This window comes from Bos mutus, chromosome 25, assembly GCF_027580195.1.
Source record: "Bos mutus isolate GX-2022 chromosome 25, NWIPB_WYAK_1.1, whole genome shotgun sequence".
Classification (NCBI taxonomy): domain Eukaryota; kingdom Metazoa; phylum Chordata; class Mammalia; order Artiodactyla; family Bovidae; genus Bos; species Bos mutus.
In genome coordinates this window covers 14,539,228-14,602,435 of record NC_091641.1, presented here as the reverse complement: position 1 = coordinate 14,602,435, position 63,208 = coordinate 14,539,228, and the positions used below count along the sequence as shown (strand labels likewise).

Sequence of the window (63,208 nt, the reverse complement as noted above, 5' to 3'; positions counted from 1 at the left end):
GATCCCACTAAGAGCTTTTCTGTCTGGTGCTGGGCCAATGGCCCAAGGGCTGCTAGCATCCTCTGCTGTTGTCGCCCTCTTGTGGCGCACATGCTCAAGTACACCTATTGCAGAAACTGATGAGACCATCCTGGCAATTTGTGATAATCTCATTACTACAGATGCTGGGCTTCCTGGATGGCCCAATGAGTAAAGAACTTGCCTGCAGTGCAGAAGACACAGGAGACGTGGGTTTGATCCCTGGGTTGGGAATATCTCCTGGAGGAGAAAATGGCAATCCACTCCAGTATTCTTGCCTGAAAAATTCCATGGACAGTGGAGCCTGGTGGGCAACAGTCCAAAGCGTCACTAAGAGTCAGATACGACTGAGCAACTAAACACAGATGTGTGGGGAAAAGGCACTGGGCCCAAATAAGAGGCACTTTTTAGTTGCTTTTCTATGTTATTGCTATAGAAATAACCACGATCTCATTGACTGGCAGGCAAAGTGACTGGGAAGATTTAATTAGTTGTGGTCACTTCCTTGGTCACTTTGGTTAACTTTCCAAGTGTGTCCACATTGGAAAGAAAACAAGGATAGAAGAATCTGAGTTTGGGGACTTCCCTGGTGGTCCAGTGGCTAAGATTGTGAGCTCTCAATGCAGAGGGCTTGAGTTTGAGCCCCGATTGGGGAGCTAGATTCCACATGCCACAGCTGAGAATTCATATGCCACAGCTAAACAGATCCTGCCTGCCGCAACTAAGACCCAGTGCAGCCAATTAAAAAGAAAGAACCTGAGTCCTGGCATAAGTGATTCCTTGATTCAGTTAATATTTATTGAGCGCCTACGGTGCCACACACTAGGCCAGAGACTCTGGGGAAGTCAGACAAGTGACCTGATGTCGTGATGATTCCTAATGCCGCTGAAGCAGACACCACATTGAGTGTGATAGGAGAGTTTGGGAAAACTTTCAGTGGAGCTGGGGCTCATATAATTAGGACTTTAGGTGACAGAAAAGGGGGAAGGGCATTCTGGGAAGTCAGAAATAAAATAAGTACAAAAGCATGGAGGTGTGAAAGGCCAGTAAAGCTGCAGAGGTGGGGCAAAGCTAGGGTGAGGATCTATGATGTCCGTGCTGGAGCATCTGACTCTTGTGCAGGCCCACGCTGGGGGTGGGGCTTAGGCACAGATGCTTTGAAGCAGGGGAGTGACATCAGATTTGATGTTGGAGCCTGGGGTTTAAGGGAGCGCTGTCATTGGTGGATTATACAGATGATGAACCAGAACACAGGACTAGATGCAGGGAAGGCTGATGAGGAGTCTTTTGCAATAATCCAGGCAGGTGATGACAGCAATAGGCATGTAAGGTAGTAGTACTGGCAACAGCAAGGAAAGGATGGACTTGAGAAATCTTCCCTGAGTAGAACAAAAAGGATGGGGACTTCCCTGGTGGTCCAGTGGTCAAGAATCTGCCTTCCAATGCAGGGGACATGGGTTCGATCCCTGGTTGGAGAACTAAGATCCCACATGCTGTGGGGCAACTAAGCCTGCACCTCACAACTAGAGAAGCCCCTGAGCACTGCAACTAGGGAAAGCCCGAGCACTGCTCTGAAGACCCAGCACAGCCAAAAAAATAAATCAATAAAATAAAAAGGATGTGGTGCCTGAAGGCACTTGAGTTGGAGCTGCAGAGCTATGGGAGAAAGAAGAATCAAGGACTCGGGTAGTAAGCCTGGAAATGCGATGGGCAATGCTGTGAGGCATCTCTGTGCAGTCTGAATTCTCACTAGCTAACTGGACTTTTTTTATGCTAACAACACATTGTTAGGAAAACCAACAAATAATTTTTATAAAACACAAGGGAAGTCATTTATCACTGATGTTGAGACATCATTTAATATTATGCTTGTCCATACCAAGAAGATATGGTTTTCAGTAACTTACTTTTGCCTACCGCCTCTCTAAATCCTTTTGTAAACTGTGAAGTCTGAGGGACCAGAGAGAAGTTGTTCCTTTTCAATCTCAAAGTGGTCCAATGGCTAAGACTTCACGTTTCCCCATGCAGGGGGCAGGGGCTCGATGCAGAGTGAGAGATCTAGATCCCACATGCCACAATTAAGAGTTCGCGTGCTGCAAATAAGGATTACACATGCCACAGCTAAAAAAATAAAATATACCACACATACCACAAGTGCAACAAAGATCAAAGATCCCACGTCCTGCAACTAAGACTCGGCTCAGCCAAATAAATATGTATTTTTTTAAATAATAAAATAGTTAGCACTTACAGAGTACTTACTATGGACCAGGGGCTGTTCTGACAATTAACCGAGAGAGAGGCTTACCCACTTTACAGATGACTAAACTGAGGCACTGAAAGGTCTTAACCTTGCTCGTGGATCATTCATATGATAAATGGCAGAACCAGGACCCAAAGGTTCTGGCTCAAAGAGAGTTTCCTCCTAATTCCTCTGCTACAAATGCCTGTCTCATTAGGACAATTTTGAAATAGAAACTCCCTTTTGTCCATAATTCCACCAATTCTAACACTAATACCTTCACATTTTCTTCAGCACGTTTAGCACTAATTCCTTCAGCATGTTTATTCAGGCTTTGCCAACACACCTTCATATTTAGACTCTACAATCAGTTTAGCTACTGAACAAGAGAAAACTACCCCAAGCAAAAGATGAGTCTAAGTTTGCTTTCCAAAAAGAATATGTGCACTCCTTTTAATTTTAATTCTGTTGTACCAGGTCTTAGTAGCGGCCCCAGGAATCTTTAATCTTCCTTGCTGCATGCGGGATCTTTAGCTGTGGCCTGTGGGATCTAGTTTTCTGACCAGGGATCACACCTGAGTCCTCTGTATTGGGAGCACAAAATCTTCCCCACCAGGGAAGTCCTTGTGCACTCTTTTTTTTAACTCATGAACATTTTCTGGCTCATTCATATTCTTTTATCATGATATTTTAATGACTATATACAATTCTTTCATTTAAAAGACCACATTTTATTCATCCCTTTTATTATTGGAATATGTCACTACTATAGAAAATGCTGGAATGAGCATCTTCACACCATGCACAGAGCTTATTTTTTTAATCTCACATAGGAATCATCATCAGGAGCATAGCTGATGCCCCATGTAGGCAAGGGCCTTTGATCTTCATAAGGGAGAAGTTCTTATAAAAACATGAACGGCTGCAGTTCAATTTGCTCATGTCTGAGCCTGAGCCAAGCTTGATGACTCTAGCCTGTTCATGGTCTTGGGAGCCCTAGGTAAAGCTCAGCAGCGCTGGGAATGCTCCTGAGTCAGCAGGGACATAGCCAGTGTAGTCAGCTCTTCTGACAATTAAAAGTGTCACAGGTTTGCAAGAACTTTGATCTAGTTAGCCACCTTAATCCATTACTCTGTGACTATCACAGCTGTCTCCTCCTATTGGGTTGGCCAAAAGATCATCAGGATTTTTCCGTACCATCTTACAGAAAAACCTGATCGAACTTTTTGACAAACTCATTACATTCCCCATCTAGCCCAGGCTTTCCTTCCCCCTTGCTGGGATTAGTTTGTTTCCTACTTGGCCTTTCTCCCAATTGCCTTACATAAGGCTGTCAAATATATTTCTTATTACAGGGCAGAGCTTCCTTTTCGCACAGCCTGGGACACATACAAAATGTGAACAGTGATTTGTGAACCACATTGGGATAAAGGGTGGAGGCTGCTCCCAGCTGGAGGTGCCTGGCCCAGTGCTTCTGGCCATCCCAGGCCCCACCCATCTGCCCTAGGAGATAAAGCAGTGATCTCAACCCTGGCTGCACAATAGAATTACCCAGAAGTTTTGCAAAATTCTTTTGCGTACATTGCACCCGGGGATTACAATGACATACAGGTGGCTCAGACTGTAAAGAATCTGCCCACAGTGCAGGAGACCCATGTTCGATCCCTGGGTCAGGAAGATCCCATGGAGAAGGAAATGGTAACCCACTCCAGTATTATTGCCTGGGAAATCCCATGGACAGAGGAGGCTGACGGGAGACCATGGGGTCGCAAAGAACTGGACACAACTGAGCAACTAACACACACATAAGGTTGAGAACCTTTGAACTAAAGGAGTATCTGTTGGTCCTCACTGCAGTGCTTCCCTTCTGAGCCACGGGTCCAGGGTATTAAGAAACTAAGATCATGGTCCTGAACTCGGGTGCGCACAGCTCTCAGTAGCTGGATTCAATGCCACATGATGATAAAATTTAACTTCACCAAACCATCTAAGTCTAAATAGCTGTCTCCCGGCTGGGGGTACCCAGTGGCCTTGTGGAAAGTTGAGAGAGAGAGGGTCCTGACGGAAGGCGGGTGTTTAGGTCGGTGTGAGGGGTGTGGTGGGTGAAGGCAGCACTCGGCTGGAGACCTTAGGAACAGTAGCTCAGTTCAGTTCAGTTCAGTTGCTCAGTGGTGGCAGACTCTGTGACCCCATGAACACCAGCACTCCAGGCCTCCCTGTCCATCACCAACTCCTGGAGTCCACCCAAACCCATGTCCATCGAGTCGATGATGCCATCCAACCATCTCATCCTCTGTCGTCCCCTTTTCCTCCTGCCCTCAATCTTTCCCAGCATTAGGGTGTTTTCCAATGAGTCAACTCTTTGCATGAGGTGGCCAAATTATTGGAGTTTCAGCCTCAACATCAGTCTTTCCAATGAACACCCAGGACTGATCTCCTTTAGGATGGACTGGTTGGATTTCCTTGCAGTCCAAGGGACTCTCAAGAGTCTTCTCCAACACCACACTTCAAAAGCATCAATTCTTCGGTGCTCAGCTTTCTTTATAGTCCAACTCTCACATGCATACATGACTACTGGAAAAACCATAGCCTTGACTAGACGGACCTTTGCTAGCAAAGTAACGTCTCTGCTTTTTAATATGCTGTCTAGGTTGGTCATAACTTTCCTTCCAAGGAGTAAGCGTCTTTTAATTTCATGGCTGCAATCACCATCTGCAGTGATTTTGGAGCCCAAAAAAATAAAGTCAGCCACTGTTTCCCCATCTATCTGTCATGAAGTGATGGGACCAGATGCCATGATCTTCGTTTTCTGAATGTTGAGCTTTAACCCAACTTTTTCACTCTCCTCTTTCACTTTCATCAAGAGGCTCTTTAGTTCTTCTTCACTTTCTGCCATAAGGGTGGTGTCATCTGCATATCTGAGGTTATTGATATTTCTCCCGGCACTCTTGACTCCAGCTTGTGCTTCCTCCAGCCCAGCGTTTCTCATGATGTATTCTGCATATGAGTTAAATAAGCAGGGTGACAATATACAGCCTTGACGTACTCCTTTTCCTAGTTGGAACCAGTCTGTTGTTCCATGTCCAGTTCTAACTGTTGCTTCCTGACCGAGGCAGGTCAGGTGGTCTGGTATTCCCATCTCTTTCAGAATTTTCCACAGTTTATTGTGATCCACACAGTCAAAGGTTTTGGCATAGTCAATAAAGCAGAAATAGATGTTTTTCTGGAACCCTCTTGCTTTTTCGATGATCCATGGGATGTTGGCAACTCGATCTCTGGTTCCTCTGCCTTTTCTAAAACCAGCTTGAACATCTGGAACGGTAGAAAGATGCCCGGATTATAAAGTGGGTGGAGCTGGAGTTGCTTAAGGGACTACTGGGAGATGAGCTAATGGAATAACTAGACTCCCGGAAGAGAATGGAGGGTGGGAAGCTGAAAAGGGCCATGGAGGTGCTCATCCCGCCCCTGATAATACCCATGTGCTGTCGGCTCAAGGCGCGCCTCATCAATGGGGCTCGGCGGAGGCGAGTGTTCAGAATCGCCCCCCTGCTCCGGGAAAAGGCGGCTGCCCGGGCGGCTGATCGTCGCCAGCTCTTATCTACGGAGACCCCGCACCCACGTGTCTCTTGCATGACACCCGAGGGTGCAATAAGCTAAGGTTGTTCGTCCCCAGCTCAAGGAAAGCCACCCGCTGCGTGGCAAGGGGCCCTACTCCACATGGGAGAACCCAGAGGGAACCGCCGCCAACTCTCCAGGGCCGGCAGCCTCCGCCGGGCCTGCTGGGAAATGTAGTCCGCAAGGTGACCTGGGAAAAGGAGGTGCGTTGACCCCCGCCCCAAAGACCCCGAGACCCGGATGCGGAAGGTCCCGGGCATCCTTACTCAGTCTCCGGCAGGGGGCGCTCCAGCCACGGCCGCCCTGCTTGCTTAGCACCTCCCCACAAATCGCCCACCTGTCCCACAACCTTCCCAAGATGGGCTGAAACGGTCAGAGCAATGAACGCACCACAGAGAACCGCGGAGAAACGGCATCCCAGTCCCTAATTAGAATGTGAGAGGAAACGGCTAGGAGCGGTCTTCCCTCAAGCGAGAGATTTTTAGATGTCACCGCACCACGTTAAGCCATATCACCTTGGCCGGGGCTCGCTCCCCTGGGCGTCCCAGTCACACGCTTTTGTTTCATTTGCTATACAGTCTATTACTGGGGTCACTGGTGTAATAAGGTCCGTTCATTAGATGATAGTACTAGAGCATCGATAATTTCCTGACTTTGATAATGTCCTTGTTTTTAGAAAACACACATTATTTAGGAATACAGAGCGATGTTAGCATTTTGAACTGGGAGGAAATAAGAGAAAGGGCCAGGGTATCCTGAATCCTACGGAAGAGAATCGGCAAATCACCCGGGCAGTGATCAGCCCTTCCTAAAGTTGATCTGCCCCTGTCTCATGTGGGATGCAGGGACTCAGCAGACATAGAGTTTCTGTTCTCCCGCAATGTGACTAGCGAAGGGAGGGAGGGAGGAGTTGTGGCTTGGGGCTGCGGTGCTGTTCCCATCCCCAGTGCACATCCAAAGCACTTGCCAGCCACTGTTGAGCTTCTAGGTGGGCGGGACTCCAGCTGCCAGCCTATGGCACACCCAATACACAGCACCAGCCTCTGTATCGCCCACCAGGCTCAGACGTGGAACCTGGATCCCAGGAGTGGATGAGATCAGAGACAGAACTGGATGGAGTCCGAGCTCATGTCCAGAACTAAGCAGAAGCAGAGCCAGTCCAGGGGAAATGGTATTACTGACTCCCCCTCCCTCTGAGCCCACTGGGTGTCTCCACACTTTCTTGCTTCCCAAAAGAGCCCTTCCAGGGATGTCTGCCAGGGGTGATTTCCCCCACGAGGCTCACAGGGTCCCATACTCACCCTCTGACCAAGGCACATGGGTTTGCCTTGCCTTGCTGAATCTGTAAGCTCTGTCCCTATTCCCTCGCAGATATGGAAAGGAGTTTCAATATTGGAGGGTGATATCTCAGATACGGAGACAGAGGATTCAGGGGAGAAGGGAAGAGGAGAAAAAATGATTGGGGGAGGGGGCAGGAACGGGTGACGAAAAAGAGAAACTGCCTCCACTGCATGAAGAGTCTTGGTCACCCATGAAAGTGTAGGGTGGGGATGGTCACCCCCAAACGCCTTTCTGTAGCAGTTAGGCAAGTAATACAAATGAAACACACTGATTCAGGGATACAGCATGGAGCAGTGTGGACTGTCCATGTCCCAGGCAGACATTACTCGGCCCTGTCAAGAGCTGTTGCTGGAGAGAACCAGTGTTGCTGAATTTTCTGATCCTCTCCCCTTTCCCCAAACCCCAATCCAGAAATTTAAATCGGGAGATTTCACATCACAATCTAGAAATGTTGGCTCATGGGGATTCCCTGGAGGTCCAATGATTAGGACTTCCTCCTTTCCCTGCTGAGGGCATGGGTTCGATCCCTGGTCAGGGAACTAAGATCCCTCAAGCTGCACAAGTGCACACATGTGTGTACACACACACACACACACACACACACACACACAAAGCTGGCTCAATAGTTTACACACACACACACCGTGAAGGCCAAAACTAACGTGTTTACCGTCTCTGCCCTGAACACTGGTCACCTGCCTGGGCAGTGACACTGCCTCCCTCCCAGCTCAGGGCACAGTAAAGGCTGAATAAACCCCAGTTCCTGTTTCCAAGGTCCGGTCTGCCTCCCTGCTCCAGGAAGAACCTGTTTCTACAACTGAGAGGATGGAACGCAGGGCTACTTACATTAAGGTGAGAACCAGCTTCAGTTGATGGAAAGAGATTTTGCGAACAGATCCCCCTCCCATGCCCATCTCCACCATGAACCTCACGACCATCTGCACCTACAATTTTGCAGAGAACAGAATCCAGCTTTGAGGAAGCTGAGGCCCCAAGGCCACGAGTAAGAGTATAAACAGGAGCTGATCATAACATCCATTTATTGAGTGCTTACTACGGATGTGCCCAGCTCAGGCCTCCCGCTCAAACCCTGGTTTGTGCTCTTTGAAATGGTGTCAACAACGGGGAACATTCCAGAACCCTTCCCTTCATCACAGACCCAGATTGAGGAGACAAGTGGCATCCATTAGATGCACCTTCACGAAGCCTCTTAAGACTCGCTGCAAGTGATGCCCTTTCTCCAGCGCCGGAACTGGGTTCGGGTCCATCTCCTTCATGACACCATGCTACCCCAGGACTGGGGCTATCTCACTCATTTCTGTAACCTTCAGGAGGAGGCAAAAAGTGCACTGGTGCGATGCCTGCAGACTGACACCCCCAGTGACAGGGTTGGCAAGCAGAGTTGGCAGACGAGTTTTGCTGAGTTACTTCCTCCACCCAGGTGTTTCAAGTCAGTGATCCCATGGGAGCTTACTACCATCCTGGGAGGCAACATCACCCTCAGTTTTACAGATGAAGAAACTGAAGCTCAGAAGAGGCAGACCTGTCCAAGGTCATGCAGTTAGGAAGAGATACTCTGTGCTAGAAGCTCACATCCCTTCCCTTCGGCCCTTATTCTCTGCGGTGCAGTTCTAGATGCACCGAGCTGCTAAGAGGCAAGCTTTTGGGACAAGGCACCAGAGGTGTGGGTCTCATGATTCCTTGGGGCAGGCACCAGGCCTCCCCCAACCTCAAAAGGGCTACGTTCCGTGCCCCTCCCAGGAACAGAGCCGGCTACAGGGAGGACAGCAGAGCCTCACAGCTTAGCCTCTGCTCTGGGCGAACATTGTGCTGTGCTTCGAGAAGCCTCCCTCTGGCTCCCATAGACTGTTTTACCAACAGAAACACGTTTGTTTACATAGGCAGCCCACCCCAATGGTCAAACTACAGTGCTATGTCCAGTCCCCAGTGTCTGGGCACACTAGATTGTCACCATTTTCTCCTCTTTGAGGGATCAGAGAAAAAACCTGGGAAACCTTCGAGGAAAGAGGCTAAAGGAAAGGAAGGGGCAGATGACCAACGTCTGGTCTTTTGCCCCTGCCTAGAAATGCCACCAGGCTTCCTGGTCTGTTGCTTTGGTCCTGGGCCCCACCAGTTTCACTTTGTAGACAGTTGTCTTTCAAAGAGATCATACACCCCTGAGCTCACCTAATGGTCCCCAAGTTCAACCTCTCTGAGCCCTGTGCTAGGACACACCCTTCCTTATGGTCCCCTCTGGAGGTGAGGCCCTCCCCGACCTCCTTCTTCTCCACTGTCTTCCTCATGGGGGTTTGCCTGGCATCTGGCCCCATTCTTCTGGGCGGAGGGGGCCACAGCTCCTGCGTAATTTGCCCCCTCACTCCGTGGACCTGTGAAGGGATCTGATCAGCAGCTGCCAAAGGTGCTTTGCATCTTAAAGCAACCTGGCCAGTTCAGTCCATCCCCAAACTCTCCCTCCAGCCGGAGTCCCATCTCCAGGGCCTCAGAGAACATGCCCAACTTTTCTGTCCCAATTCCTCCAGCCTGGGCTTCCCTGATTCAGCCCACAAATCAGCAGCCCCGGAGGAGCAGAAGAGGCCTGCTGAGAAATTCTAGTCCCCTCAGTCTCCTGAAGGACTGCATCAAAGTCAGAGCTGCAGTTTGGGCTGCAACGTAAGCCAGGGGTGTTGGCAGGGGCTGCCACCCTGGTGCGTCCGCTGGTGCTGGCCCAGATAGGGAGCTGGGAGCAAAGGCCTTGTCACTCTGCCGGCAGACGGAGGGCTTCTCTCCGCGGTGCGCCACCCGGTGGATGAGCAGGGGAGAGCTCTGGCAGAAGCTTCTGTCATACTGGCTCAAAGCCTAAGGTTTCTGGCCCGCGGGAGTGTTGGTGCGGCAGCAGATTTGAACTGTCTACAAAACTCTTGCTGCAGCTGAGTTTGGTGCACTTATTTCTTGCCTGTGTGTGAGCACTGTGTTTAAAAAGCTTGGAGCTGTGGAAGAAGGTTTTGCCACATTCTGGGCCGGCGTGGGGTCGTTCGCCCATGTGGACTTGCTGGTGCTTGGTGAACTGGGTGAGCTCCTTAAAGCCACGGCCACACTCAGGACACCTGAAGGGTCACTCTCCACTGTGGGTGAGTTGGTGCCTTAGGCAGCCGGAGCTGTGGGTGAAGTTCTTGCTCCTCCTCCGCGTGCGATCGCTGGTGCTTGAGCAGATAAGAGCTGCACCCAAAGCGGTCACCACACCAGATACAGAGGTAGGGCTTCTCACCGGTGTGGCAGCGCTGGTGCTGCGCCAGGTTGGAGCTGAGGCTGAAGCGCTTGCCGCAGTCCCCCGCAGCTGTATGGCTTCACCCCCGTGCGCGTGCGCTGGTGCTGGATCAGGTTGAAGCTAACACAGAAGTCTTGCCACATTCGGCACAAGTATCAGGCTTCTCGCCCATGTGCCCCCGCCGGTGTCCGAGCTGCGGCCAATAATAGGCTCCTCGCACTCTAGACACTTATGAGGCCGGAGGCCTGAGTGAGAGCGACGGTGTCGCATGAGGTTAGAGCTCAGGCTGAAGCAACGGTCACACTGGGGACAGAGGGACGGTTTCTCGCCGGTGTGTACCCCGTGCTGCTTAGCCAGATCTGAGCACCGTCGGAAGCTTTTGCTACACTGGGGACAGCAGTAGGGTTTATCACCGCCGCTGCTTTGGTGATGATTGAGATCGGGGAGGTAGGCTGCAGTCAGTCCACACTGCTGGCACTCGAAGGCTCCAGGGACCGCAGGAGAGTTGGTCTTGGCAGGAGTTTCTCTCTCCCCAGGGCCAGAGACTGACCTACGTAGGTACCGCAGGCCCAGCATCATTTCCCAGGCGGCCGGCTGCCCCGGCGACACCAAGGGCCGCTTGTGTGAAACAACTCCGCAAACAAAGGAGGACCTTGGGATTTCCTGGGATCCAGACAACCGGTTCCCCCGCTGCTCGGCGCCGTCGGAGTCCTCCCTTGCAGTTTCTGGAGCCCGCGACTCCATAGCCGGAAGAGCGTCCCGTTTCCTAGATACCAACCACTCAACTCACAAGCACAACCAGAGCTGAAGACTCTCGGGACCCAGGAATCCAGCACCGGAAACGGAAATGTCCACTAGCTCGTGCCATTCTAGGAAGTGGCAGCGAACGGTCTCTGTGGGTTTAACCCTCTCGTTCACCTGGCGGAGCAAGTGCTCCCATCTGCAGCCGCTATCAGGAACTTGACACTTTACTCTTGGCTGGAGGTTCTGAGCCCATCGGCGCAAACTTCAGTGCCCCGGCCACCGCTGGGGGGCGGCAAAACGAGCTGTCGTTGCCAAGGACACGCTGGGGCGGAGTAGACACGTCACCTGGAGTAGCACCTTACTGAGACGCCAAGGTCGGAGGTACTGGTCCACCTCAGGCCCTTTAGAGTTTCCCATCCATCCTAAGCTAGGCGTGTTAAACTCGGCGCAGACTACATATCCCAGCATGCACCGCAGGCGCCTCTAGGGCACTCACAACGATCAGATAGGTAACCACTACTCTCAACATTTTTTCTGCGACTGTGCAAGTCAGAGCACCAGGATCGAGAACTACAACTTCCGACCTGCAGAACAGCTGCGGCGCTATTTAAAAAGCGTCAGAGAGGCGGTGCCTGGCCACGCCCCTCTTTTCCAGTTCCGCTCCCTTGGACGAGCTGCGAGGAGAGGGGCGGAGCCTTAGGCCTGAGCCAAGATGGCGGCTGCGAAGTCAACCCCCACGGACTCGCTCTCGTTCTGCCTCGCGCAGCTCACGGCGGCGGCCGGGGAGGGTCTAGGTGGGCGAAAGGACACAGCTACCAGCGAGACACCCTTGGGCCGTGCGCTCTTAGCCCTCCGTACGCGCCACGTCAAGGCAGCCGGGGGAATAGAGCGCTTCCGGGCACGCGGCGGGCTCCGCCCCCTTCTCGCGCTGCTACGGCGAGCGGCTGCAGCGGGTCCCGCCCCTTCCCAGGCTGGCGCAGGCTCCGCCCCCTCGTCGGTCGAGTCAGCGGCTTCTTCTGGCCCCGCCCCTTCGCCGGGCTCCGCCCCCTCTGCTGCGTCACCAGCGACACCCTCGCCACCAGCGCGCCTGCGCAAGACGCTGGACTTGGCGCTCAGCATCCTGGCCAACTGCTGTACTGAAGGGGCGTGCCGGGCTGAAGTGCGCAGACTCGGAGGCATTCTCCCATTGGGTAAGTGCCCCGCCCTCACTTCCTAAAAGGTTTCCACCCATACCTCTGTCTGGGCCTGGGCGGAGTCTCGAGTTCTTTGTGCTGCAACCTGGAGGGTTGTGTTTTAGGAAGGCGCAGCGCCCTCTGTTTTCTTGTCGTCGAGATACGTGACGTCACTTCTCTTTCTAGAAATTATATGCTAGCCCTGCTAGATCCGATAATTAAAGCTAATTACCTGGGTATTGATTAAGGATCACCTCTGTCGCATCTGGGCTAATGGAGGCCAAAAGGTTATTTGGTGACTTTGAAATGATTCTTAGTCTTCATTTATGTTCATAGTAGGCACTCAGTGCCTGCTATGTCTAGCCTTGTGCAGAGCTCTGAAATCCCATTTGATGAGCTAGACTTCAGGTGTAGTGCTTCAGAAAGTGGGCTCTGCAGTCAGCTAGACCCATCAGAGACTAGGATTGTAAAGTGGGGTAATAATAACTACCTGAAAAAATTGGAATAGGGAGAAAATAAAATACAAAGATGGAGCACAGATACTCAAAGTATCTGTGACTGGGTACTCCCAGTTATTGAAAACTAGCACGTTAAGAACAAATCCTGGAAATCCCTGGTGGTCTAATGGTTAGGACTTGGTGCTTTCACTGCTGGGATCCAGGTTCCATACCTGGTCAGGGAACCGCAAGCCTCCAGGCACAGCCAAAAAAACTAGAACAAATCCTAAGCCAGTGTTATAACTATAAATGGAATGTAACCTTGAAAATTTGGGATGAAAGTGAAAGTGGAGAGTGGAAAAGTTGGCTTAAAGCTCAACATTCAGAAAATGAAGATCATGGCATCTGGTCCCATCACTTCATGGGAAATAGATGGGGAAACAGTGGAAACAGTGTCAGACTTTATTTTTCTGGGCTCCAAAATCACTGCAGATGGTGACTGCAGCCATGAAATTAAAAGACGCTTACTCCTTGGAAGGAAAGTTATGACCAACCTAGATAGCATATTGAAAAACAGAGACATTACTTTGCCAACAAAGGTCCGTCTAGTCAAGGCTATGGTTTTTCCTGTGGTCATGTATGGATGTGAGAGTTGGACTGTGAAGAAGGCTGAGCGCCGAAGAATTGATGCTTTTGAACTGGGGTGTTGGAGAAGACTCTTTGAGAGTCCCTTGGACTGCAAGGAGATCCAACCAGTCCATTCTGAAGGAGATCAGCCCTGGGATTTCTTTGGAAGGAATGATGCTAAAGCTGAGACTCCAGTACTTTGGCCACCTCATGCGAAGAGTTGACTCATTGGAAAAGACTGTGATGCTGGGAGGGATTGGGGGCAGGAGGAGAAGGGGACGACAGAGGATGAGATGGTATCACTGACTCGATGGACATGAGTCTGGGTGAACTCCGGGAGTTGGTGATGGACAGGGAGGCCTGGCGTGCTGCAATTCATGGGGTTGCAAAGAGTCGGACACGACTGGGCGACTGATCTGATCTGATACTGAACTGAACTGATATTGTACATGTGTAATTTATATAGTGTACATTTTTAACTTATACAATAGTGCTTCTTAGGTGGCTCAGTGGTAAAGAATCTGCCTGCCAATGGAGGAGATGTGTGTTCAATCCCTAGGCCCAGAAGATCCCCTGGAGGAGGAAATAGCAACCCACTCCAGTATTCTTGCCTGGAAAATCCCATGCACAGAGGAGCCTGGCAGGCTGCAGTCCCTGGGGTCACAAGGAGTCAGACATGACTGAGCAACAGAGCACGCAACTTATATAATATTGTGCATTATCTACATTTTAGTTTTTCAAATGAGAACAAACCCAGAAGATAGCAAGCTTTTCTGTTTACCAGCTAACTTGGCGCCTTCTAGTGGCAACATTGTGAACACAGCGTTCTTCTTCATTGCCTGCCAGCTATAAACTTAGGCCTATTTTTATGAAATCTTTATTGTTTTGATAAAATAAAACATTATTTTCAGTTTTCATAAAATGTATCTGGACCATAATGTATTTGACAAGAGGCCTGGCACATTAAGTCCTCAATAAATATAAGTTTTGTTGTTAGTGTATAACCCCCATCATTCATTCACTGTTCTGTACTTTAAATATCTCCTGAATCCATCCCACTGCTTTGCCTTCTTCCATCACGTGCCCAGAGACTGTGCTGGGCTGTGCTGGTATCTGGGTCAACCCATCTTCTGCTCACTCTGCCTTACTGTTTTCCCCTGTAATCCATTCTCCTCATGACTGCCGGTTTAGATCATGGCCTGTCCATTCTTAGAACCCTGTATGGCTCCCGGTGCCCTCACATTCAAGTCCTCATCTCTTGACCTGATAAGGCCCTTTGTGAAGTCATAACATAGACACTAGATCTCACTTTGGGGCCTTTGCAAAGGGTGCTACCAAACCCAAAATGTCCCTTAACACTCCCATCCACCGTCCACCTAGCAAACACCTACCTATCGAACTTTCCAGATCCCGCAAGTTTTAGGCCTATTCTGGAGGCCTTCCCTGACTCTCTGAGGCCACATTCTTTTTTTTTTAATTTATTTATTTATTTTAATTGGAGGCTAATTACAATATTGTAGTGGTTTTTGCCATACATTGACATGAATCAGCCATGGATGTACATGTGTCCCCCATCCTGAACCCCCCCTCCTGCCTCCCTCCCCATCCCATCCCTCAGGGTCATCCCAGTGCACCGGCCCTGAGCGCCCTGTCCTGAGGCCACGTTCTTGAGGTGATTAACGAGAGAGACAAGAAGGACTAGAACCCTCAAGAAGCCAAACTCTCTTGCAGTGACTATTCTTCAGTGTGTGAAGACAGACAGCATCCAGAACCGAACCGCCCGTGCTCTGGGGAACTTAGCCATGGAACCTGAGAGCTGTGGGGACATCCACTGTGCTGGTGAGCGGGCTTTGAGGGTGGAGCCAGCTAGGGCTTGGGAATTAAAGAAGGGATGGGTGGGCGGGGGTCTGTCCTCACTCGCCCTCCATCTCCTCCCCCACCCCCAGGTGCTGTTCCCCTGCTCGTGGAGAGCCTGACAGCCTGCCAGGACTCCCAGTGCCGCCAGAGTGTGGTCCGCGCCCTCCGCAACCTGGCGGACTCACCCCAGCACCGCCTGGCCCTGGCCCAGCAGGGAGCGGTGCGCCCACTGGCTGAACTTCTGGCTGCAGCACCAGATCCCGCGCTGACCTTGGCCTTGGTCCGTGCCCTCCTAGAGCTGAGTCGAGGCTGCTCCCGGGCCTGTGCTGAGCAGCTCAGTCTGGGTGGGGGACTCGGCCCACTGGTCGGCCTGGCCTCCCATCCCAAAAGAGCCGTGCGTGAGGCCACCATCTTGATCCTCGCCAACCTGTGCGCCCAGGGCCTGGTGCGGCCTGCCCTGGGCAATGCTGGGGGCGTGGAGGTGCTGTTGGGTGAACTCCGTCGGCGCCGGGGCCTCAACGGGGCAAGCCCAGCCTCCCAGCAGCCCCTGGTGCGGGCCGTGTGTCTGCTGTGCCGGGAGGCTATCAACCGGGCCCGGCTGCGAGATGCCGGGGGCTTGGAGCTGTTGATGGGCTTGCTGCGGGATCCCCGTGCCAGCGCCTGGCACCCTCGTGTGGTGGCTGCCCTCGTGGGCTTCCTATATGATACAGGGGCCCTGGGCCGGCTTCAGGCTCTGGGATTGGTACCTCTCCTGGCTGGGCAGCTGTGTGGTGAGGCTGGCGATGAGGAAGAAGAAGGAAGAGAAGCTGCCTCCTGGGACTTCCCTGAGGAGAGGACCCCAGAGCGGGCGGAGGCGGGAAGCTTCCGAAGCCTCCAGTGAGTTCCCACCTGATGCTGTGGGGTGGGGCCTCTTTACTACCCTCACTCACCCCGCCCCCACCCATTCTGTATTTGTAAGACTTTGATTCTGACCCCTAATACCTTGTTCTCACTGAACATGACTGCCTTCCAGACCCCAAATATACCTCTTCTCTCTTGGAGCCACCTTTTGTTTGACCTTGGCTTTCCGCAGGTGGCACAGTGGTAAACAATCCACCTGCCAATGCAAGAGATGCAAGAGACCTGGGTTCAATCCCTGGGTCAGGAAGATCCCCTGGAGGAGGGTATGGCCACCCACTCCACTATTCTCACCTGTAGAATCCCATGGACAGAGGAACCTGGCAGGCTATGGCCCATAGTGTCCCAAAGAGTCAGACACGACTGAAGGGACTTAGCATGCATGCGTGCATGCACGAGTGCTGGGCCTCTTTGTTTACTGTTCCCTGTGCCCAGGGCACTCCTCCTCTGAGATGCCGTGATTAGAACTTAGGTTCATGGGGACTTGATTTAAAACGTCAGCTCTTTCCTTACCACCCCCCTACCCTGTGTTTCTGTTCCCTTTTATTTTTTCTCCACACATATCACTTCACACCACGCTGAACAGAAACTCTAGAGGGTCATGATCTTTTTTTGCTTTTGCTTCTCTGTAGTACCTGAAACGCACTTAGCATACACTAGGCAATAGGCAGTCAGGAATTGCTGAACGGGGGTTGGGGGGCGGGTGTTGGGATTCCCTTTTTCCCCTGTCCTCCTCAGGCTGCCTTCTCTTCTGGCCTCAGTCACCTCTTGGAGGACCGCTCTTTTGACCTGCTCCCTCCCCTCGGCCCCGGGTTCCAAATCCTTTGTCCCCCCTGCAGGTCCTGGCTGATCTCCGAGGGTTATGCTGCAGGCCCGGGAGACATCTCTCCCGACTGGTCCCCGGAGTGCTGTCCGCCTCCGCCAGAACCGGCCGATCTGACCAGCCCCACCTCGCTGCGGACGCCCCGCGCCCTGCGCCCGCCCGGCCGCAGCCCCACCGCCTCTGCCACCGAGGAGCCCTGGGGCCGCGAGGGGCCGGCACTGCTGTTGCTGTCGCGCTTCTCCCAGGCTCCCGACCCCAGCGGGGCGCTGGTGACCGGCCCGGCCCTGTGCGGCCTGCTGGCCTACGTGACGGGCGCGCCGGGCCCGCCGAGCCCCCGCGCTCTGCGCATCCTGGCGCGGCTCACCTGCAACCCCGCCTGCCTCGAGGCCTTCGTGCGCAGCTACGGGGCGGCGCTACTGCGCGCCTGGCTGGTGCTCGGCGTTGCCCCCGACGACTGGCCGGCGCTGCGCACCCGGCAGGCCCGCCGCAGCCAGCACCAGCACCGGGAGTTGGGTGGGTCCTGCGCGCTTCTCACCCTTCCCCTCCCATTGCGCCTCAACTGCTCTCTCACCGCCATCCCTGGGAACAACAGCCACCAAATGGTGGCCGGGAAGGACTCCCTTCTCCATTGCCCCCACACATAGTTCTTCAACCTCTGACTATCTTGGGGCCCAGGGACCCCAGCACCAGGCTTGGCCTGAACAGCTTAGAATCTGCCTCTCCTTCCCCAGTCTCTATTCATTTCCCCGTATGCCTAACTTCTGCACTCTCCTTGACTCCACTGGGCACACTGATGTGAACTGCGGCTCAGGCACCACGTCTTCCCAGGCTCATGTCCTCCGAAAGTCCCCTTCCAACCCTGCCAGGGACTGCCCAGTCTTCTGTGCCCTGTTTTGGCCCTCGAGGGCCCAGAGTCATTCCCTGACCATCCCGGGGTGGGGCTGTTCTGGCCCTTAACCTTCCAGTTCCTAGGGTTGGGTTGCCATCCCTCCAGGGCCTGCGGTCATCACCCTCTGCCTTGCCCTGAGGTCACCCCCTCCTTCCTCTCGGGGACCCAGGGGCCTCTCTTGCCCACCCCTACCCCCACCCCAGCTGCCAACCTGACCTGCTCCGCCCGCCCCTGCAGGTGAGATGCTGCTGCAGAACCTGACTGTGCAAGCCGAGTCGCCCTTCGGAGTGGGGGCCCTCACCCACCTGCTGCTCTCTGGGAGCCCGGAGGACCGTGTGGCCTGCGCCCTGACCCTGCCCTTCATCTGTCGGTGAGGGAGACATGGGTACCTCGCGGGGGCAGGGGGCGCAAGATTGCTGTTCTCCAGCGCTGCCCTTTTCCAGCTTCTGAAAGATTCTCTTTTCCCCTCAAAGGAAGCCCTCTCTGTGGCGCCGGCTACTTCTGGACCAGGGCGGCCTCCGGCTCCTCCTCTCGGCGCTTACCCGGCCCGCTCCGCACCCACTCTTTCTCTTTTTCGCCGCAGATTCCCTTTCCTGCCTCCAAGGCCTGGTGTCTCCCACGGGGAGCCCAGCCATCCTACCTGCAATCCCCTTGGACCTAGACCCACCCTCCCCTTGCCTCTATGAACCTCTGCTGGGCCCAGCCCCCATGCCAGCCCCCGACCTCCACTTCCTGCTGGACTCAGGCCTCCGGCTCCCTGCCCAGCGAGCCGCCTCAGCCACTGCCTCCCCTTTCTTCCGGGCCCTGCTGGCTGGCAGCTTTGCCGAAGCCCAAATGGACCTAGTGCCCCTCCGAGGCCTGTCACCCAGCGCGGCCTGGCCCATCCTGCATCACCTGCATGGCTGCCGGGGCTGTGGGGCCGCCCTGGGGCCTGTCCCTCCGCCAGGCCAGCCCCTGCTGGGCTCCGAAGCTGAGGAGGCTCTGGAGGCCGCTGGCCGTTTCCTGCTGCCAGGGCTGGAGGAGGAGCTGGAAGAAGCTGTGGGCCGCATCCACCTGGGACCCCAGGGTGGCCCAGAGTCAGTGGGGGAGGTGTTCCGCCTGGGCCGGCCGCGGCTGGCTGCCCACTGCGCACGCTGGACCCTTGGGCCGGGGCAGTGCCCCCGGAAGCGGGCCCTGGCTCTGGTGGGGCTTGTGGAAGCGGCCGGCGAGGAGGCTGGGCCCCTGACCGAGGCCTTACTGGCTGTGGTGATGGGGGTGGAGTCAGGGGGCAAGGGTCCCAGCCTAGACTGTTGATGTACCCTGGGGGGAGACCCAGGGATGAGTTAGCTAGGAGGAGGTCTCTCTCAATGGGAGGAGGCTGAGCAGAAGGAGTCACCGTTGATGGCCCATGAGAGGATGGACCTGGACCCCGGGGTGTCTGAAGACTCAGGAGTGAGAAGCCAAGGCCAGGGTCTGGGCATGGGGCCCTCGAGGTGGAGAACAGCCCAGGGCCCCAGGCACCTGGCCTGGCCCAGCTTTATGGATTTGGAATTAAAAGCTTTGGAGTCGGCTCCCCCTGTTGTGTGGCGTCTCTGTTTCCTTTCCTGTGGGAGTACCTGTACACCTTAACCCATCCAGCAGCGTTGTGTCCAGGTGTCTGTGTCTCAGTGGGCCTCCCTGGTGGCTCAGCGGTAAAGAACCTGCCTACTCATGCAGGAGACGCAGGTTCAGTCCTGGGGTCTGGAAGATCCCCTGGAGAAGGAAATGAGAACCCACTCCAGTATTCTTGCCTGGGAAATCCCATGGACGGAGGATCCTGATGGGGCTCATAGAGAGTCGGACATGACTTAGCAGTTCAACAACTGTGTCTCAGTACAGGCCACCCTTGGCGTGCAGGAGTTTAATAAGTAACAATGTGCAGGTTCCTGGAGCCCCGGGATATGCTGCAGTTGCCAGGCTGCTCCTGAGGATGTGGTTTTGGGCCCCAGGGGAAGCCTGCTTCCTGTTCAGGCTACTTCATTGTTTAGCCACCCACCCAGCTGGACACAGACCTGGATTGAGGCTGAGGGGATGTGTGGGTGGGGATGGATGTCCAAGACCTTGGCACTATGGTTTCATCACCCATCACGCATTGTGGACCTTCTGTCTCTGGGTCCATTTTCATCTTTGGTCAAGTGTCCTGCTGTTTTTCTGAGGGAAGACCTATTGTGTTCTTCAAGTCCCTAAGGCCACTATTCATGCCCAGAGGGAGCTGGAGCCCTAGGCTGGCATTGCTTTGTTTGCCCAGGCAGGGTGTCCAAAAACCTGGCTCCCAGATCATTGACGACTTAGGTGGCAGCCTGACTTTGAGGACAGGGCCTGGACTGGGGCTGTCCACTAACTTCTGGGAAGCCAAGGGGGCCCCTTGCTGCCTCTGAGAGTATCCAGGTCTTTGTTCTCATGATGTCCTTTACAACCACCCAGAGAGCTTTTTTTTTTAAATGGAATATATAAATATTTATGTAAGGACTTACTCATTTCTCTCTCCAGCTTTTTTTTTCTTTCTTTTTGGCTGCATGGACGGCTCATGGGATCTCAGTTCCCTGACGAGGGGTCCAATCTGTGCCCCCTGCAGCCGAAGCTTGGAGTCCTAACCACTAGACCACCAGGGAATTCCCCAGAAAACTTTTTTAACAGTGCTGATGCCCTGCCCTTTCTAACTGAATTGGACTGAGGGGAGAGTGCCTTGGGCATCAGTATTTTTTAAATTTACTTTTAATTAGTGGATAATTGCTTTACAATGCTGTGTTGGTTTCTGCCATACAACAGTGCGTATATGTATGTCCTCTCCTTCCCAGCGGAGCCCCCTCCCCCCGCATCAGTATTTTTTAAAAAGCCCCCGAGTTGCCATTCCAGTGCTCAGTTCTCGACCTGTGTCTGAGTTGAGACCCACGGTCTGTCTGCAGCACTGCTGTATCCGTCCACACCTATCTCTAGTTTCTCATTTCCAACTTGATTTCTCAGTCCAGGGGAAGCCTCTTGTTCCTTTGTGGCCGGAGTCTGTGTCTTGCTTGCTTCTCTGTATTCATCAGTATCTTGGGAAAGGGCTCTTGGGGGACAGGTCTGGGTCATCTCGATGCTGGGGACAGGTCTGGGTCATCTCGATGCAGGGGACAGTTGGCTGAGGTCTGGCTGCCTGGCAGCATTTCTCCTGAGTCTGCGTGGGACTTGGGCCTCCGGTTCTGTTTACCTGTGTCTGTATGTCTGTTTCCAACTCTATGGCTTAGAGTCTGTGGATGGGTTCATCATCTCTGTCTCTTGGAGATTTCTTTGTATCCAGTTTGTATGCCTTTTGGGATCTCTGTTATATCATTGTCACAGTCTCTTAGGGAAGATCTCTGAACCTGGGACCTGACAGATCCTTAGAACATCACCACCGCCTCCAACTCCAAAATTCTGTCTAGAGCAATCTTCTGGGAATAGGGGTGGGAGAGGAGCTCTGTCTAGGACTCAAGGTACTAACTTTGGGTATGGGGGGAGGTGGGCTTGGGGGCCTCAGTCTGTGTCTAAGAGTCTCACTGAGCAAAGGATCCCGGGCTTTTTCTGGAGGAGCCACTTCTCTTACTCCGACTCTGGCCGCCTGGGGCTCCCTGCAGCTGAGGCCAAGGCTGGGGTGTGGCCGTCTGCGCAGCAGGCAGGCGGGCTGGGCCTGGGTGGGCCGGGGCCCTCCCTCCCTTACAGGCCCCCACCCCGGGTTCTCCTGTTCTCCCCCCCACTCCTCCCCCCTCCGTCCCCCCTCCAGCCTTATCCCAGCGGGTCCCGGCTTCCTTACATGGTCAAGGCTGGGCCTCCAGCTCCCGGACGTCCCCCGCCCCCCGCCCCCACCGGACACGGCCCCCGCCCTGCTCGCCCCGCGCGGTCTGCCCGCGCCCCGTCATGGAGGACCTGGGTGAGTGGGGTCCGGGTCCCCTTGTCCCCAAGCCCCTCACCACTGCCTGGACCCGCTTCCCCATCCTGGGGCCCCCTCGCACTCCCGGCATCTCTCCATCCCTGCCTCCCGGTCTTCTCGCTTCTGGTCTCTGCCGGCGCCTCCTTTCCGACTCCACGTCCCCCTTCCTGCCGCTCCCTTCCTGCCTTTGCCAGACTGGTCGCTCCCTCCCTTCTTCCTTCACTTCGCTTCCCCGTCGCGGGCTGCATACGGATGGGCAGGGAGGTGCAGAGCCTGCGGGCGCCTGGGCTCGGGAGCTCTGGGAAGGGAGGAGTTAAAAGGACCCTGGGTCCAGGGACTGGGAAAGTAGTCGGGAAAGGAGATTATGACAGTAAGTTTTGGAGAAGAAAATGGGCTTGCCCTAGGGTTTGGGAAACGAAAGAGTTAAGGGCCCTTAAGTATGGTAGGGTCAGGTCCTTGGGGCAGAAAGTAAATATAATAGATGAGTGCCGAGATGCCAGGGAGAGGTTAAGGGTTCCATCAAGGCGCTCAGAGATGCAGAGTAAAGGGGCAGGGACTTCTAAATTCTGAAAGGTAAAGAGTTCAGATTCTGGATCTGGGGATGGAGACGGGGAGAGTTGGGTTGTGTGTGTTGAGGGAGGGGGGTGTGCTGTCTGTCCCTCCGACTTGGGGCAGAAAGGAGGACCCACGCATCTCATCCTCCCTGTCGTTTGGAACCGGGGCAGGAAGGCTGTGCGCTCCGTGGAGAGAAGGAGTTCCAGCACCCTGAGGTAGGGGGTGCTGCTCAGAATGAGTAACGAGCACTGGTACTGAAGAAAAAACCAATCAGAAAGCAGGTCCCAGCAGACTCACCAATTAGTTGCATAGGGTGGAGCCCAGTGGCATCTGGAGGTGGGCCAGGGCTGGGAGGGGCCTGTTTAGGTGTAGGGGGTGTGTCAGAAAGAGCATCCAATCAGAAAGCAGGTGTCAGGCATACAGCCAATTGAGCAATTTGGGGTGGAGCCATATTTGCCTCCAGTAAAGAGCCAATTTTGACTGTATTACCGAAGATTCAGAGAATTAGAGTCAGGTAGATGAGTTAGTAAATGACTCTCAGGATAAGCCACGTGGGATATTGTGACCGTAAATAGTCCTTGCTGCCCTTCCACATCTCTGCCATGGTCTGCCTTGTATTTCTTCTGATTCTTGACCTCTACTCTTAATACTCGCTTCTGTCCTCCTCAAATACTGCCCACTTAGAACACTTATTCTCTGATCTCTTAAGGCCCTGTCTCTGCCTTAGCCTTGACCTCTCAACCTCTCACCTTGACGGCCTCTCCCTGCAGATGCCCTTCTCTCTGACCTGGAGACCACAACCTCACACATGCCAAGGTCAGGAGCTCTAAAAGAGCGGCCCCCAGAGCCCCTCACGTCTCCTCTGACACAGGTGAGCTCAGATGCTGGGGAGAGGGACAACCACTCAGGCCAGGTTTGGTGAGAGGAAAGGAAACCCGGGCCTGAGTAGGGCAGAGTACGGGCGTATCATCCACATACATGTCCTTCTCTATAGATGGGGCCTGGGGAATCTTCAGGAACCTCTGGGGACAAAGACCATCTGTACAGGTGAGAAGACTGGGTATGGGGGGATGGGGTGGCCAATTGAGACTCAGGCTTGTATTCCCCACCCCTGAACCCAAGCTCCCACCCTCTTTCCCAGCACGGTATGCAAGCCTCGGTCCCCGAAGCCTGCAGCCCCTGCCACCCCTCCATTCTCCTCTTCCTGCGGTGTCTTGGGCACGGGGCTCTGTGAGCTAGACAGGTTGCTTCAGGAACTTAACGCTACTCAGTTCAACATAACAGGTACCAGGGTTACTGGGACAAGCCTTGATGGGATGGGGGGCAGGGCAGGGCTGGGCAGAGACTAAGGGGGGGTAGCCATTCCCTTCTCCAGGGGATATTCCTGACCCAAGGATTGAACCAGGGTCTCCTGCCTTGCAGATGGATTCTTTACTGTCCAAGTCACTAAGGAAGCCCATAGACTTCCCAGGGTAGCAGCTAAAGGGATGCGAGCCTTAACTGGGAAGGAGGCTAGCACATGGCCCCATGCCCAGTGCCCTTCTCTCTTCTCTGCAGATGAAATAATGTCTCAGTTCCCATCTAGCAAGGAGACAGCAGGGGAGCAGAAGGAGGACCAGTCTGAGGACAAGAAAAGGCCCAGCCCGTGAGTCTGGCATAGCTGGCAGGGTTGGGAAAGAGGTGGTCAGTTCTGGATGCTGGAGTTACTGGAGGAAGCGTTACCCTGAGACTCTGAGCTGACACAAGTTGTGTTCTTCACAGCCCTCCCAGCCCCTCCCCTGTTCTCCCAAAGCCTTCAGCCACCTCAGCCACCCTGGAGCTAGACAGACTGATGGCCTCACTCTCTGACTTCCGTGTCCAGAACCATGTGAGTCACTCAGGGAGTGCGGGGTAGACCACTGTGGATTTATGGCTCTCGACCCATCTGAGACCTTCTCACACATGCTGCCCTGCTGACTCAACTCTCCTGTCCTCACTACTGCAGCTTCCAGCCTCAGGGCCCACCCCACCACCAGTGCCAAGCTCCATGAGTGAGGACACCCCTTCCCCACCAGGGCCCACCAGCAAAGGCAGCCTGGACACCATGCTGGGGCTGCTTCAGTCTGACCTCAGCCGCCGTGGCGTTCCCACCCAGGCCAAGGGCCTCTGTGGCTCCTGCAATAAACCCATTGCTGGGCAAGTAAGTGTAGCTCTGTGAGTAAGGGGGTAGAGACCCATGTGTGCCAAGTCACTTCAGTCATGTCCAACTCTTTGCAATCCTATGGACTGTAGCCCACTAGGCTCCTCTGTCCATGGGATTCTCCAAGCAAGTGTACTGGCGTGGGTTGCCATGCCCTCCTCCAGGGGATCTTCCCCATCCAGGAATCGAACCTGCATCTCTTATATCTCCTGCTTTGGCAGACAAGTTCTTTACCACTAGCACCACCTGGGAAGCCCAGAGACCTATAGACTCATTTCACTGAGAGCCAGTGGGTATTATTGTTATTCATATTTTGCAGATGAGGAAATTGAAGCTGTGAGTCAGAGAGCAAGTGAGTGGCAGAGTAAGAATTCCAACCCAGGTTTTATTTATTCTAGTCCTACTGTGTGCCAGACATTATGCTAGCTCCTTTACAAACTCCCATGTAATTTTTTTAATTAATCAATTTATTTCATTTCTGGTTGCACTGGGTCTTCATTGCTGTGCGTGGGCTTTCTCTCCTTGCAGAGATTCGGGCTACTGCCTTGTAGTTTGCAGGCTTCTTATTGAGGTGGCTTCTCTTGTTGCAGCGCACAGGCTCTAGGCACAAGAACTGCAGTAGTTGCAGCCCATGGGCTCAGTAGTTGAGGCTCATAGGCTTTACAGCACGTGCTCAGTCGTTGTGGTGCTCAGGCTTAGTTGCTCAGAGGTATGTGGGATCTTCCTGGAGCAGGGATCAAACCTGTGTCCCCTACACTGGCAGGCAGATTCTTATCCACTGCACCACCGGGGAAGTCCCCCCTCCCATTTAATCTTCACAAAAGCCTCATTGGCTCCACCCACCATCTCTTCGGGACCCACAAAGACTGTTTCTCCTCCACCAGTCTGATTTGGGAGCTCCATTTCTTGGCTTATTGACTGAGCAGATGTTATGGGCAACTGTGCCCAGTGGTTGATCTAGATCCTCCTGCTAGATAAAGTGCCCTACCACCATCCATTTTGGTGAGAATTTCCAATCTCAGCAGAGCAGGGTGACATTATGAATTTTCTAAGCACTTTCACCTTCATGGGCCCCTTCCTCCATTAAAAAATATATAAATTGCATTTTATAACAGTTGGAGTGAAGATGAATACATTAATATTATATATTTAGTCATTTTCTTCTAGCTAATTTTTTTCTTCTAATTTTAAAAGAAATTACAACATTTTTGTGGCCTACAAAAAGTATGGTGGGCCCTAGGTACTGTGCTGGAAGCCGGCTTAAATGTCCATCGCTTTGGGTTTGAGTTACTTGGACATTCAATACTTCATCCTGACTTCTTTTTTTTCTTTTTTTTTTCATCCTGACTTCTCAGAGATGAGATGTTAAAAGTGCCACGTAAACCTTGGCTCACTGGGCATCTGGCAGCCCCAGGCCCACTCTGACCTCCGCCTCAACCCCCAACTCGCAGGTGGTGACGGCGCTTGGCCGTGCTTGGCACCCTGAGCACTTCGTTTGCGGTGGCTGTTCCACCGCCCTGGGAGGCAGCAGCTTCTTCGAGAAGGATGGAGCTCCCTTCTGTCCTGAGTGCTACTTCGAGCGCTTCTCTCCGCGATGTGGCCTCTGCAATCAACCCATCCGACACGTGAGCCCCGCCTGGACCACAAGCCCCGCCTCTGTTTCACCCAAGGAGCCTGTGGGATGAGCCTCATCCACTTGCCCGATTCCCATCCGCACCCCAGGCGCTCCCAGGGTTCTCTTCCGCAGCTCTTTCGATTCCGCGCTCTTTCATTCCCAAGTTCCTGCTTAGGTCTCCCGCAGCTTCAACTCATACTTCAAGCCACTCATTTAGGTTCAGGGTGGAAGAGGGAGGGGAGAGGAAATGGCAGGGGGTTGGGGCGGCACGCTGAGTGTTCCCTTTCATTTCCCGCAGAAGATGGTTACTGCCTTGGGCACCCACTGGCACCCGGAGCATTTCTGCTGCGTTAGTTGCGGGGAGCCCTTCGGAGATGAGGGTGAGAGCTTTACTCCCATCTTGAAAGCCGCGGGTCCGCTCGTCATCCCGCCCGGCTCCCTTTGGGCCCGCCCACTAGGACTTCCGAAATCCTCGCGGGCCCGAATTTTCTCCTGCTCTCTCCTGGACCCGGCCTATCCCACCTGCGGATTCCCATCCCACTCGCTCCCGCTCTGCCCCCCACCCAGACCCTGTCCCTCTCCACCGACTGCGTCCTCTCACTGCGCTGCTTCCGGCCCCCCCGTCTCAGATCTTTGTGGGCTCCCGGGGCCACCTCGCACCCTTTTCCTTCCTCCTTACTCTGTTCCCGCTCCTAGGTTTCCACGAGCGGGAGGGCCGCCCCTACTGCCGCCGGGACTTCCTACAGCTGTTCGCGCCGCGCTGCCAGGGTTGCCAAGGCCCCATTCTGGACAACTACATCTCGGCGCTCAGTGCACTCTGGCATCCGGACTGTTTCGTCTGCAGGGTACGCGACTGTGGGGGGCGGGACCTTGGAGGGAGGGGCCAGTAGGGGCGGGACTAGGAGTCGGGGCGGGGTTAATAGTCGGAGCGGGGTCCCGGGAGGCGGGGCTTCACGCTCGCTGGAGGTGCGAGGGGCTGCGGGAGTCTCTGGGGGTTATTCAGCTCCAAAAGGGGGTTATTTGGTCTGGAGGTTGGCCCTGACCCATCATTTCGTGGTTGCCCTTCCTCAGGAATGTTTCGCGCCCTTCTCGGGAGGCAGCTTTTTCGAGCACGAGGGCCGCCCGCTGTGCGAGAACCATTTCCACGCGCGGCGCGGGTCTCTGTGCGCCACGTGTGGCCTCCCGGTGACCGGCCGATGCGTGTCGGCCCTGGGCCGCCGCTTCCACCCGGACCACTTCACCTGCACCTTCTGCCTGCGCCCGCTCACCAAGGGCTCCTTCCAGGAGCGCGCGGGCAAGCCCTACTGCCAGCCCTGCTTCCTCAAGCTCTTCGGCTGACCGCCTGCCGGGCTCGCCCCTCCGGGAGAGCGGAGCCGCAAAGACCTCGCCTTTCCCCCCACCCCCTCAAAAGATCGGGCTCTCTAGACCCCAAGGCCTTGCTGTTGGAGCTTCGGGCTCCACCAGCCCGGCTTCTTGAGGCCTCACCCCACTGCAGGGACTGGCCCTGAAGATACTGTACGTTCTCCGTGGGCGAGTTCAGAAAAGGCTCCGTGAACCCTTAAGGCCACACGCCTCCCGAAGTGGGTCCGTACACTGACCGATCCCACGTGAGCCCTTCACTTTGTTCCCAGCCTTGCGGGAGCCCCCCGACTGGAGGAGGGCCCTTGCAATTCTCACGAATCCAAGGCCAGGCCAAGACGTCCCTCTCCCCTCGCCCCTCACTGTTCTGTGCACTTTTTTCTACCTACATAAACACACATTCCACGTCACATCGGTGCTGTGTCTCTGCGCGGGAGTGGCTCGCGTCGCGACGCCCAGCCCCTTGTACTACTCTGGCCGCCGCGGGCTCTAGGCCGCCGCGTTGCGGCGAGAGCCGGACCTGCAGCCTCAGCCCTTCAGATGAGCCTGAGGCTGGAAAGGTCGGCCACGTGCGCAGGATTGTATAGATGGCTGCCCGCCAGCCGGGATGGGAATTCAAGCGGAGCCCCATCAAACCTTCCTGTCCCCGATCCCCCACCCTTCAGTTCCTTATATTTTTGAAATAAGCACTTAATCTGTACCCACTCCCTCCACCCTTGCCACCTTGTCTGGTCTCCAGATTTCCCCCCTCCTCTAATAATTTAAATTTTTTTTTTTACTTTTTGGCCACACTGCGCGGCATTTGGGATCTTAGCTCCCCCACCAGGGATCGAACTTGCACCCTCTGCATTGGAAGTGCCGTTTTAACCACTTGGCCATCAAGGCAGTCCCACCCCCTTCCTTAAAAGACCCTCAGAGATGGGGCTCCATTTGAAAGTGCCAATTTATTCCCACCCTTTGGATTTGACCATTAAATTTCAGCTTCTCTCATATTAGTATTGACTTATAACATCTGCTTTAGACAGAAGATGGCACTTAGGGTGGTCAGGAGACTGAGGGAAACTGGGAGCTGTACGAACTAGAAAGAGGCTTCTAACTCAGCTTGGAAGTCAAGGAGGGCTTCCTGGAGGAGGTGACACACGAGCCAAGCCCCTGCAGAGAAGGGTGAGACCAGGGGTTCTTAGGTGTGGAGAGGTTCAGGCTGCATCTGAATCCCCAAACCCCAGGGGTCTTTCTAAGCCCAATATCTTAGACCCTCCTGCAGTTCCCTAAGAAGGGGGCCTAGATTCCTGCTCTAACTACAGGGATCTTTGAGGCTGGAAACAATGGCTCCCCAAAGGCCCTTCCAGCTCAAAGAGGGGGTAACAGCCAAGGAGAACAGCTGTGGTGTGGGCAAGAGCCAAAGGTGAGGTTCTCTGCCTTGGCTTTGGGCAAACCACCTTCCCCAGATTCTTGCCTCTCTGAAGCTCCCCTCCTGGATCTTCCTAAGCCTCCGACTCTTCCTCTTTCACAAATCCTCCCTGGAGAGTGCTGTCCATCCCTTGACTTGTAACTGCCTCCTAGTCTTGAGCCGTTTATTTCCCAAGAGTTCATTGACCACATATTGTGCTAGGGTCCATGCTGGGTGCTGAGAAACATGTTCCTTCGATTCCTGGTCTCGTAGGAGAGACAGATGGGGAAAAAAAAAAATAAAACCACAATGACAAGTGTAATAAAGTACAGAAACTCCCCTGATGTCTAGATAAAGTTGGTTCTTTTCCCTAGTTTCCACCCATAGCACCTCCCTAGTCCCTCACTTATCACTAATGCAAACAGGTATTTGTTGCTTGTTCATTTATTTATTTATTTTTTTACTGGCCTCTGTAGTTGCAGCAAGTGGGCTTAGGTGCTCCTAGGCATGTGGGTTCTTAGTTACCCGACCAGGGATGGAATCCTTGTCCCCTGCCTTGGAAGGTGGATTCTCAAGCACTGAGCCACTAGGGAAGTCCCATGCTTGTTTATTTCTGAAATGAAGGCAAGGTCCTGGAAGCTTGTCTGTCAAATGACACATCTGTTTTGCTGTTATCTGTCCAGTGTCCAAATTGCTGTCTAGCAGGTGGTAAGTGCTCCAAAAATGTTTGCTAATGGAAGAAGGAATGAAAAAGGAAGGGAAGGAGGAAAGGTGAGAAGGAAAAAAATAGACAACTGAGAAAAGGTGGGAAAGGAGGTATGACATGAACCAGAGCATCAGAGAAGGCTCTGTGAATATGTAATATCTACGTTGAGACTGAAGGTTGAACAAAGAGCCTGAGGAGAGCACCCCAGGCAGAGGAAAGAGCAAGTGCAAAGGCCAGGAGGTAGTAACGAGCCTGGTGTATTTGAAGAAAGGAAAGAAGGCCAATGTGGTTGATTAGAGCCAGCAGGGGAGAGTCATAGGAGATGTGGTCAAAGAGGAACAAGGTGCCACATCACGCAGCACTCTGCAGGCTCTGATGAGGGCAGGTGTGTTCGTGCTAAGTCACTTCAGTTGTGTGTGACTCTCTGTGACCCCATGGACTGTAGCCTTCCAGGCTCCTCTGTCCATGGGATTCTCCTGGCAAGAATACTGGCGTGGGTTGCCATGCCCTCCTCCACGAGATCCTCCCTACCCAGGGACTGAACTCACGTCTCCAGCGGCTCCTGCATTGCCGGTGGACTCTACCGCTGCGCCACCAGGGAAGCCACAGAGATCTGATTTTAAGTGCCTACAACTCCAATGTGTCCCCTGATACTTGCCCCCAGATTGCTTCCTGACCCTTCACTTTTAAAAATTATTTTATTTGGCTGTGTTGGGTCTTAGTTGCGGCACATGAGCTTCTCTCTAGTTGTGGTGCTCGGGCTTTGTTGTCCCATGGCATGTGGGATCTTATGCCACCCGACCAGGTGGGATCTTGACCAGGAATGGAACCTGAGTCCTCTGCATTGTAAGGTGGATTCTTAACCACTGGACCACTCGGCCAGACACTTCAAATTCATCACCTGCTGAAGCAGATGCTGTGGGTGTCCTGCCTGTATTCACCTGGCCCATCTGGGAAGTCATATGCAGACATTTCCCAGACCCTCAGTGTCCCTAGATGCTCCCTGAGTTTCTGTCTGGAGGAGGGCCTGGGTGGGTGGGATTCTGTAGCCTCAGAACCTCCAGCCAGTTAGAGATAGGGATTGGTGAATAACTATCCCAGCTCTGTGGTTTCTGGGGGTCAATTCTGAGGTCAGTTCCTCACAGTGTCTCAGAGGGTCCCCACTGGGATTGTCAAAGGGGTAACTTCTTTAAAAAATATTTTATTTATTAATTATTTATTTATTTGGCTGCACTGGGTCTTAGTTGTGGCATGCAGAATCTAGTTCCCTGACCAGGAATCGAACCCCAGGTCCTCTGCATTGGCAGCTCAGAGTCTTGGCCACTGGACCACCGGGGAAGTCCCACAGTGGTAACCTTTTCATCAACACACCCTTTACTGGCTTTTCTCCTTTCTTTGTCTCTCTTCCTCATTCCTTCACAGCCCTGACTGTGATCAGCTCCCCAATACAGTTCTTGCACCCCAATTCTCATTTTAGAGTCTGTTTTTGAAGGGACCATAATGAAGGCATTCCTTAAACAACTCATCACCTTCCCCTAAAATATTATTCCCTGTTCTCATTTCCACCATGAACCCTACTACCATAATCAGACACCCAAGTCTGGTCAGTTCTTCTAGAAAGATAGAGCAGCGGATATCTATTTATCAAGCCATTCCCTTCTCGCGTCCAGCCCTGTGCTGAGCAATGGGACTCCAGGGATGAATCTGATCATCTCCTGCTCTTGAGGGAGTCGCTGGTCTATTGGGGAGACAGATCTGGATCCAGGCAAGGTCCACACAACGTGCTCAGAACTGTGTCAGGAAAGTCAGAGAAGTCTTTCCCGAAGAGATGCCATAGGCTGAGCACTGAAGGCTGAGTAGGGGCTGGCCATTTGGGAGGCAGGGGGGCGTTCCAGGCAGAAGGCATAGCTTATAGAAAAGTTCAGAGGGTATGAGAATCCAGGGGCTGGGGAGGGCAAGGGCATGGGAAGGAAATGTGATTTCATTCTGGGTTTGGTGTGGAGGAACGAGGAGAAGTGTGGGCAGGGGTCGGGGCATGGCAGGCCTTAAACCTCTGGATGAGAGGCTCCTGCCTCCTCCCAGGTTTGATGGAGAGCTCTGGAGGTTTCCTGAGCAGGGGAGTGTCACTGTCAGATTTGAGTCCGAAAATAATTCCTTGGGACTTCCCTCGCAGTCCAGTGGGGCAGGACTCAGGGCTCGGGTTTGATCCCTGGTCAAGGAACTAGATCCCGAATGCTGTAACTGAAGATCCTCCATGCCGCAAGGAAGATCGAAGATCCCATGACACAACCAAATAAATAAATATTTCAAAAAGAAAGAAAAAGGCTCAGTGGTAAAGAATCTGCCTGCCAATGCAGGAGACACAGGTTCGATCCCTGGTCCAGGAAGATCCTACATGCCATGGAGCAACTAAGCCTGTGCGCCAACATTACTAAGCCTTCACTCTAGAGCCTGGGAGCTGCAATTAGTGAGCCCACACACTGCAATTACCAAAGCTCAAGTACCCTGGAGTCCATGCTCGGCAACAAGAGAAGCCGTCGCAAGAAGCCTGAGCACCACAACAAAGAATAGCCCTTGCTCGCTGCAACTAGGGAAAAGCCTGCACAGCAACAAAGACCCAGCACAGCTAAAAATAAATAAATAAAATTATTTGTAATCAATTTTTTAAAAAAGAAAATGATTCCTCTGAATTAGTTTGAACTGGGGGGCTAGCTCAGCCAGGTTCCCTAGGTCAAAGCTGAAGGATAGGCATTTTTAGCCAGTGAAAGAAGTCATTTTGAGCCCAAGTCTCTGGAGAATAGGCAGGGGCTAAGGCCCAGGAAGGGGAATACCCTTGAATTTGAAAGTGTCCAGCTCCCCAGGACCACAGCCTTCAGCCTCTGTGAGGCCTGATTCAGCTAAACAAAGCTGGGGAGCGGGGGAACTTGTCGGCTCACTGCCCCCAAGGTAACCATTAATCCTTCCCAGGGGGGAATCCAGGGGCTAGTGCCCTGAGGGGCAGATCGTGGGCAGAATGGAGGAGCACACAGAGGCAGGCTCAGCACCAGTGCTGGGGGAACAGAAGGCTCTAATTGACAATCCTGCTGACATCCTAGTCATCGCTGCTTATTTCCTGCTGGTCATTGGTGTCGGCTTGTGGGTGAGAAGCTGGGAGATGCTGCTAGGGGCTCGCTTCTGGAGCCCGGGGGGAAGTCTCAGGGAGCCCTGTGTGTGGCAGGGGAAGGACGCCTGGATCTTTGAGAGAGAAACCTGGTGTGGGACAAGTAATTCTTCTTTTGATATTTTCAGGGCGGCCCAGTCCACACTCATTCATGCCTTGTCTGCCCACTTTGGGGCTGGACTAGTTTTAAGGGGTCAGTGGCTTTTCATCGGGACCGCATTCTAAATGAGGTCTCTGTTCCGCTGTCTACATAACAAGTGGGTGAGCTGAAACCTGTATCCAGGGCCCACAGGAAAGTCAGGCCCCATCTAGCCACACTCGGGCTTGGGGAGCTGGATGCTGGGTTAGGGCCCGGGTGGATTTGTGTCTTGGGAGGAAGCTGGGGGTGGGGTCGGGTGGGAATCATCAGGTGAGCTGCATGCTGGTTAATATTCAGCCTGGAACAAGGCTGAGGAATGTGTTGAGGAGGCTAATGAGGTCCAAAGATGTCCCCCGAACCCAGGCCTCTCCCCACTCCCAACCCCCAGTCCATGTGCAGAACCAACAGAGGCACCGTCGGCGGCTACTTCCTGGCGGGACGGAACATGGTGTGGTGGCCGGTGAGAGAGGCGGGGCTGTGGAGCGGGAGGAGGCCTGTAGAAACAGCCTGGCTCACCCCCACCTCTGGCCACCCAGGTCGGGGCCTCTCTCTTTGCCAGCAACATCGGCAGTGGCCACTTCGTGGGCCTGGCAGGGACCGGTGCAGCGAGCGGCCTGGCGGTGGCTGGATTTGAGTGGAATGTGAGTCCCTCCTTTTGGCCAATGAACCCCCCACCCCGGGAACACCTGGAAGGGTCACAGCTGGAGAGGCTCCAGGTGGAGGTGTGAGACAAGAGTTGGGACTTCCCAACTGTGCCATGAGGCTAGGCTTCAAGTGATGCTCAGACAGCCAGCTTGGAGGCAGAAGCAGGTGGGAGATCCAGAATCAGGGCAAGGGTAGGTCTAGAGGAGGTATATTAGCTGATCATATCAGCACTGGGGGTAAGATGGTTGAATTCATAGGAACGAGTCTGTTAGTAAGCAGTGTTTTAATAACAAAGTTGATCATAGTATGGCTGTAAATAAAACCGATCACATGATTAATAGTGTTCAATACTGGGATACGGCAGGTGGTTTGATTCGCTATTGCTATGTGAGCCTAAACCAGCCACACCCTCATTGGCCTCGATTTACTCCTCTCTGAAATGGGGTGAACAGTCTCAAAGTTGGTACAGTGCTTCTTCTGACTCTCTCCAAAGCGGTGGCCTGTGAGCATCTTTAAGCCAAATGAAAGCCCCTCGCAGAAAAGGGCAGGAGAGGAAGCTCTGGGACTGAGGCTTGCCTCGGAGACTTGGAAAGATCAGGCCTTTGAGCTCAGGGCTTCCTGGAGGAGGAGGCCTCTGAGCTGAGCCTTGAAGGACAGAAAGTTTGGGTGGGTGGAAAGGAGAGGGGAGGCAGAGGCTGGGGTTAAGCTGAAGGGTCTGTACTTGGATTCAGGTGCTGGGGGTGGGAGGAGGAGGAGTCTAGGGGTCATCTTGGGAGAGATGGCCAGGGGTCATGGCCTGGGAAGGCAAGAAGGGCTGTAGTTAAGGGCCCAACGAAGTATCAAGAGCTTGTCCAGAAGGCCCAGAGCCCAAGGTCATTGTCTGCATTTGTGTCCTCTGGGGCCCTGGTGTGACCTTGCCTTGGAGTAGCATATTCCCCAAGAGAGGAAGGTTCTTCAGAACCCTTGGGGGCGGGGACGGGCTCAGAGCAAGATCTCGGGCGGGGAGTCACCCTCCGATGTCGCGCTGTGCCCACAGGCACTGTTCGTGGTCCTGCTACTTGGGTGGCTCTTCGTGCCAGTGTACCTGACCGCCGGCGTCATCACCATGCCGCAGTACCTGCGAAAGCGCTTCGGCGGCCATCGTATCCGCCTCTACTTGTCCGTGCTCTCGCTTTTTCTGTACATCTTCACCAAGATTTCGGTAAACATGCTTGGTGGGTGGAATGGGCCCCTGGAAGGGTGGGACCACCCAGTGGAGGTCTCTAGAAAGCCCCCGAGGGGGCACAGCTGAGGAACAATTGCTGTAACAACCGTAATGGAGGCAGGGCCTGGAAGGAATCGGTTTCTGGGGCTACAGCCATAGTTCACTTCAGTCACTCAGTCGTGTCTGACTCTTTGCGACCCCATGAATTGCAGCATGCCAGGCCTCCCTGTCCATCACCAACTCCCAGAGTTCACTCAGACTCACGTCCATCGAGTCAGTGATGCCATCCAGCCATCTCATCCTCTGTCGTCCCCTTCTCCTCCTGCCCCCAATCCCTCCCAGCATCACAGTCTTTTCCAATGAGTCAACTCTTCGCATGAGGTGGCCAAAGTACTGGAGTTTCAGCTTTAGCATCATTCCTTCCAAAGAAATCCCAGGGCTGATCTCCTTCAGCCTGGAGACTGGTTGGATCTCCTTGCAGTCCAAGGGACTCTCAAGAGTCTTCTCCAACACCACAGTTCAAAAGCATCAATTCTTCGGCACTCAGCCTTCTTCACAGTCCAACTCTAACATCCATACATGACCACAGGAAAAACCATAGCCTTGACTAGACGAACCTTTGTTGGCAAATAATGGCCCTGCTTTTCAATATGCTATCTAGGTTGGTCATAACTTTCCTTCCGAGGAGTAAGCATCTTTTAATTTCATGGCTGCAATCACCATCTGCAGTGATTTTGGAGTCCAAAAAAATAAAGTCTGACACTGTGTCCACTGTTTCCCCATCTATTTCCCATGAAGTGATGGGACCAGATGCCATGATCTTTGTTTTCTGAATGTTGAGCTTTAAGCCAACTTTTTCACTCTCCACTTTCACTTTCAACAAGAGGCTTTTGGGGTGGTGTCATCTGCATATTTGAGGTTATTGATATTTCTCCCAGCAATCTTAATTCCAGCTTGTGCTTCTTCTAGCCCAGCATTTCTCATGATGTACTCTGCATAGAAGTTAAATATGGTGACAATATACAGCCTTGACGTACTCCTTCCTATTTGGAACCAGTCTGTTGTTTCACATCCAGTTCTAACTGTTGCTTCCTGACCTGCATATAGGTTTCTCAAGAGGCAGGTCAGGTGGTCTGGTATTCCCATCTCTTTCAGAATTTTCCACAGTTGATTGTGATCCACACAAAGGCTTTGACATAATCAATAAAGCAGAAATAGATGTTTTTCTGGAACTCTCTTGCTTTTTCCATGATCCAGCAGATGTTGGCAATTTGATCTCTGGTTCCTCTGCCTTTTCTAAAACCAGCTTGAACATCTGGAAGTTCACGGTTCACGTATTGCTGAAGCCTGGCTTGGAGAATTTTGAACATTACTTTACTAGCGTGTGAGATGAGTGCAATTGTGCAGTAGTTTGAGCATTCTTTGGCATTGCCTTTCTTTGGGATTGGAATGAAAACTGACCTTTTCCAGTCCTGTGGCCACTGCTGAGTTTTCCAAATTTGCTGGCATATTGAGTGCAGCACTTTCACAGCATCATCTTTCAGGATTTGAAATAGCTCAACTGGAATTCCATCACCTCCACTAGCTTTTTTTGTAGTGATGCTTTCTAAGGCCCACTTGACTTCACATTCCAGAATGTCTGGCTCTAGGTGAGTGATCACACCATCGTGATTTTCTTGGTCGTGAAGATCTTTTTTGTACAGTTCTTCTGTGTATTCCTGCCACCTCTTCTTAATATCTTCTGCTTCTATTAGGTCCATACCATTTCTGTCCTATATTGAGCCCATCTTTGCATGAAATGTTCCCTTGGTATCTCTAATTTTCTTGAAGAGATCTCTAGTCTTTCCCATTCTGTTGTTTTCCTCTATTTCTTTGCATTGGTCTGATGCTGTAAAGAGCAATATTACATAGGAACCTGGAATGTCAGGTCCATGAATCAAGGCAAATTGGAAGTGGTCAAACAGAAGATGGCAAGAGTGAGCGTCGATGTTCTAGGAATCAGCGAACTAAAATGGACTGGAATGTGTGAATTTAACTCAGATGACCATTATATCTACTACTGTGGGTAGGAATTCCTTTAGAAGAATGGAGTAGCTATCATCGTCAACAAAAGAGTCCGAAATGCAGTACTTGGATGCAATCTCAAAAACGACAGAATGATCTCTGTTCGTTTCCAAGGCAAACCATTCAATATCACAGTAATCCAAGTCTATGCCCCAACCAGTAACTCTGAAGAAGCTGAAGTTGAACAGTTCTATGAAGACCTGCAAGACCTTTTAGAACTAACACCCAAAAAAGATGTCCTTTTCATTATAGGGGACTGGAATGCAAAAGTAGGAAGTCAAGAAACACCTGGAGTAACAGGCAAATTTGGCCTTGGAATACGGAATGAAGCAGGGCAAAGACTAGTAGAGTTTTGCCAAGAGAACGCCCTGGTCTTAGCAAACACCCTCTTCCAACAACACAAGAGAAGACTCTACACATGGACATCACCAGATGGTCAACACCAAAATCAGATTGATTATATTCTTTGCAGCCAAAGATGGAGAAGCTCTATACAGTCAGCAAAAACAAGACCAGGAGCTGACTGTGGCTCAGATCATGAACTCCTTATTGCCAAATCCAGACTTAAATTGAAGAAAGTAGGGAAAACCACTAGACCATTCCGGTACGACCTAAATCAAATCCCTTATGATTATACAGTGGAAGTGAGAAATAGATTTAAGGGACTAGATCTGATAGATAGAGTGCCTGATGAACTATGGACGGAGGCTCGTGACATTGTACAGGAGACAGGGATCAAGACCATCCCCATGGAAAAGAAATGCAAAAAAGCAAAATGGCTGTCTGAGGAGGCCTTACAAATAGCTGTGAAAAGAAGAGAAGCGAAAAGCAAAGGAGAAAAGGAAAGATATAAGCATCTGAATGTAGAGTTCCAAAGAAGAGCAAGAAGAGATAGGAAAGCCTTCCTCAGCGACCAATGCAAAGAAATAGAGGAAAACAGCCATAGCGGGAGGTATCAAAAAATAAGGGCACTTTTGAGGTGTGGCCAAAAGTTTGGCCCAAAAGTGACCCAAAAGTTTTGGGTCGTGATTCTGGGCAGGAGGTGGACCTGGGTCCCCACACTGGCCCCTGGATCCTGACCTGCACGCTCGCTCCTTCCCCCAAGGTGGACATGTTCTCCGGGGCAGTATTCATTCAACAGGCTCTGGGCTGGAACATCTATGCCTCCGTCATCGCGCTCCTGGGCATCACCATGATCTACACTGTGACAGGTGGCGGGGGCGGGGTCTTAGGGAAGGGAGCCGTGCTAGGAGCGTGGACTGTAGGCGGGGCTTAGGGAAGAGAACCGTGCTAGGGATGTGGGTGTGGGCGGGGCTTAGAGGAGACACCAAAGATAGAGGGCTGGAGAAGTTAAGTGTGATGTGAGCAGAAGGATCTAAGTCTTTGGAAAGCAAACTACACCTCCCCCACCCCACCCTCTACCCCCTCCCCCTCCCTCCCCCTCCTTCCGCCCCCACGTTCCTTGGATTGGTCCGGAAGTTCATAGCTCCGAGCCCCTCTTGGGCTTGGACAACAAGGAAGACTTAAGTTTTTATTAACTTCTGGCGGGGGGAGAGTGGACTTGGCCAGACTCCAGGATAGCTCACCAATCCCAGTGTAGGCCCAGGGATCCCGGGGTGGGGCCTGAGGCCTGACGCTGGCCCAGAGTGGGCGGGGCCTGGTGCCAAGGCCGGCTGTACGGCCCGGCCCCTCGGAGTGGGATGGAACTGAGAATTGGACCTTACAGGATCACCTCCTTCTGTTACACACACGAGAAAACCTGGACTTAGAGGAGGGCCTGTAGTGGAGGTCCTACACGGGGGGCACCTGGCATCCGTGAAGCCCCAAACTCAGCCCCACTGTGCTCACCCAGCCCTGCCTCCTGACGCCGGAGTGCAGGAGCTCGGAGAATGGGCCATCATTTTGAAATCTGCCCTCCAGGAAAATTAATTGGAAAGGGGGAATCCTTTTCCAATTCCCCGCAAAGACAGTCTATGTACTAGAGGCAGCCTATCTGGGCTGTGCCCCCTGACCCAGGCCGGTTGCAGGAGGGCTGGCGGCACTGATGTACACGGACACGGTGCAGACCTTCGTCATTCTCGCCGGGGCCTTCGTCCTCATGGGTTACGGTACGGGCTCAGCCCATGGGGGAGGGGCGCGGAGGGCGCAGCTCGCAGAGCTCTCCACTCGGGAGCAGGGACATCGCGCGTCTTAGGCGGGGTGGTCCGAGGGAGGGCCTTGTCGCGGGCGCCGGGTCCCCTGACGGCCGTGCCCTCACAGCCTTCCACGAGGTGGGCGGGTATTCGGGGCTTTTCGACAAATACTTGCGGGCAGTGACGTCCCTGACGGTATCCGAGGATCCGGCCGTGGGCAACATCTCCAGCTCCTGCTATCGACCCCGGCCGGACTCCTACCACCTGCTCCGGGACCCTGTGACGGGGGACCTGCCATGGCCCGCGCTGCTTCTGGGGCTTACTATCGTGTCCAGCTGGTACTGGTGCAGCGACCAGGTGAGGGGTCGGGGCTGCGGCGGGATGGGAGGCCGGGATAGAACCTGCGGGGGTGCCGAGCTGAGATGGGAGGAGCCTGAACCCACCTGGGAAGCCAGGTGGAAGGCGTGGTCCGAGGTGGGGCGGGGGAGGCCTGCCAAATAGACCTACCCAGATGCAGGCGGATCCAAGGGGCAAGGTCCGTTCTTGGAACTGAATTGTCCGCCTCGAGGGGCCAGCGGCGGGGCCCGGATTAGAGAGGCGTCTTGGGGCAAGGCCAGAGAGACGGCGACTTACCCGGGACTGGACGCAGGTAGTTTGAAAGCTCCTCGTCGCAGGTTATAGTGCAGCGCTGCCTGGCTGGGAAAAACCTCACCCACATCAAGGCGGGCTGCATCCTGTGCGGCTACTTGAAGCTGATGCCCATGTTCCTCATGGTCATGCCTGGAATGATCAGCCGCGTTCTTTACCCGGGTAACGTCTGCAACCCCGCCCGCCCCCGAATCCTGAGCCCCATCCAGCCCCTTTCTCAGTGGAGTCTCCCATTTCCGTTCCCGTCCGAAGATTTGGGCCACCCAGTCCCGCCTCCCACCTGGGGATCCCATCTCTCCACTGGGATTCCCGGTCCCCACTTGGGCGATCCGAAGTTTCAGACCCGGCCCCGCCCTAGCCGCGTGGCGCCCTCCTTCCCGCAGACGAAGTGGCGTGCGTGGTGCCCGAGGTGTGTAAGCGCGTGTGCGGCACCGAGGTGGGCTGCTCCAATATCGCCTACCCGCGGCTCGTCGTGAAGCTCATGCCCAATGGTAAGGGCGGTCCCCGGGTTGCCCTCCATGTCCACAGGCGCCAGTGCGAGGCGTCACCCCTCGCCCGGCCCGCAACTTCCGGCGCCCCCTCGCGACCGCAGGCTCACGGCTCCAGTCCGCCCGCAGGTCTGCGCGGACTCATGCTGGCGGTCATGCTGGCGGCGCTCATGTCCTCGCTGGCCTCCATCTTCAACAGCAGCAGCACACTCTTCACCATGGACATCTACACGCGCCTGCGGCCCCGCGCGGGCGACCGCGAGCTGCTGCTAGTAGGACGGTGGGCCTGGGTTTTCCATCTCCGGCCCCACGACTCGGCCCCGGGGGACGGGCAGTAGGGACAGGGGGAGACCGGGTCCTGGGTGAAACCTCCCGATGGCCGCCCACCGCAGGCTCTGGGTGGTGTTCATCGTGGCCGTGTCGGTGGCCTGGCTGCCCGTGGTGCAGGCGGCGCAGGGCGGGCAGCTCTTCGATTACATCCAGTCGGTCTCCAGCTACCTGGCGCCGCCGGTGTCGGCCGTCTTCGTGTTGGCGCTCTTCGTGCCCCGCGTCAACGAGAAGGTGAGCGTGTGTGCACAGCGGCGCTGGGGCCGGACTTGGACGCCCGTGGAGGCTGACCCGCTCTCCGGCCCCGCAGGGCGCCTTCTGGGGACTGATCGGGGGCCTGCTGATGGGCCTGGCACGCCTGGTTCCCGAGTTCTCCTTCGGCTCCGGCAGCTGCGTGCGCCCCTCGGGGTGCCCGGCTCTCCTCTGCCGCGTCCACTACCTCTACTTCGCCATCCTGCTCTTCGTCTGCTCCGGCCTCCTCACCCTCGTGGTCTCACTGTGCACACCGCCCATTCCGCGCAAGCACGTAAGTGCAGGCCTCCCGTGGGGGCACTAAACGCGGGTGGGTGTGGCCCCTCTCCAGCCCGAGGCTGCAGTCTGCTTCCCACGACTCCCAGTGGGGAGGACCTGATGTCTGTAAGGAGGTTTGGTGAGGACAGACCAAGGAGTTCAGTTTGAAGCTTTAGTTGCAAAGCAAGCACAATGTTTTGATTCAAATCAAGTTTATTTGAGGTGGTTTGGAGGTGGCCTGAAGATCATGGGGGAGGTGAAAGCCCCCCAGAGTTTTGGCCTGAGTGGTGGCCGGGAGGGACCGAGTACTACCCCAAAAGCCCCCAAAGGGCTTGGTCTTGTGCTGCAGGAAGGTGGGTGCCCCAGGGCAGAGCTGATTGGGGAACGGGACAAAAGAGCCGGGGCCCAGAAGGAGGGGCAGGACTCCACAGATGCAGAAGGGGCAAAGGCAGCAAGAGGAAGCCCTGGTAGCAAACACCCGCAGGGAGGAACACGGCATTGGCAGGACTGGAAGACTAAAGTACTAGAATTGAATTGTGAGTGTAGATGGGGGACATGCGGGTAATGAAGCCGAGGGCAGAGCAGGGCCAAGAGTTTTTAAACACTTAGTTGAGCAGCTTGGGTTTAGCCTGAGGGCAGCCATGGAAGGTGGTCCCGAGCTGCTGTGCAGGCTGGACAGAGCGACGTGAGAGAGTGCTGGTGTGGACGGGAGACCTGCTCTGCTCCCACTCGGCCCCTGCTCCCTCCTTCCCCAGCTCTACCGCCTGGTTTTCAGTCTCCGGCACAGCAAGGAAGAGAGGGAGGACCTGGATGCTGAGGAGCTAGAAGGTCCAACCGCAGCCCCCGTGCAGAACGGGCGCCCTGAGCACGCAGTGGAGATGGAGGGTAAGGCACTGCCCCTGGGAGTTGGGGCGGGGGAGCTGCAGGAGCAGAGTGTCCTCAGACTTACTGTCAGGCCTCAACTTCTCCCAGCGCCCCCGCCCCCAAGGCCAGGCCTGTTGCGGCAGTGCCTGCTCTGGTTCTGTGGCGTGAGCAGGGGTGGGGCGGGCAGCCCCCAACGCCCTACCCAGGAGGAGACGGCTGCTGCAGCCAGGCGGCTGGAGGACATCAGTGAGGACCCACGCTGGGCCCGCGTGGTCAACCTCAACGCCCTGCTCATGATGGCCGTGGCCACATTCCTCTGGGGCTTTTATGCCTGAGGCCCACTGCATTGGACACCCTGAGCCACAGCCTTAGATGAGTGGGGGTGGGGAGCCAGCTGCGGTGAGAAGGGCCTGGGGCCAGAGAGTAGCGGGGAGGCCCCGGGACCCCTACTCTCTGCCTTGTTTCTGCCTGGGACCCAGTCCATAGCCACACCCTGTGAGGCCTTGGCCAACTGGCCACTGTAGTTCCCCTAAGAACAAATAAAGCTGCCTTGCCTAGTCCTGCTGCAGCCAGAGTGTCCTTGTTCCAAGCCCCTGTCCTGAGACCTGGGCCTTTGGCAGGGATGCTCACAAGACCTTCTTCTCTGGGCACAGGAGCCACGTGGCCCTCCACTCATCCACCTCTAGCTGGTGCTTCTCAGTGCTCCAGCCCGCATCCTGTAGACCTGGGGAGAGGGCAGAGGGGTGGTGCTGTGGGGGAGACTCTGGGCTAACCCTGGGGAGAGGGGTAAGGTGCAGCACGGGCTGGGTGTACTGCTCAGGCTCCCCTTGCCTCTGCGGGGTGATCTCTGGTGTAAAATGAGGCTAAAACCTCATCTGGTTGCCGTATGAATTCATTAAGCAGCAGAGGGGAAAGGGCTAGAATGGAGTAGGGGCTAAATGAAAGATCATCATCAGTAATTTGTGAGCCTTCCCCCTCCCCCGAACCCACCACCCCACTCCTCTCTCCAGTGCCAACTGGGCTTCCATAGTCTATCAACACTGAGTGCCTCACCTCAGTGTTGGTTAGACCGTCCTAACCTCCCCGTCCTGCAGACAGGGAAACTGAGACCCGGACTTGAGATCACAGAGAGAAGTCCAGGTCTTCCACCTCCCAGACAGAGGGGCCGGGATGGGGCTAGGCAGGGCCTCTGGGGAGAAGGTCCAGGAGCCGTGGAGCAGAAGGATGTTACCTTTCAAGAACTTTGGGAAGAGCTTGTCCAGCACTTGGTGTGTCTCCCTGACAACGACCCAGCTCTCTTTCTCAGGACCTGGACAGGGGCGAAGAACCAGAAGCTCCCAGGTGTCCCAAGCCGAACAGGGTCCTTCCCCTCTCCACCCGGCTTTGGTCAGAAGAAGCCTGGACTGCGAGGCATTTACCTGCCCGTGCTTGGTTCCTCAGTTCCTCCAGCTCTTCTGGGAGGGGTCCATCTCCCCGCAGGGCTCCAAGCACCAGCCCGTGAGTGGCAGCCCTTAGAATGGCTTCAGGTCCTGCCATCTGACTCAGGACAACCTGTACCTGGTCTGGAGAGACCCAGGGACAGACTGGTACCAGGGAGGGGCCAACTCCAAAACTCTCTCAGGCCTACCAGCCTGCTTCATCCCTGTCTGGCCCAAGGGCCTTGGCCTGGCATGAAAGGCCAACTCCCACCCTTTCCTTTCCAACTTCATCTCCTGTCACTCCCCAGTGCTCTGGCCAAGCTAAAATGCCCAATTTCCAAGATACAACTTCAAAGCAGCTCCCTGAGGTGGGCTTATTTTGCATGTCTTTAATAGTTAGTGAGAATAAGCATCTTTTAACACACAACCAGCAGACCATTAAACTTTAGTGCCTGCTTCCTCAAGAGGTGACCTGAATAGGAGACAAAAGAGGTTCCTCAGAGAGAACCAAAGGTCACAATCTCATTAGTATGTGCTGCAATGTAAAAGTGCTTTTATATAATTGCCTTTTCTGATCCTCATAAAAACCCTGCAGATAATAAGACAGGTATTATTAGCTCCACTTTACACAGTGGTCAAGGGAACTTTACAGGGGCATGCAGCTATACAATTTGAATGGATTCAATCTCAGCTTCAAGCTCCCTTGAGGACAGCAGGCAGACTCCAAACTGTCCAGCGTGTGTCCAGAGCTTGGGGCCCAGGGGCTGAAGGAATGAGAGGCTGAGCCCAGGAGGGTGAGTCTGAAGCTGGGAGAACACGGCACACTTACTTCGTGACTGGTCCCAGCGAAGGAGGTAGGGTTCTTGGTGCCCCTCAACCAGCTGCTGCAGCTCAGAGACACTGAAGGAAACAACAGTGTACAGTCAGTGGCGGGGGAGAAGACAAAGCAGGCATGACCATCCAGTCACTGCACAGCCACATAACTGTTAACCTGAACTGTCCTGCACCTCTTTCCCATCCGCCCCTCAGCTGTTACCCTCCCCGGCATCAGCTCTTCCTTTCTTCCTGCATCCAACAAACACATCAACAAACATGTCTTCTTTGTCTTACAAGAGTCACTTGAGTAGCCCTACACTCAGGCAAGTAAATATCCACAGAGTAGAACTACTTTATTTGGTGGTTCAGAAAGGCCAATCTGGGATTTCTCTAGTGCTCCTACTACAAGGAGCATGGGTTCAATCCCTGGTCAGGGAACTAAGATCCCACATATTCAAGTTATACACCGCCTGCCCTCAAGCACCCACAGTGACACCACCCCTCACCCCCGCCTACCACCAATGGAAATGAAGAACCCGAGAGGTAGGGCTTGGTCAGGGGAGGCAAGTGATAATCAGAACAAGGAGCACAGGCTTCCCTGGTGGCTCAGTGGTAAAGAATCCGCCTGCCAATGCAGGAGACATGGCTTTGATCCCTGATCCAGAAGAGCCCACATGTCACGGGGCAGCTAAGCCTGTGCGCCACAACTACTGAGCCTGTGCTCTACAACCTGGGAGCAGCAAGCTGAGCCCAAGTACCGCAACTACGATGCCCTCGAACCCTAAAGTCCATCTCTGCAACAAGAGAAGCCACCACAATGAGAAGCCCCCACACTGCAACTAGAGAGTAGCCCCTGCTCTCTGCAACTAGGGAAAAGCCCAGGCAGCAACGACCAAAAGACCCAACCAAAAATAAGTAAATACACTTAAAAAAAAAAAAAAAAAAGGATAGGGAGCACATGGGGGGAAGGGTGACAGCGGTGATGGTTGGGAGATGTTGGGACACTCACCTGGACGTCACGCGGTGTAGGGGGGCCCCCAAGGATAGAGACACAGATGACCAGAAACCTGTGGGAAGCTGGAGTCAGGATGCCCAGGCAGAGGAAGAAGCTAGGAGACATAAGACTTGAGCCCAAGGGGTTGGGTCACCTGTCCACAGTGGTTCCATCTGATTGGCTGATGTGGGGCCAAGTACCTCTCCCCGCTGAAGGAAGTGCCTCAGGACCAGCCAGAGCCGCTGTTCATTCAAGGTCTCTATGACAAGGGCCCGGACCGCTCGGTAGTTGGCGTAGATGTGCAGGGCAGTGAGGAAGAAGAAACAGCCGAGGCTTAAGCTGGGGCAAGAGAGTGAGCTGGTCCGTGGGAGCAGAGGCCCAGCTGGGCGCCTCCTCCCTGCCTTAGATCCCGGCTTACCTGGGGCTATCGGACACCATGGGCAGCATCAAAAGGCTAACCAGGAGCCCTGCCAGGTTTACCAGCGTCTCCTGGAAAATGGCAGAGGGGTTGGGAGCTGGAGGGCTCCCCTCCAGGCTAGACTGAACATCTCTGAGTGCCTTTCACCATAGTCCTCCCTGCCCCAGATGCTCCCTACACCGATATGGGTGCCTAGGAAATTTTTAACATTTTTGATGAGTGAGCCATCCTTTGAGATACCATCTGCTTCTCTGTCCAGCTAGACGCAATGCCCGTGGAACATTTCTTTGTTTTGCAAACATCACTTGTGTAGCCCTACACTCAGGCAAGTAAGTGTCCACAGAGTAGAATGACTTTATTTGGTGGTTTAAAAAGGCCGATCTGGGACTTCCCTGGTCATCCAGTGGTTAGGACTCCATGCTTACACTGCAGGAGCCATGGGTTCAATGCCTGGTCAGGGAACTAAGAATCTACATGCTGCATGGTGTGGCCAACAAAAAAAGAGGCCGATCCCCCCCAACCCTTGGTATGCAATAACAGGCAGACACTTCTGCAAAGAGGTCAACGAACCTAGGAAGAAATGCACAAAATCCCAACTTCCCTGGAGAATCAATGTTATCAGACCCCACTGATGGCCCAAGATGGCCTGACTGAGCCTACCTTAGGGGAAAAGACCCATGGCCACAACCCCCGACGCATCAGGAGGGAGGAAAAGTCTGAACTGGGGTCCCTGACTATGGGGGTCCCTGGGATAGGTGGTCCTGGTGCAGAGGGGTGGGCTGTGGGTGTAAACTGGGGATCAGGGGCCTTGGGAGCTCAGGAACAGAGGGCCCTCCCCAGGGTGGGAACAGTCATCTCCAGCAGCCACACGGAGTGGGCAGCAAAGCAACAGCTTCAGAAAGCAGGGGCCTGGTCCCGGGCTGAGTACCAGTCTTGGGTACCCCAGTGACTTTACCGCCTCTGTGAACTGAGGAAGCCCCGGGGCCCTGGAAAATAGGCCTGGGGGTAGAAGGGGCTAGAGGTTAGAAAGAGAGCAGGCGAGACAGCAAGCACGGGGCTGGGAGACCCTAAAGACTTGGGCCTGGTATACTCACTCCCTAACAACTTTGGAAAAGACAATAGGGAAGAACTCGTTCAACCATTTCTTGAGAGAAGGGACAAGCCCAGGGGGACCCAGGGAGAATCAACCTTTCTGGGTCTTTTTTGCCTCAGCTGTGGAGTGGTGACAATGACACCCTGCGTGAATCCATTGTAAGGATTTCATGAGTTCAGACAAACGAAATACTTGGCACATGGTTTATGCTTAAAAAATATTAAATTGTGTTGGGACTTCCCTGGTGGTCCAGTGGTTAAGACTCTGCTCCCAGTGTAGGGGGCACAGGTTCAATTCCTGGTCAGGGAACTAAGATCCCAAATGCTGCACAGCATGGCAAAAAAAAAAAAAAAAAAGAACCTGGGCTAATATTATTGAAAACAGTTAGTTTTATTTTTTTTTTTAAATGAAGTTCTATTTCACAGAATCATATAAGAGAAGGCCAGAAAGTAGGATTGGAGAGAACAGAAGTTTTTTTTTTTTTTTGGCCATGCCCCCTACCCTCACCCCAGCATGTGGGAGCTGAGTTCCCTGATCAGGGATAGAACCCACGCCCTCTGTACTGGTACGGAGTCTTAACCACTGGACCACCAGGGAAGTCTCGAGAATAAATGTTTCTAAATTGCTTCAATGTCAAAGAAAACCGTGTCACACTTGTTACCTTCCTGGGCCTCACTTTCCACATCTGTAAAATGGAGATAATAATAGTATCTATCTTAGAGGCTTGGTGTGAGTTAAACAATTCACATAAGCACTTAGCACAGGGGCGGGGGGTACAGAGGGATCCCATTCCTTAAGGGTTTGGCCCTAGGAATGTCCCCATCCCCACTCCAGGCTCCTTTGGTCAGGCGAGGGGCTGGGCAGGAAGGGCCTGCTACGTTGCCAGGGGGAAGCCTCAGGCCAGTGACTCTAGGCACCTCACTTTCTAACTTGCCAGGAGCTTTAACATGTAGGGCCTCACGTGGTCAGAACACGTACCTCACAGGGTGAGGCTCTGCTTAAAGAGGACGAGGTCCAGGGCAGGGGTCACTCCTGGCCACAGGGGCAGCGGGCAGGGCCTGGACTTGTTGCCACAGAGTCCGAGCCCTCACAGCAGATGACTTCTCCAAAGACTCACCGACGCCTCCTCCCACCTGTCTCCCAGCGCTCCCCCGGAGCCCTCAGCTGCGTCACTTCCTATTCCCACACTGTGCCCCGCCCCTTGCCTCCGTGCGCCCCGCCCCTTCCCTCCGACTCGGCTGCTCACCTGGCTGCCATCCTTGGCTGACACGTCGGCCATGTTGTTTCTCCGGGCCTGATGCATGGTCAATGCGGCCCGAGTGGCCCCACCAGCCACACCCACGAGGCACTGGGGGGAAAGAGAGAGTAAAAGTCAGAGGGGCTGTGAGCTGCGGCAACACAAGCGTTTCTGGGGGTGAGCAAACAAATGGCTCAAACCAGTTTGAAAAAATAGGCCTCAGGCCACCCCACAGTGAAACCCTGAATGCTGTCCATTCTCACCCCGCATTTCCACTAGGCCCACTTCCCTTGTCTTGTTCCAGGAGAAAACTAAAGGTGTGCCTGCCATGCCACCCTGTGGAGAAGAAACTCACTTTCTTCCCCCAAGGTGGAGACCCGAAGGCCATTCTTAATCCAGAACTTCCCCAGCCTCCAATGTCTGCTTTAGCTGCCTCCTCCCCTGGGGGAGCTCCCAGGCCCAGTCTGGCTTGCAACTTGGCGCTTATGTTCTCCCTGCCTGGAACTAACTCCACTTTCTTCCTGCCCCAGTCGAGGCCTAGCCAAGCCTTCCAGGCCAGTTCAAAACCCACACCAGTGGCCCTGAGCGCCTAGGGCTCTCCCTCTGGGATGGGAGAGCTCATCGACTAGGACTACTTAAGGCTTTCACTCATTTGTCACATCTCTTAGATGTCAGATACACATTTCGGTGCTGTGGTAGACTTCAGATACAACTGCTGCCCTCCTGAAACTTAGAAATCATCAGATAGTAAACAAATAAACCAGTGATGACATGGTCAGCATTTGTTCAAAGGTAAGAGGAATGAGGTATGAAAGGAGGCTGCGGTGATGGGTGGGGATCTGATCACACAGAACCACAAAAGCCTCATTAAGGTCTTTATACCAAGAGCAACAGGCAGGGTGTTGACCTGATTTGATTTCCACTCTAATAAGGACTATGGGGTTGCTCTGAGGACTGAAAAGAGGTGATAACAGATTCAGGGAGATGACCTCGGAAAATTACTGTGCTTTTTTTTAAGCAACAAGGACCCACCAGGTGACATGGGGATGCAGTCATAAAAGGACTGGAGAGATTTAAGAGGGGAAAATACAGTCTTGAATGGAGGCTTAGGTGAGGGTGACAGGTGACAGGGGGAAGAGGCGAAGGCATGGATGATAGCCAGGCTTCTGGTTGTTGCATCTGGGGGATGGAGGTGCTGGTCACTGGAGACTAGAACTCTGGAGAGGGGTGGGAAGGGCGGAGGGGGAAGCTCACAGCCGTGTTGGAGTCCCTTCTTTAACAGATGAAGAGACTGAGGCCCTCAGAGCAGAGCTCAATGCAGTATTTCGGCAGAGGTCACAATCTTTTTTTCCTCTGAAGTTTCCTGTCCTCGAGGGGGCAGGGTGCTCACAGCATTCAGTCCTGGGCCAGTGAGCTCAGCAGCCTCCACCTTGAAGAGCTGTCGGCTCCTAAATGTCAGTCATGCCACGTGGAATAACACACATGATTTTGAAGGGATGGTTGGGCCTTTGTGATAGGTCTTAGGTCTGTTTTTTTTTTTTTTTGCCACACCACAAGGCATGTAGAACTTCCCTAACCAGGGATCGAACACCAACCCTCCTGTGGTGGAAGTGTGGTATCTTAACCACTGGATTGCCAGGGAGATCAATTACATGTCTTCCTGACTCTTTACTCTGTGCCTGGTACTTAACTCTGTGGGGAAGACAGGCTGGGCCTCAGGTTCCGTCTTCAGATGAGGCCAACCTGAAGGAACCACCAGGGTGAGCAGCCTGGCAGAGAGGAGGAGCCCAGATTCACCCCACTTGCCCCTCCAGCCCCGCTGTCTGGTCTGCACTCTGTCTTGCCACTGACTTTGACCTGCAATGCTCTTTCTGCCCACAACGCCCACCCTGCAGCTCACACTCATTCTTCAGGGCCCACTCTCAGGGAAGACCTTCCTACATCCCCCGAGCAGGCCAGAGTCCCTGCTGAACCCTCCTGCAGCCCCTATACTTCTCATCTGGAATACCTATAGCTATCATTCAATAAATATTTAATTACGTGTAGCTTTCTTTCAAAGATGGGAGGGCCTGTGTTCTGTGCCAAACATGCAGCAGACACTCTAAATATTTTATGGAAAGAATGAAAGGTGGCCAGAGGGCTGGTCCCACGGTGTTGACAATGGATCACCTGTTCTATCTCTTGCTCAGAGGTCCTTCACCCACCCCCGGCTCCAGACACCACCTTAGACCATCTCAGACTCTAGAGGGCGTCTGGCTGGAGAGGAGGATCAGAATACACCACAGGGTCTGAGAAGAAACATCTGAACTTTTTCACTCTTTTAGAAGTGCCTTGAACACAGGGCCCAGGCTGGGCTGCCCTTGGGGCTCCAAGTGAGCCCCCACAAAGCACCAGCAGGGCAGGAATCTTGGGTATAGGGGTGCCCCAAGATGGGTACCTTGGCCAGGTTGCTGATGCAGACAGTTATGGTGAAACAGAAGGGCAAGATGGGAGCCATTATCTCGAGGAACATGGCGATGTCGTTGAGGATGTCAGCAAAAAGCCTGGGGAAGGGATATGGGGTCAGAGGTCAGAGACCTTCATGCTAGAAGACTCCCCTCTCCTCAGTTCCAGCCCCTTCTCACCTCCACTGCTTGGCATTACAGTCCATTTTGCTCCTGTGGGGGAGAAGACATTGGTCAACAATTTGGATTTAAGGGGAAAACACATCCTGTGGGCAGTGCGGGCCATCCTCAGGACTTGGGAAGGTCCAAAGGGCTGAGAAGAAGAAACCACAGCCCAGCCAGACTTCTGTCCCCACACTGTCACTGCTGCCTGAAATGCCACCATCAGCAGAAAGGACCTTCAGGGGTCACTCACATTCAGTGGTCACCACATTTCCCCCTTACTAACCCATGAGGCACCGAAGGAAAAAACTGATTGTCCCATTATCCCCTGACCCTCCTGGGAGAGAGGCCATCCCTGGGTTCCTCTGCCATCTGCCCTCCTCTCTTCCTCCTGCTTCAGAGGGTACCCAGCAAGAAACCCACATATTCTGTAAGCACTACATTTAGCGTAAACGCTACCCTGCGTGTTACAGACAACCAGCCTGGAGAGAGATAGGACTTCCCTCAGATCACGTGGAGAATGGGGGTAGAATGGCCAAGAGAAAGCCAGGCTCTGACACCCAGCCTAGAACATCTCTATTTCGTGACACCATGGACAGTTCCCTCCTCTGCAGGTGGAGTGACTCCTGGACCCTTGTACAAACCCCCAGGGACCCCTTCTCCAAGATCCCAGTGGCAGGAGACATTATAGCCCTTGGGCGAGCTCAGACTTTACAGCATTAACACTGACCCTGAATTTGAAATCTAGACAGAAAGAGAGCATTCCTGGGTAAGGCATGGGGTGCACATGGAGAACTCCTGAGGGAACTAATACATGACAAAGGCAGGACTAGAACACGGGGGCTCCAATGCCTCAGAAAGAGTATAGGCTTTAGGTTCAAATCCCATCTCACCAGTTACAAGCTCTGTGACCTGGTGTATTTTACATCTGGACAAGGTACACATTCGATCCTACTCTACACAGTTATTAGAAGGATTAGAGAGGATACACAGAGAGCTGGTGAGGCCCAGTTTGGGTTGGTAATCGTGGCTGGCGTTTGCTGAGCACTGATTACGTGCTAAGCATTTTAGATACATTAGCTCACTGCACCTCACAACCATGATTGATGGCAGATATTAAATCATTCCTGAGGTCCTTCCAGTACTGACCAGAAGAGGAAGCAGGCAGCAAAGGCCCTCAGTCCCTTCTGGATAGATGGTGACATGTATCCCATGTAGGACAGGGATTCCGATGACCTCCCCAAGCCCACTCTCTACAATTCAACCACGTATCTAAGCCACCACACTGCAGGAGGGTCATTCCTTTTGAGCTGAGCACTGTCCCACCCAGGCATCTCATTTAACAAACCAGCAAAGGATGCTCAGAGCATCCTGGCTCCCTCTGTTTTTCCCATGATGGGCAGCAGAGGGGCCAATCAGTGCTCTTAAAGGCAGATCTCATCCCGGCAGAGGCTCTGTGGCTTCACTGCTTGGTGACCCCAGGAAGGCACCTGTACTGGGTACTCATTGAAGACTCCTTAGCTCTGATGTACCTGATAAATTTCCCCTCCCTTGGAGATGGGTAGGAAAGAGGCGGAACTGAAAACACAGCCAGGGCTGAGACAGACATGACTCTGCGCATCAGGAAGAAAAACTCACCCCATCCACCAGGCAAAGACGATGCGGCCCAGCATGCCAGTTGAATCTGGGGAAAGAAGCATTGGTAAGGAACAAGCAAGAGCCTTGGGTGCTGTGGGGCCTGGCACCAAGATGGCTTTCCATCTTGGGTCACTGCCTTTGGGAGCTTAGTCCAGTTTAATAAGTTCTAGCTGCATGATGGGGTCAGAAGTGCCTAGACTTAGTAGTCCTCAGCACGTACCCCAGAGAACTAGGTACCCACACACATCAAGAGACATGGACCAGAAGGATTCTTTGCAGCACTTTATAATAGCAAAAAACTATTAGGTTGGACACCAAATGCTCACCAACAGGAGAACGCATAAATGAATTCTGGCTCATTTACTCAGGGGCATATTAGACAGCTATGAAAATCCAACTACTCACATCAGCATGGATGGATCCTAGTATCATCATCCTACATGAAAAAGTAAGTCACGAAGACTACATACAGCACAATATGCTGTTTGTAAAAGAAAAAAATCCCTGATACTTTCATAAAAGAAAAGACCCTGATGCTGGGAAAGATTGAAGACAGGAGTAGAAGGGGGCAACAGAGGAAGAGATGGTTGGATGGCATGACTGACTCAATGGGCACGAGTCTGAGCAAACTCTGGGAGATGGTGAAGGACAGGGAGGCCTGGCGTGCTGCAGTCTACGGGATGGCAAAGATTCAAACACAACTTAGTGACTGAATAAATGCTCTTCATAAAGCTTGAAGACAGCTGGAACTATAGTGTTGAGGTATATATTGATATGGTAAAACTATTTTTTTTTATAAAAGCAGGCAATGCTCTGGAAAGTTCAGAGGTTATGTTGATATTCTAGCTATTACATTGGGCAGTGGGTTCACAGACGGTCATTAGAGTATAAATAAATGAAAAGGATTTGAACTGCAGGTTAGTGACAAGAGAGCTGGGAGTATATGCTTCCTCAGGCTGGGGTAAGTCAGAGAAATTTCTGGAATCCACTAGACTTTCATTTGCACAAGGGCTTATTGGCTCCCCACTGTGTGCCAGGCACTACGTGAGGGTCTGGCTGGGAGGTGTATGTGTGGCGGGGTATAGCGGACTACAGTGAACCAGAGTCATGGTTCCAGGCTCAAAAGCAGACAGCAGCCATGATGAAGGACACACACCTGAGAAGGGGACTACTGTTGGAGGCCATCTGCAAAGCCCTCATCAGCTGTGGAGGCTGGCACTAGGGTACAATACTGACACACAGCCTCGCTGTCTTTCAAAGTCTACACTGTACACCACTCTAGGAAACTTAATTCCCACCTGGTCCTCTTTGCCTCACTTACAATTGGCTGAGCTGCAAGATCTAAAAACTTCTGAATCCTAGTAAGGGATCAGCTGTCCACAAATTGTACTTGGCTCCCTCTGAAAACTCTAACTGGCAAAAGGGTGTGGCGGTTAAGAGTGGGACACAGGGGCTTCCCTGGTGGCTCAGTGGCAAAGAAACCACCTCCCAGTGCAGGAGACATAGGTTTGATCCCTGGTCTGGAAAGATCCCATTACTGAGCCTGGGTGCCTAGGGTCCATGCTCTGCAACAAGAGAAGTCCGTGCACCAGAACTAGAGAGTAGCCCCCGCTTGCTGCAACTAGAGAAAACTCTGCCAACAGCGAAGACCTAGCACAGCCAAAAATAAATGATTTTTAAAAAAACAGCCGCTAAAAAAAAAAGTAGGAGGGGACATATGTATACCTATGGCTGACTCATGTTGATATTCAACAGAAGACAACAAAATTCCATAAAACAATTATCCTTCAATTTTTTAAAAATGTAGGACACAGAAGTCAGTCAGTGTGGGTCCAAATCTTGGCCCTGTGACCGTAGGCAAATTGCTAAACGTCTCTGTGCCCCAGCTTCCCCCTCTGGAAAAGGAATTCATAACAGCATCTACCCAGTATGGCTGTTGCAGAGATTAAGCTATGTATTACATGTCAGTGTGCAAAATGCCTGGCACACAGCAGGCTGTCAAAATACTGGCTGCTCGTAGAATTAATATCACTAGTTATAACAGTTAACATCATGTTCCATAAAGAGACCTGTAACTAAAAATGACCGTATCAAAAAATTCCAAGGGAGTTTTTTATGTAAAGCTCTGCATGCAAATTTCTCATGTTTGATTGAAACAAGTATGTAACATCCTTTCTAATGAATGGGGCTTCTTTTAATGTCAACAGGCTTTATAGTAAGTGGCTATTTTTTCATCTTAAAATGGTCTTGTTTTTTTCTTAATAACCTGCCTGAGCTGAAGACATATATAAATATGTTGGTGATTAGACTAGAGTGCTTAGAAATGACATGAAACTACTGACCCCAGCACCCACTGCATTCCAAAAAAGCCACAGGAGTGCAATAGAAAAGATCCAAATTAAACAGTGTGGAGGTATGAAAATGTACCCTACAACTAAAACTGCTGGGTTCCAATCCAAGCCCCACCTCTTACTGGCTGTGACCCTGGGCAAGTTACTGTTCTATGTCTCAGTTTCCCCATCTACAAATTGGACACAAGGACAACACCCATCTCAGAGCTATTGTGAATGCTGAATCAATACATTTAAAGACTGGTATACTGAGACTTCCCTGGTGGTCCAGCAGTTAAGATTCTGCCTTCAAATGCAGGGGACACAAATTTGATTCCTGGTCAGGGAACTGCTATCCCACATATCGAAGCCTGTGAGCGGCAACTACTGAGCCCTCAAGCTCTGGAGCCTGTGCTCAGCAACTAGAGAAAGCCTTCACGCTCAATGAAGAGCCAGCACAGCCAAAATTAAAAAAAAAAAAAAAAAAGACTGGTACATAATGAGTACTATGCAGGAACTATTATTAACATTATTAACAGAAGAGACAACTCAAACAAGAGCCCCAGATCACTACCAACTTTCCACTGACATGTACTCTCAGATAATGAGCTTCTTTCCAGAGGTGACTCACATTTGGACAGTTTGGTTAATGCTAAGGGTACAAGCAGGAGCCTCCAGATTCTTCAAAAGATCCAGGGAGGCTCACCAGAGCTGTGGCCAGGCTGACGCTAGGAGCAATGCGCCTTGGGTCTGATTGAAATCCCCACTGGGAACAACAGTGAAAGACAAAGGATGGAAGAGACAACCAAGGGCCCTCCTGATGGAAAACAGTTCCCCCCTTCTTTTCTGCTTCACTCTCTAGAGGGCATGGCACCAAACTGTACCTCTGTGCACTCCCCACCCCCGCTAATGGTTTTTCAAAAAGCAGTATACATTCAACAGATGGTTACTATAGTTATTATTTATAGATCATCTACTTTCCCAGAGGATCCAAAACACCTTTCATTCTTACCCAAACTTCCTCTCTGCCACTCAGGACCTATTACAAAATTGTTTTTTCCTAGAATTAACTAATTTCCCACACCCCAGGCAGTTGGCAGTTTTATTCAATAATTGAACTTGTAGGCAGTCCTCCACAGATGAGGAGTAAAGGGAAGGGGAACGTTTTGCTTAGGGATCTGGGCTCCAGATGATTAAGGGACACTGAACAGCATGTATGGGGAACAAAGTGCAGCTTCAAGGCTGGTGGGCGGGATAAGGGTATTCCTGCCCTGTGTTATTCATCAGTTGTCAATAAAGACAACACAAATGTTTTACTCAGTTGAATTTTGCTTTTTAACGGTACAAGGCACTCTTCGAGGAACCTTGGCTCCTGGATTTAATCAGACAGGAATGCATAAACATACTCATCACAGCTCAGAGTTAGACGTCAAAACACTGGGAGAAGGGAAAAGGAGGGGTTGGGCTTCCCCGTCGAAGGAAAAAGAGGACAGAGATGATGGCAGGGCTGAGACGAGCGATGGGTGAGGCTTCAGGGGCCCAGCTCACCTTTCACGAGCCAGGTGGCTGTGGCAGCTGAAACAGAGGCTTTTGCGTCCCCTACCCCTATGCCCAGCAAGACTGCGTGGGTGGCCAGGGAGCCCGAGAGGCTGGAAGCAAAGGCCTGGAGAAGAAAATAAGTGGGGTGAGGACTAAACGTAGGTTCATGGAGGTCTGAGATCTATCATCAGCCCCACATCACCGGGGTGTGTGGCCTGGGACGTGTCACAGCTCGTCTCTGGGTCTCAGTGTCCAGTCTGTAAGTGGGAAGGGACAGGTGGCGCTCTGTCTCCCCTGCCCCGGCTACGTGTCTCTCCCTTTCCCGGTCGGCCAGGCTGACCTGCACGGAATCCCACAGCTGGTAGGGCAGGTAGTCCGGGCTGACGCTATCGGGGAAGCCCTGAGGCAGGAACACGGCCAACAGCCGGGAGAAAGGTGGGGAGGCAGTCCCGGGAGCCACCCCTCCGCCCCCATCTCGTCCTCCGGGTTTCGCTGTGAAGGCTCCGGGGAACCCCCACCAGCGGCGCCCCCAGGCCTCCCACTGCAGGCTCCCGTCGAGGGCGGCACGGCACCCCCGGGCCGCCCCGGAGCCGAACTGCTCGGAGCACAACACATCAGCCATCCCGAGACCCTCCCTCAGCCCTGCTCGAAGGGAAACGTGGCCACAGGGCACTTCCGGCTCCACTACGGCGGCTGCAGAGGGACAATCTTCCTCCGCGAAAAGGGCCTCCTGCTTCTGTGTCTGATTTCAACCAGCGACATGGTTCCTTTCCAGGCTCCCGGCCCTGCCTCGACCTCCCGGGGCTGGTCGTTCCTCGTCCTGGTTCTTTGTAGCATCTTGTCTGGGGCCGCGGGAGCCCTTTGACTCGCCAGACGCTGAAGGTACTGGCTTTCCTGTGACCCGCGACTTCCGGTTATGGGGACAAGGGAAGAGGGCGTGTCCCTAGGGAATTGCGTTTTGACCCAGTGCAGCCACAGAATTTTTAGCTGTGTGGCCTTGGGCAAGTCAGTGTCCCCTCTGGGCCTCAGGTGCCTTCTCTGCTGTGAGGCCAGAGACTATATTTTACTCCTGTTCCTAGTACCCAACACGTACTTGCCTGAACGATATTTATGAATCAGTGAATGCATGCGTGTTGAGAACTTGAACCAAATGATCGCTGAGGCCCCGTTAAGCTTCCCTTTTGGTTGGTTTGTGGGTTTTTTGTTTGTTTGTTTTCCTTCTGGTGTCTCTGACCCTCCACTGAAAATTTTTTGCCCTTCAGCCTTCCAAATAAATGAATAAAATAAAATATGAACTTCTTGTCATGACCCACAGAGCTCTGTAGATTAGGCCCTGCTCCATTGCTCAGACTTTACTGATTCATCCTCTCACTGCCTCCAGTAGAACATAAACTCCCAGGGGAGAAGAACTTTGTCTTTGGCACTGAACTTTGTCTTTGTCCCAGGGCCTGACACAGATCAGGCGCCAACTACCTTTTTGTGAAATGAATGAATTTATTTTCTCAGTAGCCCTTGTAGGTATTCTCATTTGAACAAGGAAACTGGAGTTTGCATACCCAAACTGGAGTTTTATGGGACTTCATCAAACGGATGAAGACAAAGCTGAAAAGCCTCAAGTGTTCACCTACTCATTCAACAGTTATTTAGTAAGAACTTGCTACTCTTCTGGGCTCTGAGGCAAGAGTCCAACTGGAGGCTAATGGTTTAAGAACTACATCATCTTTTTTTCTTTTTTGGCTGGCCCTGTGGCTTATGGGATCTTAGTTCCCTAACCAGGGATGGAACCCAGGCTGTTTGCAGTGAAAGTGCAGAGTCCTAACCACTGGACCGTGAAGGAATTCCCTATTTTGTATTCTTTTTAAGTATTATAAAAATAATGGAAGGATACATTCTTATTGTAAAATAATTCAAATGATAATGTAGATGGAGAAGGTCAAATTCTCCCTTGACATTTATCCCTCTTTCCATTTTCAACAGATACCAGTCAATGCCCAGAGGTAAACACTGTTTGCCATTTGAGAGAGAGAGAGAAATATAGTTTAATGTTTAATGCCCACTGCCATACTTTCAGCCTGAGGTAGCCTGCTCTAACTGTAGTTCATTGAACATCTTTGATACCTTTTCGTATCAGCACATGTGTATCTATCTCATTATTTTAATAGTTGGAAGTCATGCCTTGGTATGAATGTGCCAGTTTCTGTAAAGATTCCCCATAATTACTTTACAATGTTGTGTTAGTTTCTGCTGTGCACAGCGTGAATCAGCTATAGGTATATGTATATCCCCTCCCTCTGAGTCTCCCTCCCACCCCATCCCACTCCTCTAGGTCATCAGAGAGCATTCAGCTGGGCACCCTGTGCTATACTGCAGCTTCCCGCTAGCTATCTGTTTTACAAATGGTAGTGTGTATATGTCAATGATACTCTTTCAATTCATCTCACTCTCCCCTCCCTGCCCTATGTATTTTTAAATTTGAACAAGTATTGTTAAATTATCCCTCTAAAAAATCATACTGGAGCTTCCCTGGTGGCTCAGTGGTAAAGAATCTGCTGCCAATGCGGGAGACATTTTGATCCCTGATTCAGGAAGATCCCACATGTCTTGGAGCTACTAAGCCCATGTGCCTAAACAAAAAGAAAAAGAAAAAAACCTTACCAACTTACACTCCTACTAACGGTGTATGAGAATGCTCATCATAGTGAAGATATGTATTTCTATCTAAAAAAGTTCCCCTTGGCACATTTGCATTTTAAGCTCCACTCTTGTATTCTGGCCACAGATAACCACTGACAATGCTTTCTGCCACTATAGATTACTTTTGCTTATTCTAGAATTTCGTAGAAATGGAATTCCACTGTATATGTCTTCTATGCTTGGCTTCTTTTGCCCAGCCTAATGATTTTGAGATTCATCCATGTTGTCATGAGTACAGCATGTTTCTTTTTATTGCTGAGTCGTCTGTTGATTAGTCTGTTTCTTTTTCTTGCTGAGTAGTATTCCATTGTATGAATATGCCACAATTTGTATATGTACTCACTGGTTATTAGATATTTTGGGTTGTCTCCAGTTTTGAGTTATTGTGATAAAGCTGCTATGAACATTTGCACTTGCATGCAAGTACTTTTGTAGACTTGTATGGTCATTTCTTATTAACTCCATTTGGAGTGGGATTGCTGGGTTATGTGGTCAATGTATGCTGAACTTTATAAGACAGTGCCAAATTATCTTTCAGACTTTTCATTTTACACACCCACTTGCAATGTATGAGAATTCTAGTTCTCTCAGATCCTTACCAACACTTAATCAGTCTTTTAAACTTTTAGTCCTTGTAGTTGGTATGTAGTGGTATCACATTGTAGCTTTCATTTGCATTTCCCTGGTGAGTAATAGTGTTGAATATCTCTTTATGTGCTTATTGGCTATTTGCATATCTTCTTTGTGAAGTGCCTGTTCCAATCTTTTGGCCATTTAGAAAGCTGCATTATCTTATTATTGAACTATCAGAGTTAATTTTAAATTCTGTATACATGTTCTTTGTCAGGTTGCATTGCGATTATTCCTCTCTGTGGCAACAAATCCTTTCTACCCTAAATAAATAAAAACACGTTCACACAAAAACCTGTACACAAATATTTATAGCTATTCTATTGATGCTCACCAATAATTGCAAACAATACAAATATCCTCCAGTGGGTCAATGAATAAACAAGATCTAGTACATCCTTGTCGGAGAAGGCGATGGCACCCCACTCCAGTACTCTTGCCTGGAAAATCCCATGGACGGAGGAGCCTGGTGGACTGCAGTCCATGGGGTCGCGAAGAGTCGGAGATGACTGAGCGACTTCACTTTCATTTTTCACTTCCATGTATTGGAGAAGGAAATGGCAACCCACTCCGGTGTTCTTGCCTGGTGAATCCCAGGGACAAGGGAGCCTGGTGGGCTGCCGTCTATGGGGTCGCACAGAGTCAGACACGACTGAAGCGACTTAGCAGCAGCAGTGCATCCTTGCAGTACACACTTAGCAATGGAATGGAACAACTCATTCACTGTTACTCGCAAACACTTGGATGGAGCTTGAGGGCATTATTCTGAGTGAAAGAAGACAGTCTCAAAGGTTATATGCTGTATGATTCCATCATAGTGTGTGTTAGTCGCTCAGTCATGTCCAGCTCTGCAGCCCTATGGACTGTAGCCCGCCAGGCTCCTCTGTCCATGGGGATTCTCCAGGCAAGACTCCTGGAGTGGGTAGCCATTCCCTTCTCCAGTGGATCTTCCCAACCCAGGGATCGAACCCGGGTATCCTGCATTGACGTCCTCAAAAACACTGAACTGTAGTGATGACAAACAGATCAATGGTTGGCAGCATTTAGGGATAAGAGGGGACTACCACATAGCTCAGTCAGTACAGAATCTGCCTGCAGTGCAGGAGACCTGGGTTTGATGCCTGGGTTGGGCAGATCCCCTGGAGAAGGAAATGGCAACCACTCCAGTATTCTTGCCTGAAAAATCCCATGGACAGAGGAGCCTGGTGGGTTACAGTCCATGGGGTTGCAAGAGTCGGACACAACCTAGCGACTAAACCACCAGGGGTCAGAGTGGGGAGCACAAAGGAATTTGGGGGGTGATGGAAATGTTCTGTGTCCTGATTGTGGTAGTAGTTACATGAATCTACATATTGAAATCCATACATTGTATACCAAAAGGAAGTTAATTTTGCTGTATGTTAATTAAGATAATGGAATAAACAAAAAGCATATCAACAAACTGAGTGTACAGGTGCCTGTGAACACTGGTTTTTGTTTTTAAGATTTTTTTATGTGGACCATTTTAAAAATCTCTATTGAATTTGTTATTGTTTTTGAATTGCTTTTGTTTTCATTTTTTGGCCTCCAGACATATGGGATGTTAGCTCCCCAACCAAAGATTGAACCAGGGATGAAGTCCACAACCCCTGCACTGGAAGGCAAAGTCTTAACCACTGGACCACCAGGGAAGTCCCTGAACATTGGTTTTTGAATGGAGAAAGATGTGACAGAAAATACGTATCTCTTTACTGTTGGCTACTTTGTTGGGGGAAGGAGCAAAAATGATCCGTTTTTTCAGTGTGTATTTTTATAATGTTTCATTTATTTCAAATAGTATATGGTGATTTAGAAATTTGAAAAAAATCTATTAAAATGGAAAACATTAGGAAAATATTTTTAAAGATGAAAAAGGGTATTTTTGCTTTGTCAAGTACCTGATGATAAGAAATGTGTGTCCATTCCAGTGGAATTCAGCCTGGTAGCATCCAGTCCTCCCATCTTACAAATGGCTCATCTGCAAAATTATGACTATTATTGGAACTGGCCTAATGGAAGCTTTTATAAGAATACATACTTTGTGAGGTTGTTTTTTTTTTTTTTTTTTAATGCCATGCTGTGTGGCTTGCAGGATCTCAGTTCCTTGACAAGGGATTGAATCTAGGCCACAGCACTGAAAGCCCTGAATCCTAACCACTAGGCCTCCAGGGAACTCCCAAGAATAAATACCTTAATACTTGCTTGAAACAATGCCTCACACAAATCATCACTGTAATGTTAGCTGCTATGAATATATCATCTATGAATTGGAAGAATAATTGCCATCAGTTGTAGGGGGATGATTTTTAAAGTTCTTGTCTTGCAATGGGGGATCAGTCACTGTTAATTTTGTTAGCCTTTGGAACCTGGCTTCTGGGATGTGGCAGGGAGGGCAAGGCTGTCCCTGATGTGGTTTTCTGGGTGTCCCCACTTATCTGTTCTCTTGGCTTTGCTATCTTCCTAATTTCAGGGGAACCTCTCCCTCCTTCCCCTCCCCTGGTTAACATATCACCCTCCCTCAGGACCGAAATGCAGGGCGTTTCCCTCTTTGGCTGACCCTGGACCCCTTGTCTACATCTAGCTTGGCACAGAGGGAAAGCCAGAGCCTGAAAAGTGTGGCTGAGACCTACACAGCACCGTTGGACTTGAAGGTGAGCCAGCCGGGGAGAAATGTGATCTCAGGGCAGTTCAGGGTCAGAAAGGTGGTGCAGGGCAAGTGACCTTGCAGGGCACCAGGGATCCTCGGGTGGGAGTGAGGAGATTGGGAGAAAAGGATATTTAAATTTCATCTCTTTCTCTAACCATGCAGATGGCCCTTATTCAGACCAATAAGGATCTCATTTCCAAAGGAATAAAGGAATTCAACATCCTGCTAAATCAGCAGGTAAGCCTGGTGCTCTGGTTCAGAGGACAGGCCTAAAGTGTTGGGAGGTGGGCAAGGACAGAAAAAGGAGAATAACTTGGAGCAGGGAGGGTAATGGACTTGATGGAAACCATGAGAGACAGGGAATACAAATCAGAGCAAAAAGGAGGTCAGAGTTCGTAGTTATTCCTGAATCACATGTCTGAGCCGGGTCTCCTTTGCCAAATTCTGATCGCCCCCCACCCCTACCCCCTACCCCACCCTACGTCCCCTCCAGGTCTTCAGTGATCCTGCCATCTCTGAAGAAGCCATGGTGACTGTGGTGAATGACTGGGTGAGCTTTTACATCAACTATTACAAGAAGCAGCTGTCGGGAGAGCAAGACGAGCAGGACAAGGCTCTGCAGGAGTTTCGGCAAGAGCTCAATACCCTGTCTGCCTCTTTCCTGGACAAATATAGGAACTTCCTAAAGTCCTCGTGAGCAGCCCCTCATACGCTGCCTTTCTCCTAGCCCAGAGACCCAGGCTGCAAGTCTAAGAAACCCTCAAACGCTGCCTCTGTGTTCTAGTCCTCCGGCTCCGCTCCTTCATGGTGTTGCTGCACCCTGACACCTCAATAAAGACCAGTTCTGGTTGTGGTGATCTTCCTGGCTTGTTGGCTCTTCTTTGGTTCCGATCCCTGAATCGTGGAGACAGTTGGTCCCTTTTCCCTCAGCCCTGCTTCCTAAATATGGTCTTGAAGATCAAACTTCTTAGTGCAGAGGTTTGCAGCCTTAAGTAACCACTGGGAAGTACTAAAATAGCCTGAAGGATGGGCCAGCTGACAGAGCCTAAACAGTAAGTGCTGAGGGACAGGGAAGGGGACAAAAAGGAGATAGAGGCTCACCAGAAAGCATGGTCCTGTGACATGCTGTCTAGCAGAAAGTTTTTGGAATCTCCCAGTATTGTTTATCTCACACTGCAGCATGTGACAAGAGAATCAAACTATGACAAAAGTACGAGACAACCTCACTGTAGGGGGTTGGGGAATGAAATATACTAACATATCAGACTGTGGAAATGACGGAATCTATAAGACTAAGCCACAAATAACTGC

The 63,208-nt window shown here is 52.3% G+C and overlaps 5 protein-coding genes and 1 pseudogene across 9 annotated transcripts; 4 read left to right on the top strand and 2 right to left on the bottom strand.

Moving 5' to 3' along the window:
• Nucleotides 1-8,239: 8,239 nt before the first annotated feature.
• LOC102278369 (zinc finger and SCAN domain-containing protein 2-like) lies at nt 8,240-11,926 on the bottom strand (annotated as a pseudogene).
• An 11-nt stretch (nt 11,927-11,937) lies between these two features.
• Nucleotides 11,938-19,481, top strand: ARMC5 (armadillo repeat containing 5). Its single transcript, XM_070362184.1, has 6 exons — nt 11,938-12,415; nt 15,193-15,300; nt 15,408-16,194; nt 17,055-17,551; nt 18,165-18,297; nt 18,401-19,481. The coding sequence occupies exons 1-6, from the start codon at nt 11,938-11,940 to the stop codon at nt 19,218-19,220; spliced, it is 2,823 nt and encodes a 940-aa protein (XP_070218285.1). The 3' UTR covers nt 19,221-19,481.
• A 2,213-nt stretch (nt 19,482-21,694) lies between these two features.
• On the top strand, nt 21,695-28,537 carry TGFB1I1 (transforming growth factor beta 1 induced transcript 1). 2 transcript variants are annotated; one of them, XM_070362940.1, is made up of 11 exons: nt 21,695-21,834; nt 23,160-23,260; nt 23,384-23,436; nt 23,531-23,673; nt 23,947-24,034; nt 24,151-24,256; nt 24,374-24,568; nt 26,020-26,193; nt 26,482-26,563; nt 26,880-27,028; nt 27,255-28,537. In XM_070362940.1, the coding sequence occupies exons 1-11, from the start codon at nt 21,822-21,824 to the stop codon at nt 27,519-27,521; spliced, it is 1,371 nt and encodes a 456-aa protein (XP_070219041.1). In that variant the 5' UTR covers nt 21,695-21,821; the 3' UTR covers nt 27,522-28,537. The 2 variants fall into 2 exon arrangements, with proteins under 2 accessions (XP_070219041.1, XP_070219042.1); XM_070362941.1 differs by having other exon boundaries at nt 21,745-21,834; nt 23,099-23,260.
• Nucleotides 28,538-32,651: 4,114 nt separating this feature from the next.
• Nucleotides 32,652-42,154, top strand: SLC5A2 (solute carrier family 5 member 2). The gene is made up of 14 exons (XM_070362571.1): nt 32,652-32,777; nt 33,326-33,397; nt 33,474-33,578; nt 34,511-34,783; nt 37,956-38,061; nt 38,878-38,958; nt 39,110-39,339; nt 39,657-39,792; nt 40,014-40,121; nt 40,248-40,398; nt 40,511-40,679; nt 40,756-40,971; nt 41,711-41,840; nt 41,928-42,154. Exons 1-14 carry the CDS (start codon nt 32,652-32,654, stop codon nt 42,152-42,154), a joined length of 2,130 nt encoding a protein of 709 aa, XP_070218672.1.
• Nucleotides 41,151-56,696, bottom strand: RUSF1 (RUS family member 1). The gene is made up of 13 exons (XM_005886993.3): nt 56,249-56,696; nt 55,918-56,032; nt 52,040-52,085; nt 50,420-50,452; nt 50,233-50,338; nt 47,805-47,906; nt 45,466-45,536; nt 45,202-45,386; nt 45,063-45,120; nt 44,067-44,137; nt 43,238-43,381; nt 43,051-43,128; nt 41,151-42,543 (listed from the first exon to the last, which is right to left on the bottom strand). Exons 1-13 carry the CDS (start codon nt 56,528-56,530, stop codon nt 42,446-42,448), a joined length of 1,389 nt encoding a protein of 462 aa, XP_005887055.2. The 5' UTR covers nt 56,531-56,696; the 3' UTR covers nt 41,151-42,445.
• AHSP (alpha hemoglobin stabilizing protein) lies at nt 56,651-62,757 on the top strand. Of its 4 annotated transcripts, XM_070362943.1 has the most exons (6): nt 56,672-56,790; nt 57,415-57,554; nt 60,803-61,011; nt 61,832-61,901; nt 62,060-62,134; nt 62,391-62,757. In XM_070362943.1, exons 3-6 carry the CDS (start codon nt 60,926-60,928, stop codon nt 62,592-62,594), a joined length of 435 nt encoding a protein of 144 aa, XP_070219044.1. In that variant the 5' UTR covers nt 56,672-56,790; nt 57,415-57,554; nt 60,803-60,925; the 3' UTR covers nt 62,595-62,757. The 4 variants fall into 4 exon arrangements, with proteins under 4 accessions (XP_070219043.1, XP_070219046.1, XP_070219047.1 ...); XM_070362942.1 differs by lacking the exon at nt 57,415-57,554 and having other exon boundaries at nt 56,651-56,790; XM_070362945.1 differs by lacking the exon at nt 57,415-57,554 and having other exon boundaries at nt 56,651-56,790; nt 61,773-61,901.
• The last annotated feature ends 451 nt before the right edge of the window (nt 62,758-63,208 follow it).

Bases quoted from the DNA above. Each gene is read 5' to 3' on its own strand.
- TGFB1I1 (XM_070362940.1), top strand. The intron at 23,261-23,383 runs GTGAGCTCAGAT...CCTTCTCTATAG, and splicing joins TCACGTCTCCTCTGACACAG to ATGGGGCCTGGGGAATCTTC. The intron at 27,029-27,254 runs GTACGCGACTGT...GCCCTTCCTCAG, and splicing joins CGGACTGTTTCGTCTGCAGG to GAATGTTTCGCGCCCTTCTC.
- AHSP (XM_070362942.1), top strand. From the start codon at position 60,926: ATGGAGAAAGATGTGACAGAAAATACGTATCTCTTTACTGTTGGCTAC. The intron at 61,902-62,059 runs GTGAGCCAGCCG...CTAACCATGCAG, and splicing joins CAGCACCGTTGGACTTGAAG to ATGGCCCTTATTCAGACCAA. The intron at 62,135-62,390 runs GTAAGCCTGGTG...CGTCCCCTCCAG, and splicing joins ACATCCTGCTAAATCAGCAG to GTCTTCAGTGATCCTGCCAT.
- RUSF1 (XM_005886993.3), bottom strand. From the start codon at position 56,530: ATGGCTGATGTGTTGTGCTCCGAGCAGTTCGGCTCCGGGGCGGCCCGG. The intron at 56,033-56,248 runs GTCAGCCTGGCC...TTTCTTCTCCAG, and splicing joins AGCTGTGGGATTCCGTGCAG to GCCTTTGCTTCCAGCCTCTC. The intron at 50,339-50,419 runs GTGAGAAGGGGC...TCCCTTCCCCAG, and splicing joins TGTAATGCCAAGCAGTGGAG to GCTTTTTGCTGACATCCTCA.
- ARMC5 (XM_070362184.1), top strand. From the start codon at position 11,938: ATGGCGGCTGCGAAGTCAACCCCCACGGACTCGCTCTCGTTCTGCCTC. The intron at 12,416-15,192 runs GTAAGTGCCCCG...ACTCTCTTGCAG, and splicing joins CGGAGGCATTCTCCCATTGG to TGACTATTCTTCAGTGTGTG. The intron at 16,195-17,054 runs GTGAGTTCCCAC...TCCCCCCTGCAG, and splicing joins GGAAGCTTCCGAAGCCTCCA to GTCCTGGCTGATCTCCGAGG.
- SLC5A2 (XM_070362571.1), top strand. From the start codon at position 32,652: ATGGAGGAGCACACAGAGGCAGGCTCAGCACCAGTGCTGGGGGAACAG. The intron at 33,398-33,473 runs GTGAGAGAGGCG...CTGGCCACCCAG, and splicing joins GGAACATGGTGTGGTGGCCG to GTCGGGGCCTCTCTCTTTGC. The intron at 33,579-34,510 runs GTGAGTCCCTCC...GCCTTGGAGTAG, and splicing joins TGGCTGGATTTGAGTGGAAT to CATATTCCCCAAGAGAGGAA.